The sequence below is a fragment of the Vicugna pacos genome, chromosome 20 (assembly GCF_048564905.1).
Source record: "Vicugna pacos chromosome 20, VicPac4, whole genome shotgun sequence".
In the NCBI taxonomy this organism is placed as follows: domain Eukaryota; kingdom Metazoa; phylum Chordata; class Mammalia; order Artiodactyla; family Camelidae; genus Vicugna; species Vicugna pacos.
The window spans coordinates 24,243,012-24,313,314 of record NC_133006.1 but is presented as its reverse complement, the minus strand read 5'-3'; the positions used below and the strand labels follow the sequence as shown (position 1 = coordinate 24,313,314).

The 70,303-nt window shown below is 45.0% G+C and overlaps 2 protein-coding genes, 4 long non-coding RNA genes, 1 other non-coding gene and 1 pseudogene across 8 annotated transcripts in view; 3 read left to right on the top strand and 5 right to left on the bottom strand.

The window, feature by feature from the left end:
• FLOT1 (flotillin 1) overlaps window positions 1–4,494 on the bottom strand; it is a 9,798-nt gene extending 5,304 nt beyond the window's left edge. The window contains exons 1-8 of the mRNA XM_006215296.3: window positions 4,291–4,494; window positions 3,926–3,982; window positions 3,537–3,612; window positions 3,361–3,451; window positions 2,986–3,129; window positions 2,720–2,839; window positions 2,536–2,631; window positions 2,194–2,346 (exon numbers count right to left, since the gene is read on the bottom strand). Coding sequence (XP_006215358.1) covers window positions 2,194–2,346; window positions 2,536–2,631; window positions 2,720–2,839; window positions 2,986–3,129; window positions 3,361–3,451; window positions 3,537–3,612; window positions 3,926–3,968 — 723 coding nt within the window. The 5' untranslated portion in view covers window positions 3,969–3,982; window positions 4,291–4,494. The remainder of the gene's footprint in view (window positions 1–2,193; window positions 2,347–2,535; window positions 2,632–2,719; window positions 2,840–2,985; window positions 3,130–3,360; window positions 3,452–3,536; window positions 3,613–3,925; window positions 3,983–4,290) is intronic.
• A 425-nt stretch (window positions 4,495–4,919) lies between these two features.
• On the bottom strand, window positions 4,920–6,224 carry IER3 (immediate early response 3). The gene is made up of 2 exons (XM_006215298.4): window positions 5,945–6,224; window positions 4,920–5,848 (listed from the first exon to the last, which is right to left on the bottom strand). Exons 1-2 carry the CDS (start codon window positions 6,152–6,154, stop codon window positions 5,591–5,593), a joined length of 468 nt encoding a protein of 155 aa, XP_006215360.1. The 5' UTR covers window positions 6,155–6,224; the 3' UTR covers window positions 4,920–5,590.
• A 14,066-nt stretch (window positions 6,225–20,290) lies between these two features.
• Window positions 20,291–21,600, bottom strand: LOC140687609 (uncharacterized). Its single transcript, XR_012062005.1, has 2 exons — window positions 21,512–21,600; window positions 20,291–21,205 (listed from the first exon to the last, which is right to left on the bottom strand). It is a non-coding gene; the product is annotated as an uncharacterized lncRNA (long non-coding RNA).
• Window positions 21,601–29,802: 8,202 nt separating this feature from the next.
• On the top strand, window positions 29,803–36,643 carry LOC140687608 (uncharacterized). The gene is made up of 3 exons (XR_012062004.1): window positions 29,803–29,886; window positions 35,964–36,130; window positions 36,393–36,643. It is a non-coding gene; the product is annotated as an uncharacterized lncRNA (long non-coding RNA).
• A 1,583-nt stretch (window positions 36,644–38,226) lies between these two features.
• Window positions 38,227–38,855, top strand: LOC102544292 (NADH dehydrogenase [ubiquinone] 1 beta subcomplex subunit 9 pseudogene; annotated as a pseudogene).
• Window positions 38,856–42,740: 3,885 nt separating this feature from the next.
• LOC116284510 (U1 spliceosomal RNA) lies at window positions 42,741–42,904 on the bottom strand. The gene has a single exon (XR_004194299.1). It is a non-coding gene; the product is annotated as a U1 spliceosomal RNA (small nuclear RNA).
• A 3,244-nt stretch (window positions 42,905–46,148) lies between these two features.
• LOC140687606 (uncharacterized) lies at window positions 46,149–48,416 on the bottom strand. The gene is made up of 3 exons (XR_012062001.1): window positions 47,955–48,416; window positions 47,375–47,469; window positions 46,149–46,788 (listed from the first exon to the last, which is right to left on the bottom strand). It is a non-coding gene; the product is annotated as an uncharacterized lncRNA (long non-coding RNA).
• A 4,062-nt stretch (window positions 48,417–52,478) lies between these two features.
• On the top strand, window positions 52,479–66,994 carry LOC140687607 (uncharacterized). 2 transcript variants are annotated; one of them, XR_012062002.1, is made up of 4 exons: window positions 52,479–52,690; window positions 57,642–57,706; window positions 58,483–58,577; window positions 66,053–66,994. It is a non-coding gene; the product is annotated as an uncharacterized lncRNA (long non-coding RNA). The 2 variants fall into 2 exon arrangements; XR_012062003.1 differs by lacking the exon at window positions 66,053–66,994 and adding an exon at window positions 59,420–59,692.
• Window positions 66,995–70,303: the final 3,309 nt, after the last annotated feature.

Sequence of the window (70,303 nt, the reverse complement as noted above, 5' to 3'; positions counted from 1 at the left end):
AGATCAGAACCCTCCTTTCTGTTCCTGGGACATACCCAGCTCTTTCCTACCTCAGGGTCTTAGCACATGCTGATCCCCTGGCTAGCCACATGCCCCATATAGCTATTTAAATTTAAATTACTTAAAATTAAATAAATTTAAAATTCAGCTCCCCAGTCACAGGAGCCACATTACAAGTGCTTGACATCACAGCACAGATATAGAGCATTTCCATTATCACAGAAAGTTCTATTTGAACAGCACTGGCCTAGAATGTTCTCAGCCCACAACTCTTTACATTGCTGCCTCTTTCTCATCTTCAGGGTTTATCCCATATATCACTTCCTCACTGAAGCTTTCTCTGACCACCTTGACCTAACAGAGTAACTCCCCTACTATATTTCACATCATCCGTTTATTTCTTTCATAGCACTTAAACAACATACTTAGAGCCTGTGAAAGTTATTTGATTATTAGTTGTTTCCTGCATTGTAATGTTAAGCTCCATGTGGGCAGGAATCTTATTGTGTCTTTTTCATACTTATATACTCACCTCCAAAACAATGTCTGGCACACAGTAAGCACTTAATAGATATCCATTGAATAAATCCTGATTTCCCCGGCACCCAGCATAAAGCCCGGCACAGAATGAGGAACTAATAAAAGCTGAACAGAACCCAAACCAGCCCAACCCTGCAACCCTGATTTGCCAACGATGGAAGCCATGTTTAGAAGGTTAAGGATCTTATCCTTGAGTGGGTTAAGTCCCACCCAGGCTAGTGGTTTCCACTCTGTTAATGCTTCTGAAATGCCAATGTGTACACAAATCACTTAGGGATTATGCTAAAATGCAGATTCTGACTAGGTAGGTTGAGCTGGAGCCTGAGATTTTGTATTTCTACCAAGTTCTCCAGGGATGCTGATGCTGCTGGTAAGTGGACCACACCTTGAGCAGCAAATCACTGTGCCACACTCAGGTACCTGTCAAGCCACCCAGGGATTTCACATCACAACTACAGATGTGCTGCACTTCATGCTTTCAGCCTGTACCAACTCTTGGCAAAAATGAATCTCATAATATTGCTCTCCTTTGGTACACGTCTCAAAGTACGTCAAAGTTGTTTCTCGTTATTCATGGCAGTTCCGTTTTATGAAGTAGCCATCAACACTGAATTAACAAATACTTTTGTTCCTAGGATGCAGGGTAAGGTTCCTGTGAGCCTCTGGTCACATTTTCATCAACAGATCAATATATACCCTTGTTTTATGTGTGTTTCTGCTTAAAGACACCGTACGTAATATATGCTGTTAACTCATTAACAACGAAGTCACAGCCAACAGCACTGTAACTCATGCCTGAAGGAAGCTTATCTAACACACTTATTTTCAGTCAGGCACGAACGTCACAGACTTCTTGCACTTAGGAACACTAGACAGCACTTCGGCACGAGGGTTGGGGGTCATTTTAAACTATGAAATCACCGACAAAGAGCACAAAAGTGTGAAAAATGTGGCAGTGAATATACTGTGAAAATGACACCGTTTATAGTATAAGAGTCAAAACAAGAAGGCAGAACATCTTGTTCAACCTCAACTGGGAAGCACACAGCAGGCAACTGAAATTGTTCCCCACTCTTGCAAATGGTCATCAGTACCGAGTACTGATTCTGGGGTAACCAATCAATTCTGGCAATGAGGCAAATTCTCAAATATGGGATCCACAAATGATAAGGATCGGCTGTACCTCTGGGCTCTGTCATCTCACTTTGTGGGATTCAAAGCCCAAGTCCACATTTTCCTTCCTCACACCCTTCTTCGACCACCAGAGCTGCTGTGAGCCCATGAAGTAGCCCGTGCAAATTAGGAAAAGGTGCCCCTTCCTCTGGGTGGATGAAGATCTAGTGACCCAGGCCCGATGCACAGCTTGGCGAGTGAAGCAAGGGCTGCATCCTTCTCATCCAGGTGCCCCTGCACAGGGCACAACCTGCCCCAAGCCACGATCATCCCTATGGAACATACCTTTCTGGACCTTTCCTTTGCTTTTCAGCTATGTGTTTAGATCTTTAACATCTTCCTCATACAGAGGAGCTGGGTTGCAAATGGAGGCCCAAATAAGGGAATCAGAGTTCGAATATGAGAAAGAGTGGTGGCCTGAGAAGAACGGGTAGGGAGTGAAGTCGAGCCTGGCCATTGGGCCAGCATGAGGGCTCTGACCTGTAGCTGATAGGCCAGATCAGCCTGTGCTCGGCGGGTGTTGACCTCGATGTCATATGCGGCCTTCTTCAGCTCGTAGTCCCTTTGCGCCTTGGCCATCTCGATTTCACTCAGGTACTGAGCAGACACCTTTTCCTGCTTGGCTTTGGCCTCCTGTCCATGCAGAGATCAGGCAGGAAGTCAGAGAAGGGAGAAGGCCCCAGGGAGAGAACCAGCTCTCCGCCAAGCTTCCCCATCTTTACCCCAGGCCTGGCTTCATCTGTGTCCTCGGCCAACACCAATTCACCAGCCCCTAATCCATCCCAACTCCAATAAGCCCATGGTCATCCCCATCTCTCTCACCCGGATCCCAGCATCTCTCTTAGCCTCTGCTTCCCCAATCCGTGCATCTTTTTGGACTTGAGCTGTTCGAGCCTTCCCCAAGGAGTGCAAATAGTCCTGTGGGAGAGACAAAGATATCACAGTCTTCGGGAAGGTTTAAGAGATGAGAGCAGGGAAGTGGGGAGAAGGAACGGTCTAGGTTTACCTGATCATCGTGAATGTCCTTTAGGGTGTAGCTGACCACACTGATGCCCATGTTGACCAAGTCTGAGGAGGCCACTTTGAAAACCTGTTCTGAAAATTTCTGCCTGTCCTTATAGATTTCCTAGGATAACAGGAATGGAGGGAAAGAGGAATGTAAGCTCTAGATCCTCTGGCCGCTGTCTCCTATAGGCTAGCTCAGTCCTTGGGTATTCCTCCACCCCCTCACTCTGGAATCCCTTCCAGATCTTTCCCTGCTCTCAGGCCCACCTCCACAGTCATATGGGCCATGATAGCCCTCTGGTGGCCCTCCAGTGTCTCCAGTGCAATGTGGGCAATCTCAGCCTCTGTCTTTCCCAGAAACATCTGGCAGGCGGCAGCCAACATCTCCTTGTTCTGGCCCTGGATTTTCACCTGTAGAGCGACGGAGGGTGTGGTGAAGGTCTCAAGAAGCCAGGCAGAAATTAGGGAGAGAAGTGGGGAGAAGTCAAGTGCCTTGGAAGTCCCTGGAGAAGCTGAGACCAGCAGAGAAATTTCTCTGCAGGCAGAGGATGGGAAGACCATGGTCAGAAAATTCTTAATGTCTGGGGACAGAGAAGGTGAAAGGGGGAGTGCACTTTGGGGGAAAGGCTCTGAAAGCCTCACCTGGGCAATGCCAGTGACTGAGATGGGGACCCCATGGCGAGTGTAAACCTTTTCACTCTTGACATTGAGGGTCAGTGTGTTGAGAGAGATCCTAAGAGAAAAAGAAGGGGTGGATAGTGAGAAAAGGAGGAAAGAGGAAACAAGGGTTCTCCTTTCCAAGTTCTCTTCTTACCTACCTCTGGATTTGCTGGATGCAGGGTAGGACAAAGACACGTCCTCCAGCCACCATGACTGGGGGGCTCCGGCAGAAACCTGCAAGATGAGGGGGCAGTGAGCTGCGGTGGCCGATCGCCCTGGCAGAGCTGAAATGTGGAAGACAGAATTGGGGAAGGGAGAAGGGCAGCAATCCCCAAGAGGAAATATGGGAGCTGGCGCGGGTGGGGGACAGTTTTGGCCTTGGAAGGGTGGTGGCTGGGAACAATCACAAGGGGGTGGCTTGCAGCCACGGGGGAGTGGGGTGGGCGGAAGGCTTGGCGCTAGGGAGCTGGTAGGGAGAAGGGGAAGGGGCAGAGGCCACACTCGCAAGGGCTTGGGGGTCACTGGCTGAGAAGAGAACAATACTTACCAGAGACCACCATGGCCTCGTTTGGACCACAGGTGAAAAACATGGCTCAGGTTGGAGCTGGAGGAGAGAGAAAGCCTTTGCGGACGGAAAGCGGCGCCGTGGCGTCCACAGAAATGAACCCTTTCCTTTTCCCGTCAGTCCCGCCCAGTCTGCAGCCACCGCGGCCCCGTCCTTTCCGCACCCATGGATCCGCTAAGGCTTTCCCCGGCGAAATTTCGCAGACCTCGCTGCCCCTTGCCGCGTCCCCGCCTTCAGTGACAACGGTTTCTCCCTTATCTGATAAAAACTCTCTGGCCCCTAGAGGCCCCCAGACCCTTGCGTCCCCCTCCCTGCTCCTCCGCAGCCATCTCCCCTCCCCCATCTACCTTCCCGGACGCGGGCGGCGGCCAGGCGGGGGTCCTGGGCAGGGCCGGGGACGCGCGGGGGACCTGGAAGGTGAGCAGGGGGCCGCTCGCGGACCACCTTCCTGGAAGCTGGCCCCGCGCTGGCACCCGCGCCCCCCACCGGGCCGCACCCTGTTGCTGCGGCAAACGCAACCCCGCCCCCCGCGGCGGACCAACCCACCCCTCGGCCCCGCGCGCTCGGCCCGCCCCTTTCCCGGCAGGCCCTGCTCTGGTCCGCAGCCCGCCGGGCCCACAGGGGAAAGGGGGAGGGTGGGGGCTGGGGCTCCGTTTCACCGCCCTTCCCAGACCGGGAGCTCCGCCCAGGCCGTCCCACGCCCCGCCCAGTCGCGCGGGACGTGACCTCCGTGTGTCGCGCAACCCGGGGCAAGGGAGACCGACTCATCTTGGATTTGCCCTGCGAGAACTGGGAAAACCACGAACTGGGCAACGAACCACAGCGTCCGGTCACCAGATGCTGGGTTCCGTGACTCTGGCAAGCCAGGGGAGGAGCGCACGCTGGGGACTTGGTCACGGCTGCTCCAGCCTGGCCCTGGCGCCTGAAGGCAAGGAGTGGGGAATCGCCGCTTGCAAAGAGAGACTCACAGAACTGCTGACAGTTAATCAAGTTTATTTGTGTTCACAGAACATACTGGGCGACCCCACAGCCGCCCTGACAGCCCACCGATCCCTCAGCCACCCCTTGGGGGCAACTCCGAGATCGAAGGCCAAGGACCTTATTCCCAGCGGTCCGCCGAAGCGTCGCACAGTAGACTCGCGAGTTGAGATGCTGGAGGACCGAGTGTCACCCGCTAAACCCACCACCCACCACCATTCTTGACTTCCAGCCCCGGCGCCCTCCCGGACCCGGGTCCTGTTCATCCCTCTTCCCTGCTTCGCTCCGTTCTGGGGCCAGCCTCCACCAATCCCACAGAACTCTATAAATACCCAGAGATCTGCACTTGCAGCAGGGGGCACATCTCGCACCCCTGCATAAGTTAAAATAAATATTACAAACACCCCTCCATCACCTGGGGGACATACATAAATACATATAAATATTATTAGGAGCAATGAGAAATAAATTAACGACGCTCTTTCACGATCTGGCCTAGCCCTGGCGTGTCGGTGCCTGTCTCTCCCAGGCTCGGGCTGGCGTCACCGCTGTAGTGTTCTGAGTGTGAGTTGCCTCGGGAGTCCCAGTTTGGGATACGCTCTCGCGCACCAGGTACACCCAGTGTTTCTTTGGTTCTTCGAATTCTTTTGGGAGTACGAAGAGCCCCAATTAGAAGGCGGCCGGGTGTTGCTGGAGAAAAGTGCTGAGGTCCAAAGCGTAGTCTGAGGGCTCCGAGGTTAGATTAAGGGGCTCGACCGGGGGCGCAGCGGTGGGTGCGGGAGACGGGGCGCTGGGGGTGTCCTCCTGGGCCAGGGGTGTCGACACACTCTCTTCAGCCGTCAGGATCTGGCAGAAGATGATGGTGAGCAGGAGAAAGAGCAGCCTTTTGGCAGGGTTCGGATCCTCGACTGGCAGCTGGCGCCGGACCTGAGAGGGGGGACAACAAAGGGAACAGGTCAGGGCCCAGGCGTCCGGTGGTTCACCCCGCTCTTCCCCCGGGCTGTCCACTTCGGCGACACTCACCACTCGTGGGTACAGGACCCTACGGCTGCGCTTTCGGTGCCCGCGGGAGGCGCTGGGGCGCGCAGCGGGTGCCACCGCGGGCTCTGGGAGAGGGTCGAAGGTGAAGATCTCAGGACCGGAGCCCCTCCGGGGTCCCGGGCTGGTGGAGGGGACCGGGGTCGGGGCCCGCAGGACGGTCATGGTCGGGAGGGAGCTGCGAGAGTGACACATGGTGCGCTGAGCTGAGCACACGGATGAGTGGGGACCCGCAGCCCTGCAGAGCTAGTTAAGCACCCCGAGAACTGGGCGGGTCCTTCTCAACTCCACCCGCGGCTGGGAGCGGTTGGCTGGCCGGCTGGAAATTCCGAAGATTAAGCAAAGATGGGGGTGGAGACTTGGCCAGCGCAACGGTAGGCGGTCAAGTATGTGTTGTGTGAGTTGTGAGTGGAGGCGGGTGAAATCCCGGGCTGCGGGCACATGTCGGGACATGTGGCAGCTGGAGAGGGGCCCACAGACCGTTTGAAGTGTTTCTGCCACAAGCCCCATCTTTGGGAGGCAGGACAGCTTACAGAAGGAAGTCTGGCCACCCTGGTGCAACACTGACCAGCTAAGTCCAGGAACCAGTCACACACACACACACATTCAGACATTTGTAGGGACACAGAAAACACACAGTGTAAGAGAGAAGTCATTACAGAAATAGCCATGAAGCCTAAGAGAAACAAACACACTAGCACACAGAGAACCCTGCCTGCTTTAGCGCACGCACACACACACCACCTTGTAGAGGCAGAAAAATTTCCCCTTCTTTATTCTAGTTTCTTTGGCTGGTCTAATAATTAAATTGATACAGGACAGAGTAACTGGAAAAAACATTTAATTGCAGACTTGCAGGAGCCCATGAAGACTTAAGACTCAAAGTCGGTCTGGCAATTGACGCTTATATACCTTCCTGAGCTAAGGAATGAGACTCGGGCCTGGAGCTTGAAGGGGAGGTGGGTACTTGACAGAAGGCTGAGAAGAGCAGGTGTTGGGTAATTAAATGGTTGCCCTGCCAAGCATCTCTCTCTGGGCCAGGTCCCCTACTTAAATTATGTAGGCAGTTAAGGGAGAGGTAAAACGCTTTTCCTGAGTCTGCTGGGTCTTGACTGCCTTCAGCTCAAAATAATCCACATGCCAAAGTGCACATTGTAGGGTGGCCTATTCTGCCATATTCCCCTTCATTATGAACTTCACACACACGGAACAAAGGTGCAGAGATGGCACAGGGGCAACCCAGCAATGTACAGAAATGTTGATACATGCCTGGAGCAGAGGACCACAAAATACCAAGGCAAGAAGTTAGCAGCCACCTCCTTTTTGTCCCCCATGGTCTGAATCAACTATCAAAACTTACAAAAAGAACATTTAAACTATGAGACATTAGGCAAATGCGATGATAATAACTCAAGAGAAATTGACACCTCTCCCTAACTGCCTTAGAAACAGCTGCTCATGGCACAGAATTTAACAACTTTTGAGCATTCACCGGGGCAAGGCACCCTGTTTAAAAGGTCCCGTAGAGAATACTGAGGTGGGTTTCAGTGTGTATGCTGCTGAGAGCCACCAGCCAGAAACAGTGGGCACCACAGTTTCCAAGAAAACAGAAGACTAAGTGTTGGGGGACCTAGTCGAGCTACTGTTCCTGTCTGTCTAATCAATCAGATGAGGGGGAAGGGTATAGCACAAGTGGTAGGGCACAGGCTCAGAATGCAAGAGGTCTTGGGTTCAATCCCCAGTACCTCCTCCAAGCAGAAATCAATGAATAAGCCTAATTATCCCCCCCCCATAAAAAAGAAGAAAAAGAAAAGAAAAGAAAACCAAACAAAACAAGCAAAGAGTCAGGCGAGGCTTCAGGGAAGAATGGCATTGGAGATGACCTTGAATAGTGGGTGGGATACCACACAGTCAGATGTGGAAGATGACTGAGAAAGAGAATGGAATCAGCAAAGGCCTTGAGCTGGAAAAGTACAGGATGTGTTTGGGGAATCACAAGAAAAACAATCTCAGGGTAAGTTTCCCGTAAAGGAGTAGTGGTGAAACCCATCAGGACCCTGTGGGGCCCTCAGAAAAAGACTTCAGCCTCCTAGACTTTCCCTGGGTTCCAGAGTAGATTCCAACTCTTACTAATAAGGGAAGGAAGAGAATGCAAAAACAAAGAGGAACAGCCAAGAAATAATAGTGCAGATAAAGGACTGGTTCCCCTTTATGAAAGATACATAATATCTTTGAGTTCTTCTGCAGGAACTAAGGCCCCCACCGGTGGAGGAGGGCAACTCCATGCTGAGCACAAGATTTCTGGAACACCGTCCTGTTACTTCATCACCAATCAATCAGAAGAGAGTCACATACCCTGCTGCCCTCACCTCAAATTTTGCCTTTAAAAACTCTTCCCCATCACCTATCAGGAGTTTGGGGTTTTGAGCACAAACTGCCCCTTCTCCTTGCTTGGTGCTTGCAAAAAATCTTTCTCTGCTTGACTCTGACATTTTAGTTTGCCCTCAGTGTGCATCAGGTATGCAAATTGGGGTTCAACAACAGTGGAAAGTGATGATGGCTGGAAAGGAATTGGGCAGTGGGGAGAGCTTGGCTGGCAGGCCAGGAGACTGGGTTTGACTCTAGACTGGGGAGCTTGTGGGTCATAAGGTGACATCAAAGGAGGGCAAGTTCAAAGCTGGGAATTGAGTGGGATGAAAAATATGCCCTGGATGGGGAGACACTGAAGCAGAGACAGTATACTACTAGAGAGGTTCTGGTAGAAGGAAGCAAGGTTCTGAAATGGGCTGTGACACAGGGAACCAAGAGAAGGGATGTCTCTAAGAAACATTCGTAGCATAAGATGACCAGGATTTAGTGATAAGATGGATATCATTAGGGTCAGGGAGTGTGGAGGAGGGCTGCTGACAGCAAGAGGATGGAGGGGTCAGAGCTAACTCCTTAGATGTGGGATGCATCTGGCACAGAGCCTTGCACCAGATCACATTTATGCCTGGTGCTCAGGACGAGCACATGTATGACCTCTTCCATTAGAGGCTCTGTCACATGTCTTTGTGTCTTCTGTAGAATCTTGCAATCTGTCTTGCATGTAGGAGTTTTTCCATAATCTTGATAGATAAAAGATGAAAATGCAGAATGGTAACTGCACATATAGTCTTCACACACTGGCTAGATCAACCCAAGCTTTTGAGACATACATACACTCCTTCAAATCACACATCCAAATTTACAACATCATAAGAAAAGCTGAGGAGGGGGTAGGGTATAGCTGAAGTGGTAGAGCGTATGCTTAGCATGCACGAGGTCCTGGGTTCAATCTCCAGTCCCTCCATTAAAAATAAATAAATAAATAAACTTAATTAACACCCCCCCCCAAAAAAGAGAAAATGGGACAAGTCTCACACAGACACCAAACAAGGAACCCTTGAAGGCATTTCTCAACCAAGGATGTGTGGACATGTACATAAGGAGACAGCCCACAACTGGGTTATAAAGAGACATATTATCGTCATAAATACTATATACACTATTGCTTCCTGGACTTATATGTTGCTTCATTTTACACCCACTACTCCTGTCTAAACGCTTGAGAATTTTTCAGCATTACACACTTCTTCCTGATGAGGCATAAAACACATCTCCTTTACAAACAAAGGCACAGTCCTCTCCCACACCTGCCTTTTACACCCAAGCCCAGTAAGACTACACACTTACCTCCACCCTTAAGCCAAGGCCACCTGCACACCACACAGCGATCAACATAAATACGGGTCGATTTACATGTGTGGACAGGCCCACAGGCTCACACAGACATAAACTGGTGATGGGGGAAGATAGTGAAGATGGAAGAAAATTGCTTGGTGGGAGAGGGGGCAAGGCACCCAAGGTCAGCACTGCATAACTTGTTTATGATGGAAAATTTCTCCAGGGCATTAGGCAGGGGAGGGGAAATGAAGGGGGTGTCAGGCTCCCATTTCGCACTACCTCCCACATCTGGAGCTTGGCTTCCAGCTGGACCTAGTTATCCTCACTGTCCTCCTGGCACAGAGAGAACTTTATTTGTGACAAGGCCAGAGTGGGACCAAGAGAAGAAGCAGAGAGCCCAGATGGCTCACCATTCCTTCTCAACCAATCCCACTCCCATTCCTGGGACCCTCGGAGCGCCAAGGCTCTGCCCCTCCCTGCCACACAGGAAACTGGGGAAAGTTGAGAGTGAATCATTAAGCCAATGAAAGGGTGCGGGGGTGAGGGATGAGGAGTGACTTAAGGCCAGAAAGGGCCAGCGGGTGGGACCAACAGCTGCACCGGTTCTCACTGCCCTAATCCTGGGGAAAGACTTTTGCCGCTTTCCCGTTCCAGCCCTCATTTCCTCCCCATCTGCCCGAGATCACCATGTTTCCTTCATTCCCTTCCTTGACCTGTGTTCTGACCTCCTACTAATCTCTCTCTTAGCCCCTTGTTTGTTTTCTTCCTAAGGCTCACCACAGTAAGAAACCATTTTATGCATTTGTTTACTTTTTGATGTTGTGTGTGTCCCCCACTGGAATATCATCTCCACGTGTATACAAGACCACATCCGCCCTTGTCCTCGTGGTATCTCTGTGGTTTCTCTAGTCCTTGGCCTTTGACCTAGTAGGGGCTTTAATAAATAAATATTTTTAAAATGAAGTATAGTTTATTTACAGTATTGTATAAGTTTCCAGTATACAACATGGTGATTCAACAATTTAATAGGTTATAATCCATTTAAAATTATTACAAATAATGGCTGTATGTCCCTGTGCTATGTAATATACCCTTGTCACTTAACTATTGTACACGTAGTAACCTGTATCTCTTAATCCCATACCCCTGTCGTGCCCCTTCCCTTTACCTCTCCCCTCTGGTAACCACTAGTTTGGTCTCTATGTCTGTGAGTCTGTTTCTGTTTTGTTATATATATTATTATATACATATATATTTAATTTTTTAGGTTTGCATATAAGTGATAATATAGAGTACTTGTCTTTCTGTCTGAGATTTCACTAAGCATGATACTCTCTAGATCCATCCACATTGTTGCAAATGGCAAAATTTCATTCTTTTTTATGACTGAGTATACATATCACATCTTCTTTATCCATTCATCTGTTGACACTTAGGTTGCTTCCATATCTTGGCAATTGGAAATAATGCTGCTATGATCACTGAGGTGCATGTATCTTTTCAAATTGGTGTTTTTGTTTTATTTGGATATATACCTAGGAGTGGAATTGCTGAATCATATGGTAGCTCTAGTTTCAGGCTTTGAGGAACCTCCATACTGTTTTCCACAGTGGCTGCTCCAGTTTACATTCCCACCAACTGTATACAAGTGTCCCTTAATGAATATTCTTAAAGCCACCTCCTCTGAGGAGCTACCCCTCAACCCCAGAGGCGTCTGTTTATCCAGCTGTGTCTCTTTGACTCTTCAGAGGCCCCTACACTTCCTCTTCAGAGAGGATATTGGGGGATGCTCAGCTGTGGGTCAGGGTGATCTGCCATTGAATCAGGAGTACCTGTCCAGGTGGCAGATGGCAAAGCCTTGGCCCTCACCCTTCATAAGTGACATAAGAGTGAGTCATGCCCACCACCCCACCTGAAATACTGCTGTATTGCTAGTCACAGGCTAGAACAGGGGACAAAGGTCATGGGAAGGAGCCAGAATGGGCAGGAGAGAGGGAGACAGATATTTGGGAGTGGGCGTTTCTGTGAAAGGGAAGCAGAGACAGAGGGATGGAGCCTGGTTCTTGGGGTCAGGGATGAAAACTGAAAGCTCTTAGCTGAACCTGGCAATTAGTAGATGCTCAATGACTACTGGTTGAGATGGGTTGAGGTCAAAAGGAAACGTGGGGTGGCAAAAAGAGTGTATGATCATCTAGTGGTGTGTTGACAAAAAATTAACCTGTCAATCTAAGAAAGAAATGGAAAATTTTATTCGAGCCAAATTTGAGGATTATAACCCGGGAAAAGCACCTCAGAAAGCTCTGAGAACTGTTGAACCCAGGAGCACATTTGTAGAAGTTTTTTGAGACAGAAGGCTGTACATCAAATGATGTATTACTGACAGTTTACACAGTCCAGATCTAAGTGTCATCATGTGACCCTTCACAAGACCAGGAAGGAATGTTATCTTCTGAGGCGTTGTCTTGTTGTTTGACCAGGTGTTCTTGCCGATGGGGCAGGTTTGGTCTATGCATAAGGCAGATATCCATTGCACAGTGTTGAAAGAGAGGAAGCCAAAGGGTAGACAAAAAATTTTTATTTTTAATTTTTTCTTGTCTTGCCTCAAACTATGAATTTTATTTCACAGATTTTAGAGGAAAGTAGGTTTAAGTCCCAGCTCTGTTACTTATCAACTACAAGGTATTGGGCCAGCTACTTAACTTCTCTGAAAACATTTCCTTAATTGAAATGGGGGCCAATTGGCCTTAAGGTCTTTGCAAAGATTAAGAATATGAATAGACACAAAGTAGGTGCCTTTTCTTCGGTGGCCATTATTACGATTCTGGGAAGAGGGGCTGCTTTGGAGCAGATGTGGGCAGCAGTGAACTGACCCGGGAGTCGGCGACCAGGATGAGGAAACAGCCTCCACATGCTAAGATCATCAGGAGACACAATTTCTCTTTCTCTTTTCATCCTCCCTTCCCTCCTTCTCCAGTTCAGGCAGGTTTCGTGGCTTTTTCTTTTCCCCAAAGAAGCAGAGACTTCTGCATTCCTAGTTCTTGTTCAACCAATGCTAATGATTTTCAATATCCTTCCTCTGACCCCCATACACACACATTCTAGCCAGAACAATTCTTGCCAGAAGCATGGTGGGGCGTGGGGGCGGGATGGTGGTGGTGAGTTCTTAATAGCAAATTAATAAATGACCCCCAAATACTTTCATTTGGGCCTGAGGACGGCCAAGATCAGGTTCTGGCCATTTTCCCTGACGCAAAATTATGGCAAGGGTGCCTGGAGCCCCAAAGCAAGGTCACAAAAGAACATGGTTAACCCCTGTCCTGGATGTAGCTCAGCTCAGCTCAGCCCAGTTCAGTCTAACTTCCCAGGAGGCTGCTGAGAGCAGGGAGCTGGGAAAAGGTCCCAGAATCCCTGTCCTTGTGCCAAAACTGGCTTCCTAGGACCCCAGTGTAGTGGCTCCTTCCTCTGGCCAGTTTCCTTCCCATCAGATTATAACTCCTTGAGGGCAGGACTCTATCCACCTTGCTCATTGTTCAGTTTTCCTTGTCTAGATCAATTCAGGCTGCCTGAAAAGACTAGAAACATAGGGCTCTTCAATTAACATTAGAGTTGTTCATGTGGGAAACTCTCTGTAGACAGCTCCAACAATCAGCACTGGAGAATATGATTGAGATTTAATTCAAAGCAGAATCATGGGGGAGGGGAAGCAGGAAGTACAACAAATAAAGTATTTCCCCTTTTGTCCTGCCTTTTCAGACACCCTGCATTTATGAATGAGTAGATCTGTAAAGTCTAGGGCATAGATTAAAGGCTCTTGAATAAGCCTCCCTCCCCTGGAGCTCTGTGATTCAGTAGCGTCCCCTGTGTGTTCAAAAGTAAGACGTGCCTCTTTCCTATTTCCAAAGCTGAGGCCATAGGCACTTTTCTTTGAAGGTTAGGAGGGGCCCAGGTCCCTCCCAGCGAGGCCGAGGGGCAGGGCCGGTGCTCTGGGCTGGCCTGCTTCCAACTCCCAGCCTGCAGAGTGGGGATCGCGTGTTAAGACTGGAGCTTGACCGGCTGCCAGGGGGTGAGCCCTGAGGCGGTTTTCTGGGAAGGATAGATGCCCTGTGTGACTCAGAACCAAGTTAGGGAAAAAACAAGCTCACTCAATTGCTGGCACCCTCCTGGTCTGGCCTGGCTTTGACCATGAGCTCATGAAAAAGGAAGCTGGGCCTGGCTGGATGGTGGCCCTGCTTTCCCTCATGTTCTCTCTCCATCACCTCACGTATTCCCTCAAGTGTCTGAACCTCATGCTACCGTCATCCCGGCTCTGGGCAGCCCTGGCCCTTTTATGACAGTTTCTCTTTCCAGACTATTGGTCAGTTGTTTCCCCGGGTTGGAAATCCCACTCATGGAAAGGGATTGCTCCCAAGGGGAGGCTGAAAATAACATGCATCCCTTTGCACTGATGATCTTCTCCACTGCAGACCTGACTACGTGGGTTTGCATCTCCCAAACACAGTGACTGGTGTTGACCCTGGCAGCCTGAGTGATGAGGTTGCTTGAGAGCCAGGGTTCCCCAGCTCAGGAAAGAAACAGAGGGTCCCAAAGTTCTGGGCAGGTGAGCCACCCTCAGGGCTCATATAACCTAGTTACCTAGTTACTTAAGGTATTCAGAACAATCAGAATACCTACTTTTGGTATTCAGAACAATCCGCTACCAGAAAGGCACACTTTATTTCAACAGAAATGATCACAAGGTTGGGCCACAGAGACTTCCTGACTTTATTCCCTCCAGGCCAACTTCTGTGCCTCCCCAGGGACCTGATCAAGTCAGTGTCTGGGTTACTAGCTTTAGTGCCTCCAAACTCCAGTGGGGCAGACAGTGGCTTCCTAAACTGAACCCAGGCAACTTTACAGGCTTCTCTTTCAAGTTCCCCATTGCTTTCCCTGCGCCGAGATAGGGCACTGCGTATGGGTTGTACTTTTTCTCATTCATGCCAAACTCTTATGCGTTGGACTATTAACACATGCTGTTTCCTCTCCATCCTCCTGGAAAACCCTGCCTATGACTCCTTTATGCAGAATTAGTCCATCTACTTTGTATAGAAATCTCTTGAAGCACCAGACACAGTATATTATAGACATTTGTCTATTGACCTCTCTGGTTGCCTAGAAGCTCATATGGCATTATGATGCAGCCATTTTGATGCCAGGGACCTTTTGACAAGGCCTCCAAAGTTATTAAATTGTCAGCATTTACTGTCAGTAAAGAAAATCAAAGGAACTATATTCAACAGCTTGTAATAACCTATGATGAAAAAGAATATGAAAAAGAACATGAGGAGGGTAGGGTATAGCTCAGTGATAGAGTGTGTGCTTAGCATACATGAGGTCCTCGGTTCAGTCCCCAGTACCTCCATTAAAAAAAAGAATAAACAAACCTAATTACCTTCCTCCCCCAAACAGAACATATGTATGTATAACTGAATCACTATGTCTGTTCACCAGAAACAAACACAACATCGTAAATCAACTACACTTCAATTAAAAAAAAGGGAGAAGTGAACTAAAGAAGGAGTAAGAGGAGGAGGAAGAGGAGGTGGAAGAGGAGGAGGAGGAGAAGATCAGTAAGAAATGTATAAATTGGATATTCTCAACCCATCCCTGTGGGATGTGCTCATCCTGTCAGTGCTTGGTGTTATTATATATATTTTTAAAGCCAGGTAATATTGAAGTATAGCTTATATACGGTAAAACCCATCCTTTTAAGGAGTACAGTTTGATGAAGTTGGACAAACTCATGTAGTTCTATAAATGCCACCATAATCATGATGTAGAATATTTCCATTGCCCCAGAAAGTTCCTCATGCCCCTTTGGAGTCAATACTCTCTCTCCACTCTGAGCCCCTAGTGACCACCGATCTGATTTCTGTTCCTGTAGTTTTGCCTGTTCTAGAATGTCATATAAATAAAACTATAGTAGCAGGCACTCTTTTTGTGTCTGGATTCTTTTGCTCAGTGTAATATTTCTGTGATTCATCTGTGTTCTTGCATGAATCAGGAGCTCTTTCCTTTTGATTTCTGAATAGTATTTCATTGTATAAATATGCTACAGTTGGCTTATTCATTCACCATTGATGGACATTTTTTTCCCTTGGTTTTGGCTATTATGAATAAAACTGCCATGGACAATCATATAGAACTCTTTGTGGACGCGTGTTTTCATTTCCCTTGGGTAAATATCTAGGATTAGTATAACTCAGAATAGATTTAACTTTATATGAAATGGCCAGGCTGTTTCCCAAAGCGGTTTACCATTTTACAGTCTAACAGGACTGTCTTAAGGAGGCTGCACCAAAACGTCCCTGTTGTAAGTTCCCACATTGAATCTGCCAAGTCAAGATGTTTTCCTTGTTAGAGAACAGGTTCACAGATGGGTTACCTCAGGGGACAGGGATGGGCTGGCATCCAGCAATCTGTATCCTGAAGAACTGGCATGTCACGTCCTTAGGAGTCCACAGCAGTTTCAAGGGCCACCCATAGTTGATTTACAATGTTCTGTTAGTGTCAATTGTACAGCAAAGTGATTTGTTATATGTATGTTCTTTTTCACATTCTTTTCCATTATAGGTTATTACAAGATACTGCGACAAGGACCTACTGTATAGCACAGGGAACTATATTCAATTTCTTTATTTTTGTTATTTTTTAAAATTTGCATTCTTTTTTATTGAAGTATAGTCAGTTTACAATGTTGTGTCAATTTCTGGTGTACAGCATAATGTTTCAGTCATACATATACATACATATATTCATTTTCATATTCTTTTTCATTATAGGTTACCACAAGATATTGAATATAGCTCCCTGTGCTATACAGTATAAATTTGCTCTTTAAATATTTTATATATAGTAGTTAGTATTTGCAAATCTCAGACTCCCAATTTATCCCTTCCCAACCCCTTTCCCTCTTGGTAACCATAAGTTTGTTCTTTATGTCTGTGAGTCTGCTTCTGTTTTGTAAATAAGTTAATTTGTGCCTTTCTTTTTCTAGATTTCAATTTCTTATAATAATCTATAATGGAAAAGAACCTGAAAAATATATATACATATGCATGTATATGTATAATTGAATTGCTTTGCTGTACACTTGAATCTAACATTGTAAATCAACTACACATCAACAAAAAACAAAATTAAGAAAAAAAGATACTGAGTATAGTTCCTGTTCTATACAGCACATTCTTGTTGGTTATCTATTTCATATATAAAACCCCCACTATTATCATTGTCTGTATCCTCATTTTACGGATAAGGAGAATGAGAGGTTCCACGAGGAAGCTCCCTTTCTCAAGATTACATAGTAGGAGTTAGATTTGAACCCTTTGCCTCATTCTAAAATCCAGCAGCACTCCGCATTGGTCATAGAGTGGACCCTGGAGCCAGCTCATTTGGATTCATTTTTATGTTCTAATTAATTTACTTTTCGTGGTAAGTCTCTGAGAAGAGGGAGGGCCTTTACAACATCATCTCACGGGTAAGGAGACAGCAGAGAAGCTTTGCACGGCAGCATGGGGTAGAACTGGGATTGAATTCCAGGAAGTTTGGCTCCAGAGAAAGAGCCACCAACCTGTATGCTTTCCTGCCTCTCAACAATTCTCATTATTAATGTTATCATTCAGCTCACTGCCCTAGCTCTTTGTGTCTTTGGGGTTTTACACTGCTCTGATGTTTGTGTCCTCACTTGGGTCTCACTTTCAAATTCTGAATGGGTTACGCACACATGCCCCAGGGTAGAATAATCTTGCTGGGCAGCCCAGTCATGCATTCTCACCTCAGGTCATATCTTTGGCCTCTTGCCAGCCCTTGGGAGCTGTCTCTAGCTCAGACAAGGATCCTAATCCAGCAGGGGAAGTCAGGGAGGTAAGGACATCTGCAGGGTGAAACTTGCCTAAGAAATCTCCTCCAGCTAATTTTCTCAAGAGTATGTGGTGGAAACAGAAGACACATAAAGGTCTTGAGGTCATCTCAAAAGGTTATTTGTTATGGGGGGAGGGTATAGCTCGGTGGTAGAGCACATGTTTAGCACATACGAGGTCCCGGATTCAATCCCCAGTACCTCCATTAAGTAAATAAATAAACCTAACTACCTCCTCCCCCCACAATTTTTTTTTTTTAAATCATTTGTTACAGAAACAGACTCACAGACATAGAAAACAAGCCTACGGTTAGTAAAGGGGATAGGGAGGCATAAATTAGGAGTCTGGGATTTGCGAGAGACTAGTCATTGAGCCCCCTATCAGGGCTGAGTACTGTGCCTAACGTATATTAGGTACTCAATAGATTTTGGTTGAGTGATGAGTGAATGCATGAATAAAAAGACCCAGATTCTCTTAATTTAGCTCTGTGTTGCTCCATACGGGAGCATGTGGCTATTTAAATTTTAATTAGTTAAAATTACACAAAAGGTAAGCTTCAGTTCCTCATTTGCATGAGCCACATTTCAAGTGTACAGTAACCACAGGTGGTCAGGGGTTAATCACCATATTGGAAAGCACAGATTCAGTCCACTTTCCATCATCACAGAAAGTTCTATTGGACAGCACTGGGCTAGCTGGTGGTTGGGGTGAGAGAAGGAGAAATGCTGCACTGTGAAAAAATTCATCATAGGCTGATGGCTTTCATTTGCTCTCAACACTTTTACAATAGTCAAGATCAGTTAGTTCTTGTTAGATGATGTCTCATACTGCCCATGCAGAGGTCAGTATGAGAAACCACTTCTTCAGAAATCTACCATTGAAAAAGGGAAACACGTCTCTGATCACAACCATGACCCAAACTTCTGCGAAAAGGAAGACAAGAGGCTGGAGGCGGAACTAAACCATTGATTTTTTTTCTGTCCTAGGCCACACAAAACAAACTGATCCAGGGCACTTTGCCACAGACTTGGGAGATGGGAGAGCCTTGTCCCTGCACTCAAATCATCAGTAGATTGACTGTCAAAAGTGTTCCAACTCTGAACAGTGGAAGGCAGAAAAATGGATAAATGAGCCTCAAGAAGTCTACAACCTAGTTAAGGGAAACTAAGAGACAAATATATAATAGGTATGTGACTATAACTGTACATAATAAACACACATATATGTATACTATATACTTACATGAATATATCATATACTTGAACACACTAACATGTGCCCATACATAACTAACAATTGTTTGGTGTATTAGCACTTAACAAGTACTTTTCCTCATATGAAGACCCAGCAGATCACAGTGTTGAATGTCAAATGAATGGAATGTTGAGACAGAAAGTAAGCACCCTAGGAATTCAGAGCAGAGTGTGATCAGTGCAGGAAGAGGTGATGGGGAAAATTTTGGTTGAAGCACAGAACTAACAGAAATGCCCATCAGTCACATAAACCCAAATACAACTCCTGGCTTCTCTTCTAGAAACCTACCAGACTCTCCATTGCTAATAGTTTTTCTTTTCCCCCAAATGAAAGTGTCTTTTTAATTAATTTTTTTTTATTTTTGGAGGGGGGAGGTAATTAGGTTTATTTACTTATTTATTTTTAATGGAGGTACTGGGGATTGAACCCAGGACCTCATGCAAACACTCTACCACTGAGCTATACCCTCCTCCCACTAATAGTTTTAAATGACATAATTGTAAATTTATCTTACTTTCTAGAAGATAAAATGCTGACCAAGAGTCCTCCACCCAAATGATTAACATATTAAAAAAAATTACTCCCATATGTTTCAGAACATTTCTAGAAACACAGAGTAACTTGGATACTTTAGATATGAAATGTTTTTAGTTGCCTTTCCTTAATTACCCTGTGATGAGCATCCGATGGTTCAGCTCAAACACCTTATTAACCCTCAGGGTTATACTAGGTCAGCTCTGCTCACAATTCCTGCGGTGTACAATGTATGACAATCTAGCCCTGCATTTTGGCTGGGCTTGCCTAGCTGCTTCTTGCATAATCGTTGCCATTTCCCTGCCAGTAGTGATTTAGAAATGTCTTTCTAGAGTCCTGTGCACTTTGCCTCAGCTTCCTTTAATTTTTCTAAAGCCTCTACCTTCTTCCTTTTTGGATTTCTTTGGTTTAAAGGCACAGAAACCCATTACAGCTAGCTTAGACAAGTTGAATGAAGGGAGGATACTAGATAGCTCACAGAATCAAAGGAAGGCTAGACAGCTAGGCTCAGGGAACATAGGCACCAGGGCAGCTCCCGGAGACTCTAGCGGGATTCAAGTCCTACTCTCACTACCTGCTGAAAAAATGAATGACAACACATTTTTTTCCGTCCCTCACACTCACATTTATCATTCAAAGCCCCAGCAGAGAGAGTCTGATTAATCTGGTTTAGGCAGGGCCCAGAAGAAGAAAGGATACCTTAAGTGTCAGCTCAAAAGAGCTGCACGCAGGTTAGATAGTTCCCCAAGGAATCCAAAGGCTATTATCAGAGGAGGAGGAAATAGTGGTTGCTGGATGGTCAAAACCCAGAAAATATCTGAGATACACCATTTTCTCTTCCTAACCTCCATTCCCTGCTTTTTCTAATTATCCGTAACAGGAATGACCAACATACCTTCCAAGGTTGTGGACGAGAAATACGAAAATAAATCTACCTGTATTGGAATCTTCCCCAGAAGGATTTATTGATGGGGAAGTTTGGCCTTACTTCTCAGAGGTGAGTAAAAGGATTAAGAAAGATAATGTTTGCAAAATGCCTCTTACATGTTGCCTGGTGCCTTGTAAGGTTCATTACCTCATTGCCTTCTCAGCCCTTCCCCGGGGTGTGTTGGAGCCGGCTTGCACCAGTTCAAACCAGCTCACAAGAGCCCATCGTGATATTTTCGGAAATTTTGTGAGCCAGTTGACTTAACATTGGTAGCTTGAAGTTGACCTTGATAAGAATATTTACACCCCGGACATTGGAAATGCAGCTAATTAGACTCCCCCCAGCCACCAGGCAGTGGTTAAACGTTTCTCAGCACAGCACTGCGTCCACTCCTTTCTTTCCTTCACAAAAGGTGAGCAGAACCATGGTACAGCTCCACCACCTTACTTAACACTCAGTTATATAAGGTCAGCTCTGCCCATAATTCCTGCAGCATACAATCCATGAAAATTCAGCCCTGCATTTTGACTGGGCTTGCCGGCTCTCCTTATGTAATTGTAGCCACTTCCGTGCCAGTAGTGATTTAGAAATGTCTTTCTAAAGCCCTGTGCACTTTGCTCAGCTTCCTTTAATTTTTCTAAAGCTTCTATCTTTATTCCTCAGCATTTGGATTTCTTTGGCTTCAAGCCACAGGAGCTGGTTATGGCTACCTGAGAAAAGCTGAGTATGTGTGTCAGTTAGGATTTGATTCAGCTGTGAGTGACAGTGGTTTACCAGCTCTATGTTCATCCTCTCTGACAGAAACAAAGTCTAGCTCGAGATCAGTGTATCAGGCTTGGCTGGAAGCTCTCCTTGGTCGTCTCATGTCCTCAATACCTGGTTTTTCACGTCATCATCTAAGATGGTTGCCCAGGCTCCACACTCCAGCTAGTAGGACAGAGAAGGACAAAGAAACACATCCCTTCCTGTCAGTCCATTGACAGAAGTAATACACAGCAGTTGTGCTTATATGAAATAGGATGAAGTGAAGTCATTTAACCATTTCCAGCTGCAAAGGAGGCTTGTGTCATTTACTATAGGCAGCAATGTGCCCAGCTGGAAACTGTTAAGAAGGGAAGGGTGGTGTGGGCTGTACCCTGAGGCCCACAAGCCCTGTATTTGCTCAGTCTCAAGACCGAAGAGCCCGGATTCAGCAACAGAAACATCAGTGGTTTGATGGAGGCGGAATCTTACATGTCTGAAGCGAGGTCCTAGAGTGTTTCCTCATCGTGTGCGGCTGACAGAGGACAGATCATGGTGTCAGGCTTTGCTCTCCAGGTCAGGGGAAGGTTAGGAGTTATAGGGAAAATTGACATCAGGTTGGCTCATTGGTTACCAGGGAAACCAGCAGAGGGGCACACCCCTTACTGTCCCTTTGATAAGAACAATCACTACTGGGTCTGTGACAAGTATGTAGGAAAGCCAATCATGCAAGTAGGGTGTAGGTGATGCAGGCACTGGTCGAGCAGTGGGGGGAATGTACAGAGAGCAGAACAGCCATCTTGAGTGGCCTGACCCTACAGGTGGCTACTGGGAGACAGCTGGCAGTCCCTCCCTTGATGGGCAGGATTTAGGAAAGTACAGGAGAGAGGGGAAGTGGGGTTGGTGTGATGGGAATGAGTGTGGTTTGTGGAACTTTGAAGGGGCTGGCTGGAAGAGAAAATTGGAGATACTGGGAAATGATGTTGAATAAATAAGGTGGAGGCCAGATCTCAGTGAGGGTCCAGGAAAGCAGACAAAGGAATCTTTATCTTGTGCTATTAGAAATGGGAGGCACTGAGCTTTGGGTAAGGGAGCTGTATGATCAAAGGCATTTAAGAGATTTTAATCTGGCATTTATGTGCTAGTCCTGTTGGAGGTGGGAGGAAAAACAGGAAACAGCAGGGAGGTCAGGAGAGGAGACTGATTTCACAATCCAGGTGTGAAGCGATTATGTAGGGGCCATGGGAATGAGGAGGAAGAAATAAATCTGAGAGGCCTTTGCTAGAAAGTACGTTAGGATTGATGGTTGACGTGATAGGGAGTTTCAGGGTGGGGCGAGCGAGAGACAGGTAAACAGAATGAACCTGCCTTGAGAGGTGTTTTAGGTTGGGTCACTGAGAGGCAGAGCCTGGCATGGAACTTTTGTCCGAGGGACTGATGTGAGGAGGAGAAGGAGGGTAAGGGAAACAGGATGGCAAAGGGGAAGAACCTAAGCTGTAATCTGGGTCCTCAGGGAGAATCTCAGCACAAATCATACCAGAGTCCACTCCTTCACCATCCAAGGGGGCTGGTGTTTTGCAGCCCTGCATCAGGCAGTCATTGGCCAAGGTCTGTCCAAAGTGTGTGGAATGGAGGATGACTTGTCTCCCATTTGGTCTAGACCAGTTCTCCAGAAAAGGGAACAGCTGTTTGTGGTTATCAGACAACATCTCCGGCAGCTGGGGGATGAGTAGACCAACTGATAAAAAGGATTTGGGTGAAAACTAGACAGCATCCATTATAGTGGGACTCTTTGGGGTGTGTTGAGTTCTAGGTGGCAAAGAAATAAGGTATTGGCATGTGACTAATGGGAAACTGGGAGATGCAAGATAGGAGTTCGTGTTGATGAATCAGACTAGTTATGTAGATACTAGCGTAGGAGACCCCGGCATACAAGTTATAGTTTCAACAAGAAAGGATGAGCTCTCTGAGGGCCATGTATAGACAGCAAGCCTTTGGAAAGTAAGTTGGTCACAGCATAGTGGGAGGGTGGGAGGGAGAAGAGGAACCAATGAATAAAGCAAAGCAGACATCAGTGGAGAAGCATGTCCTTGTGGTAGTGGAATTTATATTAAGACCAGAAGTCAAGGGAAGAAGTTGAAGGGGAATGAATATAGAGAACAGGTTGAGATGCTTTTGTCTTTGGTCATTTGGGAGGTTGTTAGTGGCGTTGGGGGAACAGTTTCACAGCAGGACAGGGTTAGAAACCACATGGCCAGGGCTGGTAATGCTTTCCACATTTACTGCCATTCCATTCAGACTAACTCAACTCCTCTAGGGCACCTTTTGCTTTCATTCCTGCTTGTTCTAAAATTACTCTAAGTTCTGGCTATCTAATGTTGCCTAAAGGAATACTCCAAGACTTAGCGGGCATGAAACACCTTTGTTATGTTCATGGGTTCTGTGGGTCGAAAATTTGGGTGCAGTGCAGTGGGGAAGCAGATGGCTAGTCTCTACTCCATAATGTCTGGGGTCGAAGCTGGAAGATTCAAAAGCTGGAGACTAGAATCGTCCTTCTGCAGCATGCCTCGTTCATGTGTCTGGCCATGGATGCTGGGGGTCTCAGTTCTTCTCCCTTGGTCTAGATTGGGCTTCTCTTGCATGGTGGCTGGGTTACTGAGGGAAAGAACCAGGCAGGAGCTGTATTCTTTCCATAATCTGCGTTGCTTTATCCATACCCCATTGGTCACGGCAGCCACAGCCCCACCCAGACTCAAGGGGAGGGAACATGATTTCACCCTGGAGTGTCAGTCACGGGACAAGAAGAGCATGGAGGAAGGGGCATCCATCTTTGGAAAATACAATCTTCCACCCTCTGTCGGAGCTCTTCATTTGCTTCTTATGAGTGGCCCCGTTGATTCAACAGTCATCAATGACAACAGCAACTGGAGGGACTTCCCGAGGGCAGGAGCCTGGCCTGCTCCTATTGTCTTCTTTGTCTTTATATCCTGAATGTTTGGGCAGTAATAGGCCCACAGTAGATACTGGTGGAAGGAGGATACTCCTTTTAAGTCTATTTTTCTCACACACTGCATCACTTGATCCTAAGTTCCCTGTCCTGTCCATCCCACAGCTGAAGGAACTAAGGGGCTTGGAGGGGTAAGTGGGCTACCCCTCGGATGATTCAGCTAACAAGAGCTCAGCTGTGACATGAACCCAGGTCTTCTGGCTTGAAGCTACTTTTACTAAGAACTTGATGTCTCCAAACAGCAAGTGAAATTCCTAGGGGCTGGGATTGTTTCTTCAGCACCCCTGCCTCCTCCATCCTCATGGCAGCACAGGGCCAACTACAGGGCCATGGACAGAGACCCCTCAGCTGCTTTCTGACCAATCCTGCATTTGATGCACAGATTTAACATGGTGATTTAATATCATCACTTAATACGATTTTAGAGGGGGTGGGTGTAGCTCAGTGGTAGAGTGCGTGCTTAGCATCCGCGAAGCCTTGGGTTCAATCCCCAGTACCTCCGTTTAAAAAAAGTAATACTATGATTTTGCATCTCTTTTGTCATGAGATCAGGCAAGGGCTAGGGTACTGACCCTCGTGCTGTGTTCGGCTTCCGGGCTGGGCAGAAGGCCAGGACGAATTTGCTCATCTCTGAGCAGGCAGCAGCCATATCAGGAGTAGGGGGTGAATGGGAGATGCCAAGAAGAATTCAGGTGAGGCGATCAGTTGCTGATCTGAGGTAACTGCGTGGGAATATGTGAAAGCCTGGAAGGGAAGTGGCTGAGGCATTTCCTGTAGGTCCAGCTCAGAGGGGAGAGGGGAGCCAATTTCCAACCCCTTCTCCAGCACACATCCCAGCCCTCAAAATGCTTCACAGCCTCTGAAGGAAACGCTGGCCAAATATCCAGTGTGGGTGGCAGGGGTGCTTATCTAGATCAGGAGGGGGTGGGAGCAGATCTTAGTTAGAACTTGTATCAGGCCTCAATTTTCCAAATCCTGCCTGTGCCCTGCCACCCCCACCCCTCTCAAACCAATCTTTGACTTTATCACTTTAAAAATGTCCTCAGGCCAGCAGTTTCTTTCTCAGAGATTGCAGATCCGGAAGGACCTTTAGAAACCACAGTTTCCACTTCCGAACTGGGGGTAGAAAGCATGGGGCAGTCTTAGCCCCGATGCCTGGGAAGTAACAAAGGACCAAATCTACCCCATGTTGTAGGCCTGGCTTCACCAGGACCTCACTCTCCCACACCATCCCTGTAGGGACCCCTTAGGGTCCTTCTGTCTTGGTTTCTCCCTGTCCTGATCCTCTCTGCTAATACGCCCTTTGAAAGTAGCTCCCTGCAAGTTCTCATATCACCTCCAACTCCTCGGCCTTACTTTCGTGGACCTTGGTGGACCAGCTTCAACTGTATCATTTGTGAGTCACCCTTGCTCCTTTGTTCCAGCACATCCATTGATGTGCTCTTGTTGCTCCCCCTCCCCCCACGTAGGGATTACTCACTGCTTAAGTCACCAGTCCCTTTGGAATGTGCCCCCTCCTCCGTGACATTCTCCCCATATCCTTTATTATTTTGTTTAAACTAACAATGTTCCCCACCCTCCTCTGATGATGAAAATAACGTGTGTTTGTTGTGGAAAATCTGTGAAATGCAAAATGTATACATACAAAGGAAAATAAAAAGTACCCAAAATTCCACAACCCCAATCTAGCTAATGTTACCATTCCGGTGGGTTTCCTTCCTGTCTTCTCTTCACCAGAATTCCTTCCTGCTTCTGGCCTTCAAGCAAGCTTATTCCTTCCACTTAAAAGTCTCTCCTTGTCTCCCCCTCCCCCTTTCCTTCTAGCTTCTCTTCCTTGATCTATGAGTCAATCAACTCATCCTTGTTCTCATAAATGTCATTCTCTCAGAGAAACCTTTCCTCTACCCCCGAGTTAGGTCTCCCTATTACACATTCACAGTACCCAGTACTTTTCCTTGTAGCCCTCACCACAACTAGAAATAAACCATCATTTTTGTCCTTGTGTATTTAACGTCTGTCTTGGCTACTTGTTGTAAGGTCCATGACTGGCTTTCTTGTTTATTCAGATGACCATCTGATGGTCATGATCCACCCTGTGTTTTCTGGAGACAGAAAACACATAACACGTGGCACCAAGTTGCCCCCCTTGAATAACCATGTGTCTGTCCTCTCAACACTTTGATTTCACAGATCCAGTTGAGACAGGAAGGGGGCAGGGCACAGCCATTCAAGGAATAACACAGCAATTAATACCAGAATGCTGAAAGATTCAACCCCCAGTAGGCCTTGAGGCTCAAGATGGTGGGAGACTTGACTTCTAGCAGACCTTGAGCTTCATTATATTATGCCCATTGTAATATATTAACATGGTGAATAACATGCCCACAGGCTCCATGACAGTCCCAAAGCTAGGTCGAAGGTCAAAGAGTGGGAAATGGCCAACTTCCTGGGAATCCCAGCCCCTTCCCCAGGCTAGTTAGACTGGTCCTTCCACTTATTAGCATATGAAGCCACTGAGCCCTTTGGAGATGGCCTGCACTCTGTCTCCTGAGTGTGTACCTACTTTTGCTCTAACCTGAGCACCCAAGCCCCACACCTTGTGGCCTTTCTCTTGCCTTTTGATGTATCTCCAAATAAATCTACCTTTACTCAATGGTGGCTCGCTCTTGAACTCTTTCCTGCATGAAGCCAAGGACCCACACTTGGCGGGGCATGCTCTAGGGGCTCAGCCCAAGCCTGGGACACGGCCCTCCTCATGCCCCACATCTGTTTTTCCTGCATCACAATGAATCAGTTACCATATGCCTAACCTGGTTCCATACCAGAATACCCAGTTCTTGCCCTCAAGGAGCCCTCAGCATTTTGAAGGAGACAGACCAGTAAATGGAATATTCTAATATATCTTTAAGTATATGATGATCAATGGTATTAAGTAACACATAGAGGAAGGGTCCCTAAACCTTGGGGGAGATGACACCATTGTTTTATTTTGTCCTTGTAACACATTTACTTTGTAGAATCATAGATAGTAGAAATTGAGTGGGACCATAAGCTCAACGGGCCCCATCTATTCCCACAAGATGAAGAAACAAAAGCAGTGAAGGACAGTAAAGTGACTTGGCCAAAGCCATTGGGGGGTTGATTGGTGTCAGATCTGGGGTTAGAACCTTGATCTCGAGACTCCCAGCCCAGAGCTCTTTCCACTGAGCCTTAGGGGGTCTCTGCAGTTGCCGCTCCCCCATTCTGTTAGTCCCCAGGTCTCATTGATTTAACCCTGTGAAGGTCTCTCCAGTCTGTTCGCTTGCCCTCACCTCCACGTCACCATGCTCCAAGCCTCCATCATCTCCAGCCTGGGTGCCTACACCCACCCCTGACCTGCTCTCACTTCTTCCTGTCTTGCCCTGCTCAGATCCCTCCTCCACACTGCAGCCAGTGAGCCTTCCCAGATCTGAGCGTGAGCATGTCTATTCCCAGCTTAAAGCCCCAGAGGCTTCGCACCAACTTTTAGGAAGATGCTCAAAAGTCTTTTTATTTTTTTCTTCCAGTTTTATTGAGATATAATTGACGTACACACCGTACAAGTTTAAGGTGTGTAGCACAATGATTTGACTTACAGACAACATGGAATGATTACAATAGTAGGTTTAGTGAATATCCAGCATCTGATATAGATACCACATTAAAGAAATTGAGGAAAAAAAGCTTTCCCTTGTGACAAGATCTCTTAGGATTTACTCTCTAACAGCTTTCAATATATAATATGCAATAGTGTTAATTATGTTTCTCACGCTGTGCACTACATCCCTAGTATTTATTTATCTTTTAAGTGGAAGTTTACTTTTTGACTACCTTCGTCTGATTTCCCCCCCTCCCACCTCACCACCTCTGGTAACTGCAAATCTGATCTGTTTTTCTATAAGTTTGTTTGTTTATTTTCAAAGTGTAATTGACCTACGGCACTGTGTTAGTTCCTGGTGTCCAGCATAGTGATTTGATATTTCTCTATATTTTGAAACAATCACCATGAGAATTCTAGTTGTCATCTGTCACCATACAAAGATATTATATAATTATTAACTATATTCCCCACATGGTACATTTATACCTGTGACATATATTTTGTAGCTGAAAGTTTGTACATTGTGTACCTCAATCTCCCTCACCTACTTCTGTTGTCCTCCAACCCCGCTGCCCCCACCCTGGAAACCACCTGTTTGTTCTCTGTGTCTATTACTCTGTTTCTGTTTGGTTATGTTTATTCATTTGTTTTGTTTTTTAGATTCCACATATAAGTGAAATTATACAGCATTTGTCTGTCTCTGTCTGATTCATTTCACTGAGCATAATATCCTCTAGGTTCATCCATATTGTTGCAAATGGCAAGATTTTATTCCTTTTTTATGGCCAAATAATATTCTATCGCAGGTATACACCACATCTTCATTGATTCATCTATTGATGGCCACATAGGTTACTTCCATATCTTGGCAAGTAAACAATGCTGCAATGAACACAGAGGGTGCATATATCTTTTCAAATTAGTGCTTTTGTTTTCTTTGGATACATACCCAGAAGTGGAATACTGGATCAGATGGTAGCTCTACTTTCAACTTTCTGAGGAATCTCCATACCATTTTCCACAGTGGCTGCATCAATGTACATTCCCACCAACAGTGCACAAGGTTCTGTTTTCTCCACACTCTTGCCAACAGTTGTTATTGGCTGTCATTTTGATAATAGCCATTCTGACAGGTGTGAGGTAAGTGTGGTTTGATTTGCATTTCCCTGGTTAGTGATGTTGAGCATCCTTTCATGTGCCTCTTGGCCATCTGTATGTCTTCTTTGGAAAAAAATGTCTATTCAGGTCCTCTGCCCATTTAAAAACTTTTTTTCTTTTCTTGATGTTGAGTTCAAAATTCTTAACATGGTGTATTAATCTGCTTGGGCTACAAAACAGCATACCACAGAATCAGAATGAGTGGCTTAAATGACAGAAACTTATTTCTCACAGTTCTGGAGTCTGGAGGCTGGAAGCCAAAGTCAAGATGCCAGCAGGGTGGGTTTAATTCTGAGGCATCTTCTCTTGACTTGTAGGTGGCTGCTGACTCTCTGTGTGCTCATATGGTGTTTTCTCTATGCACACATGGGCAGAGAGAGCTCTCTTGCATCTTTTATGAGGGCACCCATTCTATCAGATTAAGGCCCACCATTAGGACTTCATTTAACCTTAATTACCTCCTACAGACCCTATCTCCAAGTATAGTCCCTTTGGGGTTTAGAGCTTCAATATACGAATTTTGGAGAGACACAATTCAATTCATAGCATATAGCCTACCAGGCCTTTCTTTTCTTTCTTTCTTTTAAAATTATTTTTATTATTATTTTTTTAATGGAGGTACTAGGGATTGAACCCAGGACCTTGCACATTCTTAGCATCTACCGCTGAGCTATACCCACCCCCGCTACCAGGCTGTTCTTAATTAGCCGACTTCACCAGCCTCTTCTAAGGACCCACTCTCCTCTCAGCCTCCTTGCTTCTGTATCTTGAATTTCTCTTCGTTGCTCAATCTTGTCCAGATCTCTTGCAGACCTAATCCCTCTATTACCTTCCTTTTTCCTCTGCCTGTCTCATTCTTATTTGGTCTTTACAAGAAAAAAGAAATCTATCCAGCCTTGGAGCAAGAAGAAAAGGGTTTGCCTCCTTTTGATCTGAGTCCACCAAGACATCACAGGACTTGTCTGGGACCTCTTTGAGAACTGCCTGCTCTTTTGAGAACTGAGAACTGAAGATGGCCAATCACAACATTGTGTGGCCAACCCCTTGGGAGCCAGAGACCAGAACTCAATTCCTGCTTTATTGGTGAGTTTCCTCTTTTTGAATCTATATTAAGGCCTTTCAGTTTCTGTTTGGGAAGACCCACTGGACTCATTTCTTGAGGACCATGGCTCTCCCTTGCCTATTAAGCAATAAACTCAGCTTCCCCTCTCCAAGCTCTGATGTCTTTCTATTTTGTTTGTCACTTGCAAGTCTCAGTTTAAGCATCAGTCTCTAAGGGAGGCTTTCCCTGATGCCCCATCCTGTGTTTGGTCCTCTGGTTCTGAATTCCTGTGGCAACCTGTACTCCCACCTCACTGCTGTATGTTTCATGTCTGTCCTTCTGAGCTCCGTAGGGCAGGAAGCATCTCTGTCTGGTTGGTTGGGCAGTATCCCCAGGGCTAGTTTAGCGCCTGGCACCTAGTAGGCTATCAGCAAATGTTAGCTTTTATTAGTAGGTGCTCCTGAAGTATCCTTTGGCCTGTGCTGTCCTCAAAGAGCTTCTCAGATAGTATACACATTTTGTTTTCTAAATTGTACTAAAATTTCTCAGAAGGATCCTGAGATTCTTTAAAGCTCCCACATTATAACCAGGATGAGTTTCTTCATAGAAGAAACATTTCAGAAATGATTATTGATCAATCTTCCCATAATAACTTTCCTGACAGGCATCATATTTGAAGAAATGAGCAAATTTAAATGAATATCTTATCTAGTAGGGACCATTTATTACGAATTTATTGTAGCAACAATATATTGAGAATGAACAAGGAAGAAAGGAATTCTTCTCTCCCTCTTCTGCATAGTCAGGACTTTGTGTCCTTCAAGTTTGGGGTTTCCTGACCCTTTGAGGGGTTTGGCTTTTTTGGATGCTTTAGAAGGAAAGGGAAGATGCAGGCTGGGTGGGGCTTTAAAGGAAAGTGCCACCACTTGGTTTTGGAAGATGCTGGATGTCTGGTCTGAGAGGGAAGGGTGTGAAGGCAGTAGCCTACTCCTTGGTTTACTCTTGTGCCTCTGGGGACTCAGAGAGAAGAAAGGGGACTCTCAGGGCGTGTGGAGAGCTCGGCCTTTTCATGAGCAGCCTCTCAGGTGGGACTGGTCACCAGGGTCCCTGAGAACTGGGCTGTGGGCTGTGGGCTCTGCACAGAGCATTCAACAACTGCCTCCCAGCCCCAAGGCAAGGCCAGATCAAGATTGTGGGGAAACACAGTAAATACCATGGTGCCCCCCAGCCCCAATCCCAATATAGTTAAAAGTAAAAGAACCACGTGAAACCAACAACAGCTTTAAAGATGTACTATATAGATTTGTGATTTTTTTTTCCCCTAGGCACCTGAGTGCGTTGATGCTCTCCTCTCTCTCCATCTCCTTCTCCACCTCTCTCTTCTTTTCCTTAAATATCAAATTATTTACAAAGTTGGGATTTTTTCATCCTTCTTCTGGCTTTGCTGAGGCCATGCCTGGGTGATTAGAAACTGCCCAGCTCAGCCAAGTGGTCGGCTTCCGATGGAGCCCACAGGCCTGGGTGAGGAGCAAGGAATGCCGACCACGTGGTCAGAGGAGCAGACTCTTGTTTGTTTCCTCAGGACTGCAGAAGCCTCGGCTTCCTTGTCTGACCCAAGGGAGGGTGTCTGGAAACTGTCAGACACTAAAATTCCAGTCAGTAGTGGGCAGGGCTGAAGCCAGATTTGATATGAGTGAGTCTGTAAAGAAATAGGACAGATGAACTTTCCAAGTGCCTCTAAGGGGGAAAAAAACAAATGAAAAGAGAAAATGAAATAGGATATTACTTGTGCCCCAAGAGCTGTGGACCAATTTGTCCGTATCTGTTACATATATGTGAACATACATGCTTACTACTCATAAATGTCTCTAGACAGACAGAGAAAGAGCTAGTAACAGTTATGGCTTCCGGAAATTAAAACTGAGTCTACTATTTTTTTTAAGACAATTAAAAAAAAGTATTGAACAGATGTTATTTTTCTAATAAAAATGTACTGCAAAAATTAAAATGACAGCAACAATAAACACATCAGATTGCTAATAGCTACAAATTTCCAACTACGGCACAGCTGGAGACTCTGCTTTCCAGGAGGATGCTCTTGTGACCCAGGCCTGGGCCGTGAAGGGGGCCTGGTGATGCCTTCCAACTGTGGTGTGTCCAGTCGGCAGCTGGAGAGGAAGCTAAATATAGCCTGGCCTGTGAAGGGTGCCAAGATGAATCAGTGCTGGAGCCAGAACATTCCTTCAGCGTGTCCGTGAGCACGCACCTCGTACCTAAGTTCCAGCACCGAGGATGTCGGAAGGAGTGAACAAAGCAGACAGGCCTCCTTGGCCCCCTGGTTTGGCATTCAATCATCACCACAATCAAAATATAGACCAGTTTTACTGTCTCCCAAAACTCCCTTAAGCTATCCCTCTGTAGTCACATCTTCCCTCCCGCCACCCCCTCAAACCACTTTCTATTCTGATCTATTTTCTGTCATGACAGCCTTGTATTTTAAAAATGTCACATAGATGGAATCATATAGCATGTAACCTTTTTGAGACCAGATTTTTTCACTCAGCATCATGCCTTTGCGATTCATTCAAGTTGTTGCCTGTATGAGTAATTTGTTTCTTTTTGTTTCTGGACAGTATACACCATGGTATGGAGAAGACAAGTTATGCATTTATCCGTTTTAACCCAGTTTTTGGTGATTATAAATGAAGCTGCTATGAGCACTTAGTGTAAAGATTTTTGTATGAACACATTTTTATTTCTCACAGGTAAACACCTGGGGGATTATTGACTTGTATGATAAGTGTATTAACTTTATAAGAAATTACCAAACTACGTTCCAGAGTGTGATTTCACATTCCATCAGTAATGAACGAGAGTTCCTGTTGCTCACCTACACTTGGCAGCACTCTCAATATTTAAAAAAAAAATTATTATTTTTTAATTTGGGGGGAGGAGGAGGTAATTATGTTTGTTTATTTTTAATGGAGGTACTGGCGGTTGAACCCAGGACCTCATGCATGCTAAGCATGTGCTCTGCCACTGAGCTGTACCCTTCCCAACTCTTAATATTTTTAAATCTTTGCTATTCTAACAGATCTGTAGTGGTAATTCATCTTGGCTTTAATTTGCATTTTCCTAATGGACAATAATGTTGAACAACTTTTTAGGTGCTTATGGACTTTCTTTTTATTCTCTTTGGTAAAGTGTCTATTCAAGTCTATTGCCTACTTTCTAAATTGGGTTGTCTGTTTTCTTGCTGTTGAGTTTTGAGAGTTCTTTATATAGTCTGGATACATGTCCTTTGTTGAATATGTGACTTGCAAATATTTTCTCCCACTCGGTACCTTGTCTTAGCATTCTCTTAACAGCCTCTTTGGCACAGTAAATATTTTTATTCTGATAATGAATAGTTCTTTTTATTATTCATTTTTATTGAGATATAAATGACATATAGCAAACTGTACCAACCTTCAGCGTACAGCTTGATAAATTTTTACATTTGTATTCACCCACTTAACCACCATCCAGATCAAGATAGTATCACCACAGAAGTTTCCCTTGATCCCTTATCTGGTCAATATGCAAAACTCCTTTCTTGCCCTATTCTGAAAGAACTGCTATTTTGACTTGTAGCACCATAGATTAATTTTGCCTAGAAGGTTTTTAATGATTGTACTCTAAGTTTTGTGACCTACCTAGTTTTGTCCTAGGAATTAGAAGTCTCCCAAACTCCCCCTTAGAAGTTCTGATGCCACTCACCAGATGTGATGGAGAAGGTGGTGAGCAAAGCTAGGCTTCTTATCTTGCCTCCAGCAGGCCAGCAAGCCAAGCCTCAGAGCAGAGTCCAAATACTTGGTAAAAGTGATAGAGAAGGCCTAGGCACCCCAAATCCACTGAATTGGCAAGGGCACAGTTCCAGGAATCAAAAGGCATGCATTTAGCCCCACTCTCTCGACATTTCCTGCATGTCCTTAAACTACATAACCTTGTGCCTCAGCCACCTCATCTGTAATGTGGAAACAGTAATATCCACCATGGTTTATAAGGCTTGTTCACCAATATTTGAGTTTCTCTCTCCTTCCAGGTACCTAGGAAGACTCTACTTTGCCACCCCGGGTAACTCTTACCAACTAACCAAGGCATGACTATGTGACTTACTTTGGCCAATTAAAATGTGTCCCTTCTACATGGAAGTTTTAATTTTTTTTTAATGGGGGGAGGAAGTTAGGTTTATTTATTTAACAAAAGTACTGGAAATTGAACCCAGGACCTCATGAATGCTAGGCATGCACTCTGCCACTAACCTATACCCTCCCCTCTTCCATGGAAGTTTTAAAAGCCAGTGTGTATTGTGCTTTTCCCACATTCTCTCCTCCTTCCACTATAGCAAGTGGTGATGTTCTAGATGTGGCTGCTCTGTCAACCTGGGCCCTGAGGTTAGGACAATGATGGCTCAGAGCAGAGCCTCAGCCAACCCACCATTAGCAAGAGGTTGTCTGTTACAGAAGCATAAACTAGCTTGCTGGGATGATATATCACATTACAAACTTATTACCAAGATTACATGAAATAAAATGTATGTAAATTCTGGACACATAATAAAGCTTGATTTCCTTCTTTTCAAAATCTCCTTCTTTCTGAGGAGTCATGAAACTAGGTATACTCTTACCGGCCCAGAACCCTTAAAAAGAGGCAAGAAAACAGAGGACCGCTCAACCACAAAAGGAAGATGAAGAGAAAAGGCTACAAAGCAACAAAGGGTATAGAAATATGATACAGAGCAAGAAAGAGAAACAAAGTGCCGACGGTGGAGAGACAAAGTATAAGAACAGGGAAAAGAGAGATACAGAGGATGCGGGAGACAGACAGGGTGATTCTAAGAACAACAGCTGAGGCAAATGGAAACTGTATCTGTTTTGAGATGTTCATCCCAACTCCAGGCAAACACAATCATCTGTTATGGTAGCTGAACAAACAAGCTTGGGCTCAATTTGTTCCTGGTCATCTACTTATCAGACTTTCCACCCAAAGTTTACAGAGCCCCCGCTGTGTGCCTGGCCCTGTGCGCATGCTGAGTTTGCTTGAGATGAACAAGACCCAGTCTTGCTGTGAAACAGTCACCTGAATTAGTTAGGATACAATTTGGCCCATGCAATGATGGAGGTGCCCACGGGGAATATGGGAGAAGGGGATCCAGGCCCTGCTTAGAATAGTCAGAAGGGACTTTCTGAAAGACTTGAGTCTAAGGGTTTGGAAGGACTGGGAGTTCGCAAGGCAAGGTTGGGGAGGGCATGCTGGGCAGAGGGGCAACAGGAACCAGGTGGTGGAGGTGAGAATCTACAGGCAGCTGGGGTTGCTGGACCCTTGCTGAGAGGCAGTGGGCATCAGGAGACGCGGAGAGGGGCTCAAGGGCCTATCACAGGTGCTTAATGTTTTTCACTGGTAGGGTTGGGTGTGGGGCTGGGCAGATTTGAGTGGTTCAGCAGAGAAGTGACATGTTCAGACTTTAGTTAAATAGTTCTGATGCAGGAAAAATGTTTGTGGGGTGTGAGGAGGGCTGTGTCCCAGGCTTCAGTTGAGCCCCTGGAACGTGCCCCGCCAAGTGTGGGTCCTTGGCTTCACAGAGGAAAGAGTTCAAGAGCGAGCCACGGTAGTAAAGGTACATTTATTTAGAGATACATCAGAAGGCAAGAGAAAGGCCACAAGGTGTGGATGTTAGGTGCTCAGATGAGAGTAAAAGTAGGTACACACTCCGGAGACGGAGTGTGGGCCAACTCCGAAGAGGGAGAGAGAGGGGGCGGCCACAAGTCACCATGTTGCCAGTTTTTATGAACTCAGCGGCTTCATATGCTAATAAGTGGAAGGACCAGTCTAAGTAGTCTGGGGAAGGGGCTGGGACAGGAAGTTGGCCACTTCCCACTCTTTGATCTTTTGTGGCTAGCCTTGGGACTGCCATGGCGCCTGTGGGCATGCTATTCACCATGTTAATATATTACAATGGGTGTATAATGAAGCTCAAGGTCTGCTAGAAGTCAAGTCTCCCACCATCTTGAGCCTCAAGGCCTATTGGGGATTGACTCCTCAGCCATCCTGATGTTAATTGTTGTGTTGTTCCTAGAATGGCTGTGCCCTGCCCCCTTCCTGTCTCAGCTCTGCCTGCTGTGTGGACTGCGGGTCAGGAAAGAAACTTCTTATGAGATCTCTTGGGAATCGGGTTGAACGCCCAGGCCAGGGCCTGCAAGTGCACATGATGGCCTCGGGAACCATCATCCTAGCTAAGCCTCGGTGAGTGCTGCCACAAGACGGGCAGTGTTCTGTGTAGTCTGAGTGGAGTAACTACCTCACCCTCCTGATAACACTGTGATGAGGGCGGTATTCTTTCTTTAAAAAATTTTTTTTGTTGTTGGTTTGTTCTGGAGGGGAAGTAATTATGTTTATTTTATTTTCATTGTTTTTAACAGAGGTACTGGGGATTGAACCCAGGACCTCCTGCATGATGAGCATGTGCTTTACCACTGAACTATATCCCCTGCCCCTCCCTTTGCAGGGTGATATTCTTATCGTCCTCCATTTTGACCTCAAGATAACTGGGCACCCAGAGGCTGTTTCATGTCCCAGCTGCACATTCTGGTGCAGGCTGCCTGGCTCCGGGATCAGCCTGTAACCACGCTCCATCCTGCCTCCTTGGGGTCCACCACCCTCAGGAAGGCTCTCACAACAGGCAGAATGTTGTACTCCTGCTTGAAGTTTATGAAATCTTTCACATGGATGACCTCATTCTAGCCATGCAACAGTAGCTTCTATGAGGTAGGTATTATTGTTACTCATGGCTAAGAAAACCGACTGAACTGATTTGTCAGAGGTTAGAATGTAGGTGGCAAAGACCCAGACTTGCCGTCTTATGACTCTGGGAGGCCGGTGTCAGGTCTCACATTCATTTGTCAGTCACGGCCTGCTTCACGGTCAACACGCCGTGTGGTTCAAAGGTCAGGGCAATTTCCACTCCGACTCAGCTGCCTCCTGTCGAGGAAAATGCTTTTCTGAACCGAGGAAGAAAGTCACCGAGAAATGTGGTGCTGGCGTCGATTTCCTCCGATTGGGCAACAGCTTCCGCCATCTGGATCGGGTGACGTCAGCTGTCTGGCTTTGGGCCAGGGTTCTCCCACCCAGGAAACTGACTTCCGGCCGGGCTCCCCGCCGGCTCCCGCCTCCTGGAGGAGCAGGCCTCTCAGTTTGCAAAGGGGAAGACTGGAAATCAGATTTCAGGGAAGGTTTCGCTTTAGGGAAGGAGGTAAAAATGGGGCAGAGGAGTTCAGAGGACACTGGCGGGAAATGAGCAGGCACACCCCCCCTGTGTGAGGTCTGGGGTCTTTCTGGGGGCAAGACGGGAGAATCCAGGGATCAGACCGGGATGTTTAAGATTTTGTGACTAATAGACTTAAGTAAATGGGGACAGAGGGGGAGAAAGGTAAGCAAAGCTGAGGAAATCTGGAAAAAGTTACACATAAAGACAAACACAGAAGGCCACACATAAGCCAAGAATAGAATGTTGTTCTCAATCTTTATGTACTTTTCTGTGGACACTAAATCTTGAATAAATCACTAACACAGCAAAAAGCAGCCTTTTACCACTTTACTTTTTAATTTATTTTATTTTTATAGTCAGTTTACAATGTTGTATCAGTTTCGGGTATTCAGCATAATGTTTTAGTCATACATAAACATACATATATTCCCTTTCATATTCTTTTTCATTATAGGTTACTACAAGATACTTATTTATTTTATTTGGGAGGTAATTAGGTTTGTTTGTTTGTTTGTTTGTTTGTTTAAATGGAGGTTCTGGGGATTGAACCCAGTGTGTGCATGCTAAGCACACATTCTAACCACTGAGCTATACCTTCCCCCCATCATTATATGTTACTACAAGATATTGAATATAGTTCCCTGTGCTATACAGTAGAAACTAGTGGTCTGTCTATTTATATATAGAAGTTAGTATCTGCAAATCTCAAGCTCCCAATTTATCCCTTTGTCCCCTTCCCTCCTGGTAACCATAAGTTTGTTTTTTATGTCTGTGAGTCTGTTTCTGAACTGCTTTACTTTTTGAATTACAAAAATATGTCAGTTTACAAATCTAAACAATAGATACAGTAGAAATTTTGTGTCCCTCCCCCATCCCAAACCCTGGTCTCCAGGCCTGGTTCATAAAGGCTGTTAATTACTTTGGCTGTTTCTTCAGCCAAAAATAATCTCATTTACTCTTCACAATGACCCTATGAGATAAGAACTATTATTGTGCTTTTATTTTTTTTAATTGTGGTAAAATATATATATAACAAGGATTTACCATTTTACCGCACCCCAGTGGCCCAAGGTGAATGGGTCACCATGGTGCTCTGGCCTACCTGACCCAGCAGCGGAAGGTCTGCAGCTTTATAAGCAGGTGCTATGCCACCTTGACTTGTGGTGCATCCACAGGGACAAATACTGGTCCTTTGCTTGTTTGAGAGAGCCCGGTTTGAAGAACTAAGAAGAAAAAGGGTTTGGTAAAGTCTGTCCAGCTACTGAGGGAGGCAGAGGAAGAATTCTGCCACCACCAGCATCCACAACCATTTATCTCCCCTGCTTTACTGAGGGCACCTCTCAGGAGAGATGCGAGTGTTACAAGGTCCCTGCGAGGTACTTAGATGACTGGCATCCTTCTGAGAAGGCGATGTATCCTAAATTCTTTGCCAAGAGAGCAGTAGAAGAAACTGTGGAGGGAAAGCTGGGAGCAAGAGGTTAAGCAGCTGCAAGGGGACACTTGCCAGGTAGTCCTCAGGTGGAAGCTTTGCCCTTTGCCTGAAAGGACGGTGACTTGTTCCCACTGTGGTGGCATATGGTGACCAGGCCCCAGAAGCATCCCACATACAGAGGAAGTTTCCCTCACCATTTGTGCTTGCAAGGAAATAAGTTACAGAACCCACACACTGTTACCTTCATAAAAATAGCTAGGCATTACAACTAAATATATAAATACCTAAAATTTATACTATTTTAAAACCATTTTTATATATACAGTTCAGCAACATTAAATACATTTATACTGTTGTGCAGCCATCACCACCATCCATCTCCAGAGCTTTCACATCTTCCCCAACTAAACTTCTGTATCCAGGAAACAATATCTTCCCATGCCCCCCTCCCCCTAAACTTCACCCCTGGCAACCAGCATTCTGCTTTGTCTCTATGAATTTAACTACTCTAGGGACCTCATATAAGTGAAATCACATAATATTTATCCTCTTGTGACTGGTTTTTATTTCACTTACCATAATGTCTTTGAGATTCATTCATGTTGTAGCAGATGTCAGAATTTTCTCCCTTTTTAAGGCTGCATAATATTCCATTGTGTATATAGACCACATTTTGTTTATCCATTCATCCATCGATGGACACTTGGGTTGCCTCCACCTCTTGGCTATTGTGAATAGTGTCACTATGAATGTGTATGTACACATATCTGTTTGAATTATGTCTTTATTTTTAATAATAGCAGTATTGAGATATGATTCCTATATCATACGTTTCACCATTTTAAAGTGTACAATTGAATGGTTTTTAACATGCTCATCGAGTTCTGTGACCAACCTACAATTGATTTTAGAATATTTCCATCACCACCAAAAGAAATCCCAAAGCCATGAACAATCATTCCCAATTTCCCCTCAGATCCCTGCCCGCTTCAGTCCTAGACAACCACTAAACTACTTTTTATCTCTGTGGATTGGTCTATTCTGGACATTTCATATAAATGAAGTCACACAATATGTGGCCTTTTGTGTCTGGCTTCTCTCACTTAGCATAATATTTTCAAAGTTCAGCTACATTGTAGCAGCTATCAATACTTTGTTTTTCTTTATTGCCTGATGCTTTCCATTGTGTGAATATAGATACCACAATTCACTATTTATTTATTCATTCATCAATTGATGGCTGTTTGTGTTGTTTCTATGTTTTGGTTATTATGAGTAGCGCTGGTATGAATATTTATGAACAAGGATGTGTGTGAATGTGTTTTCATTTCTCTTGGGATTATACCTCGGAGTGCAGTTTCTAGTCATATGGAAACTCTTTGTTGAACCTTTTGAGGAACTGCCAGGCTGTTTTCTGAAGTGACTGCACCATTTGACATTCCCACCAGCAGTGTATGAGGGTTCCAATTTCTCCAACCTGTTTTTTTTTATTCTACCATTTTAGTGGGTATAAAGTGGTATTAATTATGTTGAGCATCTTTTTATGTGTTTGTTGGCCATTTGTATATCTTTGGAGAAATGTTTATACAGATCCTTTGCCCATTTTTAAATTCTTTTTTTTAAATTACTGAGTTGTAAGAGTTCTTTATATATTCTCAATACAAGCCCTTTAACAGATCAGTGACTTACAAGTATTTCATCCCATTCTGTAGATCATCTTTTCACCTTTTTTTTTAAGATTATATTCCATTTATAGTTACTATAAAATATTGGCTGTATTGCCTGTATTGTATAATATATCCTTGTAGCTTATTTTATACATAACTATTATTGTACTTCTAAATCCCCTACCCCTATATTGCCTCTCCCCACTGGTAACCACTAGTTTGTTTTCTATATCTGTGAGTCTGCTTCTTTTTGTTATAGTCACTGATTTGTTGTATTTTTTAGATTCCACATATAAGTGATATCATACACTTATTTGTCTTTCTCTATCTGACTTATTTCACTTAGCATCATACTCTCCAAGTCCATCCAAGTTGCTGTAAATGGCAAAAGTTTATTTATGGTTGAATAGTATTCCATTGTGTATACACACATGTGTATATTATACCACATTTTCTTTATCCATTCGTCTGTTGATGGACACTTAGGTTGCTTCCACATCTCGACATCTTTTCACTTTCTTGATGGTGTCCTTTGGAGCACAAAAGTTTTAAATTTTGATCAAGTCCAGTTTACCTATTTCTTTGTTACTTGTGCATTTGGTATTGTAGCCAAGAAGCTACCACCTAATCTGCAGTCACAAAGATTTGAGCCTATGTTCTCTTCTAAGAGTTAAATAGTCTTAGCTGTCACATTTAGGTCTTTGATCCATTGTGGGTTAATTTTCTTATACAGTGTGAGATAGGGATCTAACTTCATTCTTTTGCGTGTGGATATCCAGTTGTCCCAGGGTTACTATGCTTTTTTACAAATAAATAAATTGTAAGTAAGCTCCATGAGAAAAAGGACAGTGCCTGGTTTTGCTCACCATTGTCTCCTCAGGATTCACTTAGCCCCATGCCTGATACATACAAGATGCTCAATAAATAATAGATTCAGTGAATAAATATACAAGTGACTGAGTCTCAGAGAGGTTAAACAACTTGTGTAGGTCAGCCAGCTAGAAAGTAGCCACACATTGTTCAAACCCAAGGCTTTTCATTCATTTCTGATGAAGAATTTTTTGCTTCTAAGTTTCCGAAACTTTTCTCAAGTTACAAAAGCTCTTTACCGCAAGAAACCAGATTTCCTCAAAGTTTCATTTGCTGCCTCTCCCTGAATCATCCCAATAATTCCATTGTTTGTGAACAGCCAGCCGTCACAAATCTAGTGAGCCTCATGTCCCTTCTGCCTCTGTCTCCTCTGTGTAATGGGATATTGTGGGACAGACCTGATTTGATGTGGGAGGCATTTTGGGTGCATGGGAGGCTTTGTGTGTGCTCGTTGTGTGAAGCACAGCCTTAGGGAAACCCAGTGTCCTTGCTTTGGTCCTGACATGGTACCCCTTTCATGGACCGTGGTTTCTGATTCTGAGTATAGCTTGCCATCTTAGAGGAAAATGATGCCATGTGGCATAAACCCCAGCTATAGAACATTTTGATGGGCTCACCTCTTTGGGGATGTGGACAAGGGAGAACCCTCAAGGGAAAAAGCACTATGCTCTTCAAAGTTTCTGAAGTTAAACTCTAAACTGTGGTGAGAGTTGAGTCGAATCACCAGTCCCCCCACCCTGACAGTGTTGAGTTTGGGCTCCCCCTGTTGGACCCTTTGAAAAATTATTATTTGAACTAGTACAGAAAAAATTAAGACTGAGAAGAGGGGGCAAAAGAAAGAACATTTATTGAGAGCTTGCTATATGTTGGGCATTTTCTTTAGGCATCTTGTTTCATCCTCAAAGTTATCCTACAGGTTTTATCAATCCTAATTTGCAGAATTGGAAGCTGAAACTTGCCCAAAGTCACACCAAGATTTGAACCCAGAGCTCTCCTGACTCCCTAAAGTCACACTCTTCCCAGAGCTCAGAGCCAAAGGAGCCAGCGGGTAGAAATGCCACTGGAGGGCCCCTCTCTCCACTACTGCTGGGTCTGTTGCTCACTTTATCAAGATATTTTGGGGGGCCCAGGGACTCTTTGGGAGTCCTCCTGAATCAATGGTATGTTGAAGCCAGCTTGGACTGGCTGGTGAGAGGAATTGTTAAATATTCAGGAATTTTACAAGCTGTTTGTTAAACCTGTTGGTAGCTGGGAATCAGATATGGTAGGCGGGAGTATTTACACCATGGAAATTGGTAACCTCTACAAATAAAGGCTTCCCCCACCTCAAATCCCCCCACTCCTTGCTGATGTAACCAGCACACCACTGTAGCTGAACTGCTTCCCCCACCTCAAATCCCCCCACTCCTCGCTGATGTAACCAGCACACCACTGTAGCTGAACTCACCTCTGAGGGCAGAAATGCCCCTGACAGAGCATCGGCTTTGAGGACAACAGGGTCTGTCACCAGTGGTCACAAGTTTCAGCTGTAGATTGATGAAGGGTAGACATATGGGCTGGAAAATGAGGAAGTGTGGGCACAAGGGAGGGAGAAAAGAGGCTGTAGAATTTTTTTTTTTCCAGGGGAAAGCTTGAATGCAGTCCCCCACTACCACAAATTATGCAGTCAAGTTTCCCACATTTGGGGAAATCGCAGGAGTCAGCACATCCAGAGTGCAATGGATAAACCTCGCCCTGGGAAAACCACCTTCGTCATCATGGTATCTCCCCTGCCAGATAAGTATGTAGAATATTGGCTATTGACAGGGACAAAGTACCAACTATTTTTTTTTAACTGAGCTGTAACTTTATTTTATCTATCTATCTATCTATCTATCTATCTATCTATCTATCTATCCATCCTTATACTTAAAACAAAAGTATAATTGACTTCCAACATGATTTTGATTTTAGTTCTGGGTATCCCAACATTGTAATTTGTTCTTTTTATACATTATAAATTGATCACCACAAAGTACCACCGCGTATAATCCCAGGGATTTGTGGGGAGGGGTTGTAGTTTGTCATTAAGAGTTGTTTTCTTTCAGGGCAGTGTTTCCAGTTCATACAGAAACTAGAAGAGTGCCCTGGTGTTGGGGGTGGGGGGCTCTGCACAACGCAGAGGAGGGGAGATCTCTTCTGAGGAGGGAAAGGTGACTTTGAGCCTTGAGGTCTGGGGTGGGAAGCAGCTGGTGGACTATATTCCCAACCCTGAGACTACAGCTGGGATCCTTTCGTGGGCCAGGTGTTGACTTTCCTCCAGCAGGGCCCCCATATTACCCAGGGCTGCCTGGCTCTGTGACAGAGCAGAACAGCTCTAAGCACTGGGGACTGAGTCCCCAGAGCCCACTCTGGGTGCTTTGAGGCTCTTTCTGAGGACTCTCTCCATTTGAGAACTGGAGGCAGGGGACTTCCAGTTGATTTAGATGCTGCGAAGAACCAGCCACCTACAGTATTAAAATAAGAGGGACATCCTTTGAGGGAGGCAGTGGGAGGGAACATCCCCACGGGGAGAGGAAGGGACTTCCCAGCACTGCCATATCCCCAGAGGTTTTCCCTTATTCCTTTGTGCTTATGAAAAACTGCAGCCAAAGTCATCAGCACTGCGAGAGACTTGGGACAATTAAATTAGACTTCCCTGAAGTCCTGGCATTAAGAGAAGCCAAAGCAAAGAATTGAACAGCAGGTAACCCGATAATCTTCGGATTCACAAGACACAGCTAATTTATCTTTAGCCTACAGGCAAAGGCAGAGATTGTCTCTCCCTTGCTCCTGGCTTGCTGCCTCCATCTCAAAGAAAATTCCTGAGTCTTGAGAGAAACTGGGAAGGTCTGACTCCCACCTACTCACAGCTCCCTGTCTGAGTTCTAGGGCCCTCTCCGAGGCCCCCCACCCCAACCTGTACCCTCCTGATGCCAGAATGTCTGTTTCAGAGACCATAGGACCGCCAGGTGTGTGACCCTATGCATCCTACAAGGCCCAGAAAGCCACAGAAAGTCACACAGCGAGGGGTGGAGCAGGGGTGTTGTCATTCAGTCCAGGTGTTGTTGACTCTCTTGAGATTCAATACAAGACCAGAGTTTGTGATCAGAGGGACACCCGGATTGGATGGGTGTGCACAGGGCAAGACTGGCATGACATTTAGGATGAATGAGTCCTTTCTGCAGGGCAGGCTTCCACCCGCTGGTACAGCTCCAGGCAAGGCGGGCCTGGGCAGACCTCACTGGCAAGGCAGGCTTCGGAAGGGGTGTGCAGTGGGAGGGAGGCTCCAACTCAGAGGCTGCTGGTTTCTGCTAAGAAGAGGTTAACATGCACGCAAACTGATTATCAGTTAACTATTGGCTGGTGCACCACCTTCCTAACCTTTGAGAAAGCCTGCTCCCACTGCTTGTTTGCACCCATTCATTCAGCACATATTTACTAAGTTTCTCTTAAGTGCCATGTGCTACTGGATAGAATAGGAACAGGACAGCCATCATGATTCCATGGCGGTCACAGGGTGATGGGATGAAGGACAGTGAACAAGTAATTGAAGGAAGATGAATGTTATGAAGGAAAAATCCAGGGTGTAGAATGAGGTACCTAATTAAGTCTGGAGTGACAAGGGATGCCTATGGAAGAAATCATTTAGGACATAGCTGAGGAATTAGCAGGAGTGAAAATGGAAGCTTCCAGAGAGCAGAGACCATGCCTGACTGTGCTAGTGCCTGAGTCTGGCATGGAGTAGGCATGGATACGTCTGGTTGAAAGAATCTAATGGAATAAAAGGATTCTCTGTGTGTGTGCGTGCGTGTGCGTGTGTGTGATGTAGTTAACCCTGCTTTATCTCAGCTTAGTAAACAGCTTTTGTAAAACTGCAGATGCTCTATCTGATCAATGATAGCTCAGAGAGGGATGTTAATGAGATGGACACCATTAGAGGCAACTTACCAATAGAACAAACCCTGACATAGATTCCTCCCTGCTTGGGTTTGAACCCTGAATCTACCACTTACTAGCTATGAGGAGGTGAGCCAGTTGCCCACCACTCTTGTGCCTTGTTATTTGTAAGTTCTTCCCACATTGTCAGGATGAAAGATAATGTATATAAATTGGAATGTTATTGTATACTATAGCATTCACACTGTGTAACTATTATGATAGTATAGCTATTGTAGATATAGATCTATAAACTATAGATCATACATAGTATAATATTATATATATAGTATTATGTAAAGTACAGTATACTACATATTTTGTATATAGTATAGTATAATGATAACTATTAATATAATTAATAACTATAATACTTGGTAGTTACTGTTATTATTTATGTACACCAAGCTTGTCCAAAAGGACTTTGATAATTACAAGACATAAACATGATAAATCCAAATCTTGTTAAGCAAGAGTAATAATAAATCAAGTAGGAGGGGACAGGAGGGGAGGGTGTGTATGCAGTGCTCCGTACTGTCTACATAGAGAGAGGATGAGCCCTTGGAAGATAAATCAGAAGCCCTTCCTATTGGTATGCCAGGCATGCTGGCTGGTTTTACCAACCTCCCTCCCCACAAGACATTCTTGTTCCAGGGAGTTCAGAATTTTTCAACCTCCAAGACACATCTGTAGCAAGTTTTGGATGAGGGAAGCCGAAATGAAAGGGAGACTGATGTATATTCATCCATTGGCCATGCTTACAGATAGGAGAGCAGGCCCTTTTGACTTTTACCAAAGGCACTGGAGGTCTTTGTAGGTTTCTGAATTAGATGCTCTGTAAATACCCAGATTATTTGGGCCTTTCTCAGTCTGCTGCTTCCTGCTGTACCCTGTGACCACAAGTTAACCACTGTTTCTACTTTTACTTACGTTTTGTATCTTTGTGAGAAATTTTTGAGCTGCCTGAAAACATTTCCTGAAATCGTCTTTCAAATCTCTTTTCAAATATCTGCATCAGTTGTGGATTCATATTGCTGAGCTACCAACAAGATCAAAACACCCATCTTTTTTTTTTTTAACATTTTTTATTGACTTATAATCATTTTACAATGTTGTGTCAAATTCCAGTGTTCAGCACAATTTTTCAGTCATTCATGGACATATACACACTCATTGTCACATTTTTTTCCTCTGTGAGTTATCATAACATTTTGAAAACACCCGTCTTTGATCTACCTCGAATTACAATTCCTGAAAGAAAAAAAACTTTCTCACAACTCTTTACATTTTCATTACTTCTATCACCAGGGTTAATGATAGCCTTTGGGTGGGGATGGGGAGTAATTTATGCAAAGAAACAAAGTTTTTTTCTTCTTTTTTAATGGAGGTACTGGGGATTGAACCCAGGACCTCGTGCATGCTGAGCAAGTACTCTACCACTGAGCTTTACCCCACCCGCAACAAGGTTTTGAAAACAACTTTTTTCCAGTAGGTTTCTGCCTGCTGGACCATTCACTGAGAATCACAAAGCTACTTTGGGAAGCTGGGTGGTGGGTTCTCCTCACTCAGCGGTACCCAGCTGGGCAGCACTGTTCTTGTCTGTGCTGCAGCCAAACTGTGCATTCCCACACTTTGGGGGTCTTGATTGACAGTTGAAGCAGCCGAGTGTTGAATTTGCAGATGCCACGTGTTAACTGTACTGAATAAATATCTGTATCAAGGAGACACAAACAAGCAATAAAGCTGTGCGTTTCATTTTGTTATTGTTGTTGTTGATAATACGTCATGTACTAATCCAATTACCCAAGCTCCTGGGAATCACTTCATATAAAAGACCATATCCATGTGAGTGGATTTTTAAAAAAAACTTTAGAGGTGGGTAATTAGGTTTGTTTGTTTGTTTATTTATTTATTTAATGGAGGTGACGGTATTGAACCCAGGACCTTGTGCATGCTAAGCATATGCTCTACCACCGAGCTAGACCCTCGCTACACAATGCGCTCCATTATTGCTTCATTGATTCACTGAAATAATTCTAGCTCTGGATTAGTTCTAGTTAGAGATAAGTCCCATTGTTAATTATGTTTGGGTGGGGTTTGGGGGGCCAAATTAATGGAAACACAATTCAGAGGTTGCTCCTCCACTGGGACCACATAACATAATTTACATCTTTGCCTCCTGTGTACATTCCTCTCCCTTTTCTGTCATTATCATGAGGTCATTATTCAGTCTTCAAGGCCTGACCCTTGTTAGGAAATTATGGGAAAAATGCAGTTGCTTTATAATCACCAATTACCTTGTGACTTCTTTCATGTGAATGCACCCAAATTTCCATCTCACTCGCTATGATAAAATTGTAAGAGGGCCAACAGCCTTTTTCAGCTGGATTTCCTGGAAAAGGATCCAAAAGAGGGGGTGGCCAGATGACTCGCTGTGAACAGAGCAATGGCTGGTCATGGGTCACGTCAAACAGAGCCCTGACTGGAAGATCTTGGCATCTTTTGCACATTTCTGCAATGATGATCTAATTTCTTTAGATAGGCTTCTATTTAAACATGAAATGGAAGAAGCTTTGTTGATTGTATCAGGGAGCTCTTTGGTCCTCCAGTGACCTCGGACCACCCATGTTGGACTGAGACTGCCCCTCCAGCATCTTTGCTACAGAAACTGCTGCCCTTATATATAACTACTGGGAGTTTGAAATAGAAAATAGGAAAGAGATGCATGTGTCCTTGAGAAGAGGGAGTGAGGTTTCCCTTGAGAGGAGGAGGTTGAGTGGTCCAGCATGTGAAAAGGGATGATGCGTGAAAAGCACTTAGCCCAGGACCCGGCAGGCAGTAAGAACTCAATAAATGTTAAATTATTATCATTCTTACCTGCCTTGATGTTCTAGCCCTCTTGGCTTCTTGTGCCGGCAACATTTCCTGACTTGCTCATTTCTTGCCCTTCCTTGGGTCCTTTTGTTCTTCTGTCCCCTGAAATAATGTCTTCTCCATATCACATCAGGGGGTAAAGCACTCAGAGCAGAGAGGGACCTCACGTGTAGGTGTAGTGATAGATAGAAATAGTGGCTAAGTCCCAGGTTTTCTGGAAATAGGGTTTACCTTTTTAAAAATGGAATCCAGTATCACATAGTTTACAGTTTCTCCAGTCTGTGATGGTGGTAGGGTTGGTGTTCGTGGAGCAAACCACCTCCCTTTCTAAATCAGAGTTGAGATCAGGGATGTCAACCCACTTAACACACGTAGAATTTGTCCATTTGGTGGATCCTGAATGATGTCAAAACCTGTGCTTTTGATGGGCAAGAGCTTGTATGAGAACCACCTTATGAGAATCTCCTGCCTGGAACCTCATTCTGAGTAGCCAAATATTCTACCCTCCTGGTTCTCTCCTCTGTGATGCGTCGACCTGGTAGGAGGGGAGCCTGGGGGCACTGGGAGGGAACAGGAGAGGTGGACTTGGCAGTTAGACTCTTCCTCTGACACACGAAGAGCCCACTGCAGGAGCTGTTCCAACCCTGTGGTTCTGGGCTCTGAAGTGGTTTTTTCTTACAACAGAAGCAAAGCCCAGGCTCAGGCCAGTGGGGAAACAGCCTGGAATCTAGGAGCCTCAGATCTTTTTCAGATTCCTCCAAATGTCTCATATCTTTTTTTATGAGTTTATTTTTTTCTGAATCAGGATTGAAATAAAGTCCATACATCATTACATGGGTTGATATTTTTCTCCTGTTTCTTTTAATGTATAGATTCTCTCTCCCATTCTTTTTTTCCCTTGAAATGTATTTGTTGGAAAAACCGTGTGGTGTGTGGGAGGAGTTTCCTGTAGCGTTTCCCACAGTTTGGTTTTGGTTGATGATATACTTGAGGTAACTTGTTCCTCTGTCCAATGAATTCCCTATAAATTGGTAACTTCACTTAGAGGCCTGATTCAGTGTTTGTATTTGCAGGGCTCCTCAGAGAATGCTGTGAACTTCCAACAGAATGTGCATAATGTCTGCTTGTCTCACTTTTGGTGATGTTATCAGTCATTAGTCATTATTGACTAAGCCATGGTTTCATTAGGGGTTACAAAATGGTAATATTGAAATACTGTCATTCTGCTCATATACTAGCTAGATTCCTTCTGTAAGAGAAATTCCCTCAGCAACCATTTGATCAGGCATGGTTCCTACAGGAAAGGCAGGCTAAATGTTGATTTCTCTTTATTAGCAATTTTCAATTTATTAAATTGGCTACCTAGTGGTCCCAAAGTGACCAGTTTTAAACCATCCTTATAAAGTCATGGGTTCAAACATATTTGATGTGCTTTAGTTCATTATAGTACATTGTCTTTATTATTCATATGAATGTTTAAATTGTCCCATCTTTGGTAACATCACCTCCTTTCGATATAGTCTTAAGTGATTTTGATAGTTCCTGAATTTCTGACATGATAAGATATCCAAGCATGTCTTGTATATTTCCTTCTCCAGATTAAGAACCAAACATTTCTTCAAGATTTCTATTGATGGAAATGGCAATTAGAGACCACAGTCAGGGAGCTAGGGATGCTCATTTCTACTGGGTTGGTCCTTGCTTCTAGAGCCTTCTAATGGAAAGGAAATACAAGCACATGTATTGAAAGATAACATCCTTTGCTTATACTAATACTTTCAATTGTTTTTTGTTTGTTTGTAGAGGGAGGTAATTAGGTTTCTTTATTTATTGTTTTAGAGGAGGTACTGGGGATTGAACCCAGGACTTTCTGTATGCTAGGCATGTACTCTACCACTAGAGCTATACCTTCCCCCTTTCAATTCAAAATAGAAAATCTCGTTTTATGTAACTTCAAATATCTTACAACTGTTCTTTCTCCCAAGCAAATATCTCAGTTCCCAAACACATCAATATTTGCTTTACCTCTCAGCTGGTCACCATTAATTGACAAAGTATATCTCACTAGGGATAGACAGTAAAATTACTGTGGTTTAAAGTTGCTTGAAATAGTTCTGTCTGTGATCATACCACTAACTCCCTGTGTGGATAGATTCTTTTGTTTTATCTTGCTTTTGATTTTTAGGAAATGCTTTTTCAAGTTAATTTTGTTTTACTTACATAAAATATTTACATAGTTCTGAATTCAGATCTACAAAACAAGGTGCATCAGAGAAACCTAGTTTCTGTCCCTATCTCCTCACTCTGTTTCCTCCTTCCTCCATAGATAGCCATTTTAAAAAGCTTTTGGCTGATGAGATATATAGTATTTAAAAATATTATTTTTTAAGTTGACAGATCTACACACAGTTTCATTTTGCTTTTTCTACTTCAAAATGTACACTGGTCATCACTCCATGGCAATATGTAGGGGTCGCTTTTTCATTCCTTTTATTATGCTCCACAGTATTTCATATTTAATTCAGCCAGCCCCCTATTGTTAGACATTTGAGTTGTTTCTAGTCTTCTGCTGTTACAAACAGGGCTGCAATAAATAACCCTATGCAAACACTTTCTGTATTTTTGTCAGTGATTTTTTGGGATAGCTTCCAAGAAGTGGTATTGCTGGACCAAAAAGGAAATGTATATGTAACTTTGCTAGTTATTGCCAACTAAATTCCCCTCTGTAGGAGTTGCCTCGTTTTGCATTCCCATCAACAGTGTACTTGAATGTCTTCTTCCCCACAGCTTTGCCAGCATAGTGTGTTGACAAGCTTTTGGATTTTTGCCCACCTAATAGGTAAAAAATACTACCTTGGTATAGTTTTGATTTGTATTTTTGTTACGAGAGGCAAGTTGAACATCTTAGTATGTGTGATGAGGTCCTTTACATTTCTTTCTGGAGCTGTTTGTTCACATCTCTTGCAATTTTTATGTTGAGTGTCTGGAAGTGGAAAAAATTTCCCTTCTTCCCTTCTAGGTTCTTTGGCTGGTCTAATAGTGAAATTGACATAAGGTGGATGAACAAGAGAAAAAACAAATTTGGGACATGTAAGAGCCCTTAAAAATATGAAACTCAAAGGCAGTGTGCAATTGAGGTTTATATGCCATCCTGAGCTAAGGAATGAGCTCGGGTACTGGGGCTTGAAGGGGAGGTGGGTAATTCACAGAAGGCTGAGAAGAGCAGATGTTTGGTCATTAGATGTTTGCCCTGCCAAGCAGGTGAGTCTTTCAGATGAAAAAGCTCTTGGCCGGGGGGGGGGGGGGGGGGGGGCGGCAAGGTGTAGCTCAATGTTAGAATGCACGCTTAGCCTAGCTGGTGTGAGGTACTGGGTTCAATCCCAAGTACTGCCATTAACATAAATAAACTTAATTACCTCCCCCTGAAAAAAAAGCCACAACAAACAAACAAAAACAATTTTTAAAAAGGTGAAAAAGCTCTCCCTGGTTATAGCTCTCTTTCTGGGCCAGGCCCCCTATCTAAACTCTTTTAAGCAGTTAAGGGAGAGGTAAAAAGCTTTTCCTGAGTCTCCTGGGTCTTGATTGCTTTCAGCTCAAAACAGTCCACATGCCAAAGTGACACATTTTTGGGTGGCCTATTTAGCTCCCCTTCAAGTTGTTGGTTCTTTTCCCTCTACTTTTAGAAGCTCTTCATATTTTGAGGATGTTAGCCACTCGTCTGTGATATGTTTGTCATTTTACTTTGCTTATGATAATGTTTTTTCTTATAAAAGTTTTTGCTTTTACATTTTTATGTAGTCAGATCTATTCATCTTCTCCTTCAATGGCAGCTGGATTTTTAGTCATAGTTATAAAAGTCTTCTCCACTCTCAAGTTATAGAGAAATTCACCCATTTCCCCCAGTACTTATTACATGGTTTCACTTTTTTTTTTTTTAACATTCTGTATGGACCTTATCCTTTTGTATGCTATGATAAATGGACCAATTTTTTTTTTATACAGAGTTTCAAATTTGATATTATTAGCTCCCTCCCCCAGCCTCCCTTTAGCTTGCCTTTTCCTGGACATTTTATTCTTTTCTAGGTTTGCCAAAGCTGGACATGGATCAAAATAAACATCTTTTCAACTCTCGGTATTTGTTTTCATTTTGCTGTCTATTTTTCTTTCCTGGACTCTGTGATTTCTGCACAATGTTTTTCCAGCAGTTCAAGGGAGTTATGACCTTTCGGGTTTCAGGAAGAATGGGCTAAAGACCTGTCCAGAGAGTGATTCAAGCTGGAGCATGTTGTGCAGATGCCTGGGAGGGCTGGTTCTGCTTGGGGGTGGGGTGGAGAATGGCTTCCTCGCGCTGGGTGGGGGTTGGCGGGTGTGTGGGGGGAGTGAAAGGATGTTCACATGTGTGGGACATTCAGCTCAGTTTTTGTTGGTGATCCATGTTTCCTGTTTCCACGCACCTCCCACTCGTGTTTTCCACATAAGGAAGTGCTTTCTAACTGGAGATGAATGGCATCAGAGGGAGGAGGAGAAGAGGGCAGAAGGAGGATGGAGTCCGGAGCTGGACCGTCTCCTCCTGTGCGCTCGCACAGAAACCAGGGCAGATCCATATTGTTATACCACCTCCTGTTGATTAGCTATTTTCTACAACCAAGAGCTAAATGCTTTACAAGGGATGAACCACCTAATCTTGACCTGCTAGTCGGCTATGGTTGTTATTCCCAGAAAGAAAAATAAGCTCAGAGGTAAGGTTGCTCAGTTGGTAAGTAGCAGGATTTGGGTTTATAACACATCGAATTCCGGGCTCGACACTCCTAGGTCTGTAGCCTCCATAATGAAACGTTCACAGTACCCTGTGGTTCTGCTCACTTTTCCATCAGGGACTTCCCCTGCGGACGCCCACGGAGCTCAGATGTGGGCAGCGTGGTTGGCTCTAGACTCTGCAGCCATCACGCTGGGTTGTAAGGCTCTGTGGCTGGGGGACAGGCATGTCATCTTTTATTCCATTGCCAGCACAGTGCCTGGTACATGGTGGACACTCATTACATATCTGTTGCTGACTGAATAGATGAAAAGAAGGGGGAAAGGAATGTGGAGAGGAAGGGGCAGGAGTAGAGGAGGCTCAGGGGAAGAGCGGAAGATTTGTGGGTAAAGCAGTGGGGCCTGAGGGTGCTGGGCAGGTGGCCTGTGTTGCTGTCTGTTTAGAAGTGCAGAAAAGGGGTTACTTGCAGGTCAAGGGTGGTTTCAATTTTTTAGCAACTTGATCAGTGAGAAAATGACTGGTCACCTTCTGCCACTTATCTCTTTTTTCAGATATAGTTTGTTTTCTGAACATAACATCTGATAGAGCCAGGACCTGCACAGAGCTCCCCTCTCCGCCTTTGAATGGGCATCTCTTTCTCCAGCCTTCAGATTTTTAACACTTCCATTCCATAGCCAACCCTCAACCCCGCTTTCAACTGGAAAACAAAACAAACACACAAACAAAAGCCCTGACTGTCCTCGACGAACAAGCTAAGGTGCAGGAGGTGTTCAGCTCTCTCAGGTGGCAGAGAGCAGAGAGACTCCCAGGTTAGCTGGAGGGGTGGGCTCTTTGGAAGGCTACACAGGCGAGCAGGGAAAATAGCAAATAATGTCCGCAGGCCTTGAGGAGGACCAGAGTGCCATTCAGGATAAACCGGCCATTGGACAGTGTGGCCTGGCCGAGGGGAAAGCTGCAGTCAACGAGGATACGGCAGGAGCTCTTTGAATTCCACAGCCCTTCCGGGGCCTGAACAGCAGCCCTGTCTCCACATCAGCTCCAAACCCTGCTCCGCCTTCTCGGCTCTGTCTCCTCTGTCTCTTCTTTCTGCTCCAGTACCTCAGCTTCTACAAGCTGCCTGTTTTGTTTTCTTTCTTTCTCTCTTTTTTCCTTTCTTTCTTTCTGCTTTAGGGTACAGTAAAATTATTATTTGGGGGAATATTTCTCTTTCCTGAGAGAAAACTTTAACAAAATTTTTTTCCATTTTTAAAAATTGGAGTATAGTGAGTTTACAATGTTTCATCAATTTCTGGTGTACAGCATAATGTTTCAGTCACTCGTATACATATGTATATTCCTTTTCATCTTCTTTTTCATTATTGGTTACTACAAGATACTGAATATCGTTCCCTGTGTTATACAGTAGAAACTTGCTTATCTACAGAAAACTCTTTAATGTATCCTTTGCTTATATGAAATTAAGGCAGAGTCTGAGCTGAGAGGCTGGTCAAAGAGATGTTACATTGTTGAGCACAATGAAGAGAAAGGGTATCTTCCTTGAGCAGAGAGGTGAGAACTGTGTGGAGTGGGGCGCTCTGGGGCAGAGATCATTTTAGGAGCAGTCATCTGTGACACAGAATTCTACCTGTAACAGAGCAGGCCCCATGGGGCCTTCCCAGGGCAGACCCTTCCTCCATACCCTCTGCCTTAGCTCCTCTCTAAAGTACCTAGATAGCACCTGATGCACATTTTGTGAGTTGTTTTACAAAACTGAAAACCCCCCACCAAATGGAAGCTAACTACTTGAGGACCCTGGGCGCACAGCCCCCAGGCCTAAGGATTCATAATGTTAATCCTTGTGATACGTTACCTCACCATCAACCAGAGAGTTGTGCACGAGCTGATCACATACTCTATGACCCCCCTCCCTCACCTTGCCTTTAAAAATGCTTTGCTGAAACCCTTCAGGGAGTTTGAGGTTTTAGAGAACGAGCCACCTGTCCTCCTTGGACTGGCACTTTTACAATAAATGCTGCTCTTTCTTTCACCACAACCCGGTGTTAGTAGATTGACTTTACTGCTCTGGGCCACCAGACACAAGTTTGGTTCTGTAATATACCTTTTCCTGTGTTCTGGGCTATAATTCTGTTTCTTGACTGGCTTATCCATGGTTTAAGCCTCCACTGAGTTGATGCCTAGCCCATTGTCAGCTTGTAAAGAAAGGGAGGGGCTGAAGAAGCTAGACCCCCACAGGGAGACGGTGAGAGAAAGGAGAAGGTGATATTGACCAGGAAAATGGCGGCACTTCCTGGATTAGGGCTCTGGACTTCCTACAGTTGTAGAAAAGTGGGAGCCTGAGTTATCTGACTATCAAAAGAAAAAGCGATGGCCAAAGGCTGAGAAATTTGTGGTTTTCTCTTCCACCATGTAGAGCCACTGTTCGCCCCCAGTGCCTGCATATTCTTGTCTCTCTGTTGAATGACTCTAAATCCCCACCCTCTACCTATAGCAGCCCTACTAAATCCTATCTTTTCAAATATCCTCCCTTTCATATGTTCTTCTCCATCTTCTCTGCCTTCTTCCTCTTTTCTTCACTGCTTCCCAACCTCTTGCTCTCATTCTTCAACATTTTTCCTCTTTATTTTTTTTTCCCCTCTTTTTATCTCACCATCTTTGGTCTTTTCTTTTCCACCTCCCCCTCTTCCTTACCTACTTTCAGACAGCTCCTTGCTTTTCCTTACTTTTCTTTGCAATGGCAACTTATCCCAACCCCTCACTATACTAGAGGGTGCCAACCGATGGCCTGCTGCCTGAATATCTGCAGAAACATGTAATTTGCTAGCAGGATGTTTATTTAAAAATATTGAATGCATTCCCAACATTTAAAAATGGGAGATTGCACATAAAAATCCAGATTTCTAGATTTTAAGAATTCAGACTACCTGGCATGGTGGGGCCCACATTCATTCCTGGTGACAGTGGAGCTGGATGGCAGCTCTCCCTTTCATGTCACTAGAGTCCATTTGGTGTCCCCAGCCTCACTAACACTGAAGGAAATGTTAATTGGCATTTATCATTTAGCTTGAACAGCTGTTTTTCTTCTAGCAGAGAAAGCTTAGTCCCTACCCACATGTTTACTCCAAAGTGGGAAAACAAAGAGACAGAAAGAGCCTTGTTTTTCTCACCCCTAGCATGCTATGACGTCATTAGCATTTCCTGTTTTGCCCTGGCAGGCAGTTTGCAACCTTTGCTATAGACAAAGACTCAGGTCTCCCTCTCCGGCTTTTTCTCCCTCTCACCTCTTTCTCCATTGTACATCCTCCTCCCACCTTCTGTTCATATGAAGATTAGTATTTAATGCATTGCTGTAAGGTTAAATAACTTCAAGTCTACTACTGAAACTGTTTCAGCCTTCAGTCTTTCAGAAAAGGTCTGTGAAAAAACATTGTATTTTACAACAGTGTTTTGTGTGTGGACCTAGAAGAAGGTGAGCGCAGTTACTTGATCAAGAATCTATTACTCACAGGGAACTATATTCAGTTTCTTATAATAACATATAATGGAAAAGGATCTGAAAAGAAAAAATATATATGTATGTGTATGTATAACTGAATTACTTTGCTGTACACCTGAAACTAACATTGTAAGTCAACTACACTTCAATAAAAATTAAAAAAAAAAGAAGCTATTATTCATCTTGCTGTCTGTGTCAACCTATTCATGTGGATGAGATTTGAGAAACTCACTGAGCCAGACAAAAGACAGCCTTCTTTTAGGGTCATTATCAGCTGGGGGATGGCATTTCCTTAGTAGTAACAGAAACCTGAAAAACAGTGACATAAACAAATTAGGAGAATATTTTCCCACATTTAAAATGACTCTCAAGGACAGAAAGGGGCTCCTAATAGCTTAGCAGGAACCTGGCTCCCTCCAGCCGCCTGAACCATCATCTATAGGGCTGACTCTGTCCTGCATCAAGAACCTCATTGCCTAATTTATTTTCCTCCTTGACACTTAGACATTCTGACATACTACATACATGTGTCTACTTGTTTATGGTCTGTCTCCCCCAACCAGACTGTCAGCTCAGTGAGGGTAGGGATTGCTGTCTGTTTTTTTCATGCTGATTCCCCAGCATGGAGAACAGCATGTCTTTGTTGAGTCAATGAATAAATGCTCTTGGGGTGACTGCTGGAACTCAGACCAGCACGTTTGTGTTTCTGGCAGGGAGAAGTAGGGGAGGAAAGGGCTAAAGGGACCCAAGCCTGGAGGGTCGGCTCTAGAAGAGAACTCTTCTGCAGGTCCGTTCAGTCACTTAGGCTGACACTCCCTTGGCCAGAACTCTGTCACACAGCTACTCCTTCCTGGATGAGAGGTTGAGAATAAAAAAAATTTAAGGCAGAGGAGTATTGCTAATTGAAATAAAACGGGTTCTGTGAGAAGGAGGAATGGGAGAAGGGAATTTGGGGCACCGCAAGATGGCTGTCTGATGCCCTCTCTTTGAATGCTTGGAGCTTCAGAGATCATCCGTGAGACTCTTCACCAGGGCCCTCTGCACATAGGGAGGTCCCAGCTTTCTACTTTATTTACTCTGTGAGTAACATCAGCTTCCTTGAACTTCACCTCAATGTGAACTTCACCTCACTGTGATTCCTTAATTCTATACTTACTGTTTATTTGTTGGACTTCTAAGATATAATTGCAATATAATTCCAGGAATTGTGAGTAATAAGACCCACCTACCCCAAGTCTGCCAACTGTCCCATTTTTAGGCATTATTTTTCTTACTGAAATATTCAGTGGCTTAAACCTACCCTCCAGGCCCCCGTCTGTGTTTGTGCACACTGCGTGCATGTGTCGATCTGTGTGTGCATGTGTGCGTGTGAACCTGTGTCCACACACCAAAAAAAGAAGAGGGAGGAAGCCTCTCCATGCCCCTTCCTTCTCCCTTCCAGGGCTGACGTTGTCTGGAGCTGGAAATGCTTTGATGCATAGAATGCGGGCCCGTTCACCCCAACAGGTAACCAGAGGCGCAGGGAGAGCTGGCCCTGAAGGCCCTGCCTGTGAACTCATAAAGGTGATGTGTAGGGCTGAATTCCAGCCGGTGCTCATCTCCCTTGGCCTCCCCGGCATAGTGTGTGGGCTGTTTGCCTAGAGGAAGGGGCCCTTTGTTGCCAAGCTTGTATGCCTATGGGCTGCCTCTGCCCAGAGGAAGTGCCTTTTCCTATTTATTCACCCTGAGGAGTCCTTAAAATGCACACAGAGGGTGAGGGTATAGCTTAGTGGTAGAGAGCATGCTTAGCATGCACGTGGTCCTGGGTTCAATCCCCAGTACCTCCATAAAAAAAAAAAAAAAAAACCTGAAAAAAATAAAATAAAATGCACACAAAGGCTTCCTGTGGGCTGGCTGCCGCCTCCTCTCCTGTATGCGGGTCAGTAGATTTCACCCCTGCTTGTCTTGAAAGCCAGAGATCTGTGCATCGTCACTGAACCACCCCATACCCTTCTCTTCCTTCTTTCCTCCATCCAGTCAATGTTTGACTATGGAATGAAAGTAAGCTGAAGACAGACACCTTCTGTTCTTTTCTTCAGACTGACACCTTCTGTTAGGAAGCCATCTCCCTGCCTCCCCAGACTGCTGCTGTGAGTGAGATGCAGCCAGTGCCCACGGGGTACAGCCTACGCTGTGCTCCACTGAGGGACACTCAGGGAGGTCGCAGCCTAGCTCATGACGCATTTCCTAATTGCCTCTGCAGGTGACTGACCTCAGCCTTCCTCATTTTAATTCCATTTTAGAGAGTGACGTCTTCTGATACCAACATCAAACTGGGATGAGCTGTTTGTGGAGCCCCACGTGCACTGGCCGCTCCTTCCAACTTAAACCTGTGAAGGTATGAAATAATCCAATCTTAAAATGCACAACGAATAATGGAAGTACTGAATAGTTAAAGAGCAGACTCGTTTTTAAAAAATGACAGGTTAGCCCGTGTATCAAATTAAGTCTCATAGAGAAGCTCACTATATTAAAAACAACGAAGGAGGAGCTTCTGGGTGCAGAAGGCGGTGGGGTGGAGCCCTGCCCACTGTGTACCTGCCCAGATACTCATCAGAGCCCCTCAGGCATCTCGGTAGCTCTCTAAGTGTCAGTTGAACATAGTTTGCCAATACATAGGGTAGTGGAAAGAACCCAGGCTTGGAATTAGGAAATGGTGTGAGTTCTTGCTTTGCTACTAACTCTCTCAGTGGCCTGGGGCGAGTGAAACCACCTGATCTCTCCACGTCAGCCTCATGTCATCCACAGGAACAGGAGAACAAGTCATGTAGGTGCCTGCAGCTCAAATGGAGAATTATTCATATATCCCCTCCTCCTCATCTGCTCAGAATATCCTTTCTCAGCAGCCTCCTCCATCTCGTCACTGGGCTGTATACCTTGACATACTCTGGGAGGCAGAGCTGGTTGCCACGTCAAACTCCCTTATCCTCCTCTCCCTCAACAGTGGCGCCTCCTCAATCCTGTCTGGGTGTCCATGTGCTTGAAAACGCTTCCTTAGAACCCTTGTATCTAGAGGCGGCCACGTGACTATTTGGCTAATGAGTCATCAGCAGAAGTTGACTTGATGGGGCTTTCAGGAATACAATTGCTTTTCTGATTGATTTGGTGGGGGGGGGAGATAAATTCGGTTGCAACATGCCTTTTGTTGTTCTTTTCTCTTCTCTTTTGCCTGAAATGTAGATGTGATGTCAGAGGTGGGAGCAGCCACTTTGCCCTCATGAGGTAGAAGGATAGACATAAGGACATAGCAGGAGGTTGGATTCTTGGTGACTTCTTTGAGCAGCTATGTCAGCCCTGGCTGTCTTCTCCAGTCTCCTTGAATATTTTATAAGAAAAATAAACTCCTAATTGATTAAGCCAAACACAACTTCAACCAGGACACCCTCTCTCTATGTTGTCTTGTTTGGAGCTTCAGTAAACAGTGTCTGATGTAGTCCTGCCTTAAAGTGCTGCTTCCCCAAATTACTTCCTAGATGCAAAGTCCATAAATATATACAAGAGGTACCCATGTTACCCACTCCCTTAGGTGCTGCCAGGGCCTCTGGGAAACCAGACTCAGCCCCTGCTTCTCTGTGGGAGGACTGGACATAGCATCTTTGAGCTCCAGTCTCCTCCTCCATCATCTCAGGGAACTGGTAACTTCTTTGCAGGCATGTTGTGTTAAAAGCCCCAACCTCATCCCTGTGCTTTCCACCAGAAATTAACACATTATTGTAAACTGACTACACTTCAATTAAAAATAAAATGAAATAAAATAAAACAAAAATTTAAAAACCCCAACTTCATTAGCAATTATAAGTATTATCAGCATTCCTCATGACCTCAGGAACTTCAGGAATGCCTCAGGTTTTTCAAGGTCTTCCCAATGGGAGTTGGGAACATTTGCTGGTGAGCTCACCTTGGGAGGTCACCAGACCCTGAGCATTTTTATCCCCATGAAACCTCACTTCCTTCATTTAAGACAGAGAACTAGAAAGAGTGTTCTCACTTAGTTACACCTGGGATAGGTAGGTGGAAGGTACCCACTCAGGCAACACGAAGGACAATAGTCCACCAAACTGGGAGAGATGGGTCAACACAGCAGCAATCTCTTCCCTAGTGAGCACTGCCTTCCTTGGGGAACTGGCTGGACGTGGGGTCTCGGAGCCACTAAGACCCATCTTGCCCATAACAGCGAGAAAGGGAAGTTCCAAAAGAGGTGGAGTGTAAGTGGAGGTCTTTGAAGGGAAATGGGGCAATGATTTTGCCTCGACTACCCACCTCCTTATAATAATAATGATAATAATGGTGTTTTAATAACCTTTCTCCCATGACCTTGCTTCTCACTATCTCCCAAGGTATTTCTATAGTCTCAGTATTTGACCTTAGCTACAAGGATGTTTCCTATTAGTCTCTATTTTGCAATTCTCTTAAGATCTTCTAAGAGCCTTTTGCCATTGGTCACTCTTTTCTCTCTAGTCCTTATGTGTCATCACTTTTTCTTGCTTATTTCTGTCTTATACTCACTCTTGAAATCTGTCTCAGAAGCCTTTATGAAGCCACCTTGGATGGAGACGTTTCCCTTCTCCCCAACCCCGCAGCTCTTAGTTCCTACAGCTTCTGAGATCATCAGCAAACCGGCATGTGCTTGCATCAGACTTACTCCCTGCTCCACCCTTCAGATTCCTTAAGGCAGGAATTGTCTTGTACTCAGCCCTCCCTTGGCACATTGTACTTGCTTGATATGTATTCATTGAATTCAACCGGAAGTTCCAATTTCGGAAGAAAGGACAGACATACACCAAGCATGATACATTTAAAGAAAGTGGAGATGATTTTCCTTGGGAAAGACCTCTGCCCCCATGGGTACGGGACAGGAAATAAAAGTCATGGCTAAAAACCACCTGCTTGGAGAACACTTTTCTTTAGGAGAAACGCATGTTATAAAAGAAGTCACTACCACCTCTCATTCCCTTTAATAAGGAAGTTCTGAATAACTATTTCCTGGGGACCCACTGAGTCAGAGGTTCACACCTGGTTAGGTAAGAGGAGGGTGTGATCAGAGAAGAAGTGATGAATGTGGGTTTTTTTTTTTTTTGCTTCAGCACCCAGCATCAGCTATTTATATATCAGAAATGCAAGTTTCCAATTGTAGAATCCTTGCTATTGTTCAAAGTGCTTTCATACACGTGCCCCAACAGGATTGTGCAAGTTTAGCTGTCTAGAAAAGAAATTTGATGGAACAGGTTCAAAAGATCCCTCAATTCCTGCACTGGAAAAAGACTCTTTTCCAGGATGGGAACATGGCAGGAAAGGAGAAGCAGGACCTCCCCGTTCTGATAGTGTTAGCATGGAGACATCTAGCAACCAACTGTATATGAACATCGGAAGCTTTGGAGGGAGAGAGTAGGCTGGAGAGTAGATTTCAGAGTCATTGCGTGCAAATGGATATTAAAGAGCTGACAGTGGGCAAGGTCACCCTGGGAGGGTGTGAGGAGGAGGATGGACTGAAGATGAAGTCCCGACACTTAGGTGGTGAGGGGAGGCCAAGACCCCTGATGGCCAGGGAGGGACAGCTGAGAGGTTAGGAAGAGGTCAGCGAGGAAGTCATTATGGAAATCAAGGGAGTCAAGGCCTCTGAAAGAGAGAGAGAGAATTAATCAACCCCAAATGGATGAAGTAGGGTTTCTGCTATAAGATAAGAACCAAAATGAGCCCTTTGGATCTGGAGCGGGGCAAAGGATGAGATGACTGGAATCAAAGTGGAGACAGGAGGTATATTTCCGTGGTGCCGAGAGGGATTAGAAGTAAGGAGAGTGTGGCAGACACGGAGGTGCACCGACGATCACCAGCTGTCAGCTCCTTCGTGGTCCTCCTTTCTCTGGGCAGTTCCATGTGGTGACTGAGCAGGGCCAGGGTATAAAGATCTGGCTGTTTTGGCCCGACCTGTCTTTGCTCTGATAGGTGATACCTGCTCCAAGCTCTCCACGGAGTTATCCGAGGCTTTGCCAGGCCTGAAGCCCAGTGTAACTCCTCCTTCTGCCCTGTCCTGCTTCCTGGTCCTTCGCTTCACAGGTGTTGATTCCTAACCAGCGTCTTGCACCCCAGACTCCTTCCTGGCTTCTGCTTCTAGAGAACCCAGCCTCCGACAGAAAGTGGTAGAAATGAGTCTTTTGAAGAGTTTACTGAGAAGGGAAAAAGAAGATAGCAAAAGCAAAAATGAAGGCTTCTTTTTTCCATTTTGTTTCTTTTAAGAGTAGGAAGAAGAGGAAGGAGGCAGTGGAGAGGGGGTGCGTGATGATACTGGCAAGAGAGAGGATGATTGACACCATGTGGTCTAGGGATGAAGAGGGAGGGTAGAGTTTAAGGCCAGGAAGAGCGATTGAGCTGGAATAAGATGTTACCTGGTTTCTGAGACTGAGGCTGAGGACATACTAACGGTGTGATCTAGAGTATTTAGGGGTTGGTCAAGGAAGCAAAGAACAATCTACCCAATGGCTTCAGTTCCAGCCCTGGGAGATGAGCAAGTACTGAAGGGATGAAGGGAGGAGTCCTTGAGGTTGAGGTGAATGAGATGCTTTCCCCCACAGTGAGAGGGGATCGGGGGGAGGAGGGCAAATTTCAGCACAGCTGGAGAAAACTTGGGCAAATTTTAGCACAGCTGGAGAAACCTTGGGCAACAGTCATTTAACAAGAAGATGAGATCTTGGGACAGAGAGCAGAAAAACCCGCTTCATCCTGTTGGAATCTGTTTGGTCTGTCCAGATGGATTTTGGGTATTGATTTTGGAATCCAATGAGTTTTCTATTTCTTAAAACTGTGTGCCACCCACATATTTGCTAAACACACACACAAGACACCATACAAATATTGAACAGGGCAGAATCAAGCTGTGAACCTTCCATCTCCTTGGGATGGCTGTCATTTGATCTGCTCCAGTTTCTCCCGACTGTACAATGATCTATTCCATATGTCTCCATTTGTTCCAGAAGGATGTGATCTGAGATGTCATGAAATGCCTTAATCAAATGCAGACCCCGGGTTATTACACTGCCTCGTTCTGTCTAGAACCCTGACCAGAGAACATGACATGAGGATTTTTTGGTGTGACCTGCTCTTGCTGAGGCCTCCTGGGCCCCTGGTGGACACAATTACTTTTCCTTAGGGCTCACAAAATATCTTTCTGTATCTCATTTAAGGATTTTTGCCTGAGGTCATTGTCAAGGCCACCGATAAGTAGTTTTTAATATTCACCTTTTTTCCACCTTTGGAAGTCAGAGCTATGCTACCTCCCACCTTCGAACATCTCTCTGCCCATCCATGATTCCTCAGATTGTTGGCAGGGTTTTCTTTGTTGTTGTTGTTGTTTTGTTTTTAAGTACTCTAGCATGGAATCCATCCAGACCAGGAGGTTTGAACATACTGGGAACAGCTACACTTTCTCTTAAGTTCTCTTTCAGGCCTTGGGTTCTGATTCTGCTTACCATGTTGCTCCACCCTAAAAAGATTCTGCTCTCTGTGTATCATCTGGAAGCAGGACACAATTGACCATGAGCAAAGGGACCCATTCCAACTTGTCCTTTTCCTTTTGTCATAACTGGTTTCACCTCCAAGACCAAATTTCCTTATCTCTCCCTGCAGGGATCCAGACACCATCAAGTTCCATGTCCTGGCACTTATGGAGTAAGTGATATATTCTAATAGGAAAATGGGAGGAAAGTAAAAGACAAAAAGGGAATAATTCTAAAAAAGACACATGCACAGTTTTTTCCTGCATTGCAAAGGCCCTGCTCCAGCTCACCACCCCTGTAATCGCAGGTTTCTAATTTATTTGGCCACCAGATGGCATAGCAGAGTGCTTTTTTGTTTTTTCTAAAGCAGGGGAAGCTGCCACCCTAAAAAAACCCAACAAACAATGTCAGATAATCAATGCTGAAAAGCTCCACATAAAAGCACCTTCTACTTGTCTGTTCTAAGTGAAAGTTGATATTTTGACATGGTTTCCTCTCCATCAAGGTACATAAAAATCCCTTTCTTAACCTTTAAATTCCTAAGACGGGCCTCCCGACCCTTTTCTTCCCTGCTTGTATAGAAAGCCCCCAGGAGTGAGAATTGGAAGTGGGTTGTCTTGACCTGCATCTGACATGTACTTCTCTTTGCTATAAACGCCTCACTTCTGAGCCATTGAATTTCCCTGTGGATGAGAGATTGATGAGGAATTAGTGCTAATATTAACATCATTGGACTAAATAAAATATGTATCCCACTCTGTGAAGAGAGGGGCTGGCTGTCCCGTGGGGTCTGAGGACAAGTAGACTTGGTCCCTAGTATTAGCCTGTCCTTTTTGGTTGCATCTGGCATCTGCTTGATCTGATTTGGTGCTTGCAGGGTTTGAGTCCGAGGTAAGGGGTACCCGAGGGTCAGCTCTGGGTCCTTGAGGCTGAGGAGGTGGGAGGAGGAGGCATGAGACCAGTTATGACAAGAGGGAACTGAGAAAAGTGAAAACACTCGGTGCTTGTTTTGTGCTTCTGTACATTCTGAGCCTGGGGAATTTTAAAGGACTTTTCCTAATATTTATCTTCAATGGATGGAGTCCTTCACTCAGTAAATATCCGAGGCACTGTGTAGGGGTTGTGGATAAACAGTAAAGGAAGCAGAGTTCCAGCCCTCAAGGAGCTTTCTAAGTTCATTTTTCAGCCCCACAGGGACAAGATGGAAATCCCAGGAGCAGTGCTTTGACCGAGGCCCCAGGGCCACCCAGTGCCCAGATGTGTGGACAGAGACACAGCTCCCAGGGAAAGCAGAGTTCCTTTAAAACTCTGTTGACCATGAGGAATAAATCAAAATGGCAAACCTGCAGGATAATATCCTGGCTCATTTCTTATGCAAAGGAAAACATTGAGGGTTTGCTGAATAAGCGAGGAGGGAGCAGCATAGTGGGAACCACGTTGCAAAACTGTAAACTGCTCCCTGGTGATTGCCAAGATCTTGATGATCAGAGAAAGTGGTGTATGAGGCAGAGCAAACACACCCCTGTGATAAAGCCAGAAATTTCATCCCCAGGGAAAGATGCTGCCAGAGGCAGTGCCGCGGGGGTTGGGGAGGGTCAAGATTGTTACTTTTTTAATATATTACATATTCGTACTGATAATTGGAAAGTCTAAGCTCGTCCTACTTGCCGCACAATAAACCGAGAAAAGAGTACTTGGGGTAGGGAATAGCACCTTTATTCAGAGAGCCAGCAGACTGAGAAGATGGTGGACAGATGTCCCAGAGAGCCATGTTAGCCGAGTTAGAATCCAGGCTTCTTTTATACTAAAAGGGGACGGGGAAAGGCCTGGTTCTGGCCAGACTCTGGGGGGTTGTAGTAAGTTCTTCCTGCTTGCAGCCATTCCCAGGTGGGCCTGGTCAGGATGTTTCCTCTGAGCTAAACAAAGGTATTTTAGCTTCAAGTTCCTTACCTGGGAGGCAGGGTTTCCAGAGATGGCCATTATGTATAATTTAAGCTTATAGGCAACATCCCTTTAGTGATTAAGTTGTAATAAAAAACAAAAGTTCTTCCCTATTACAAGACTGGGGTCTGGAGTAACAGTTGAGAGGCTATTGAACTTTCTCAATGAGAGGAGATGAGCGTTTGAATGAAGACAGCTGCCAAGGGGAAGTGGGGGCAGATGGGAAACAGATTTCTAGGCAGGAAGGACCCATATAAAGATGAGGGAGAGGAAGATGACTCTGGAGAGAATAGCTAGGCCCCACGGTGTACTTTCCTCCCACACCATGCTGCCTTGTCCTGTAATGAGGACCCCACTTGAGTCCAACTCTTCCACTTTACAGCAAAAGGAAGAAACTGAAGCCCAGGAAATGGAAACCCTCATCTATGGCCGAACTGCAAGTTGGTGGAGGCGCCCGAGTAGAAGCCAAGTCTCCCTTCCCTGGCCCCACCCCTTCCACAGGTGCACCTTCCAAACCCTCAGGCCTGGGCCACACCCCTCCAGCCGATCAGAATCCCAGGGTCAGGACCAGCAGCTATTCCAGGACCGTGCACAAGCTCCTCTTCCTGCCGTGACCTTGACCGCACACTCTGTCTGGACCACACTTCCCTTTGCTGTTTCATAACTGCACTACATAATTACCGTATGTTACATATCCCTACTGATAACTGGAAAGACACTGAGTGTTTAGATGGAGAACTATGTGCAAACAAAGACCAGAATCCTTCTTCATGGGCCCACTAGTAGTAATAAACTAGAACTGATTTGCAAACACTTCATTGAAACTGCAGGAGAGGGAGGCCTTTGGAGGCTGCTCTCCAGTAAGAGAGGGCTGATGGACAATCATTGTTCAGTCAGCAGTTACTTTGGTAAAATTGATCATCTCTTGATGAGTTTATTTTAGTAAAAGCAAACAATATTTTTGAACATAAAAAATGAAATCTTAAAAAAAATTTTATTTAATTGTGGTAAAATAAGGGAGAGGTGGTATAGCTCAGTGGTAGAGGGCATGCTTAGCATGCATGAGATCCTGGGTTCAATCTCCAGTACCTTCGTTAAAAACAAACAAACAAGCCTAATTACCTCCCTACAGGAAAAAAAAAGCCAAAAAATAATTAAACTTGTGGTAAAATACACAGAACATGAAATGTACCATCTTTTCTGTTTTGGGCGGTACAGTGCAGTAGTGTTAAGGACATTCACACTGTGGTGCAGTCACCACCTCCCTCCATTCCAGAACTCCTTTCATCTTGCATGACTGAAACTCTGTACTCATTAAACAACAACTCCCCTGTCCCCACTTCCCCTCGCCCCTGGCAGCCACCATCCTGCTTTCTGTCTCTATGAATTTGTCTACTCCATGTACGTGGAATCTTGTATTTGTCTTTTTGTGGCAGGCTTATCTTAGCTAGCATATTCTCAAGGCTCATCCGTGTTGTAGCATATGTTAGAATTTTCTTTCTTTTTAAGGCTGAATAATACTCCATTGTATGTATAGACCACATGCTCTTCGGTTCATCCATGACTGGACATTTGAGTTGCTTCCATCTTTGGCTATTGTGAATAATGCTGCTATGAACACAGGTGTATAAATATCTCTTTGCAACTCTGCTGTCAATTACTTTGGGTATATCCCCAGAGTGGAACTGCTGGATCATATGGTAATTCTATTTTGAATTTCTTAAGGAACCACCACAGTGTTTTCCATAGCGGCTCCACTATTTTACATTCCCAGCATCAGCGCACCGGGGTTCTAATATCTTCGCATCCTCACCAACACCTGTTATTTTCTGTTTTGATAGTAGCCATCCTAATGGGCGTGAGGTGGCATAAAACCCTTTTAGAACATGGGTTTTCTAATGGTTTTGATCTCCCCAACCCCTAACTTTGCATAGAGCCTTAAGTTAAGTTCCTTAATCACAGTGTTTTCGTCCAAGGAGATTTTTAGGAACATGACCCCCACGATTAGAGAAGGAATACTCTGTTGTCATTCTGACAATCTTTACCAACAAGAAAAACAAACATTTTAATTTATTTTAATTCTGTTTCATTATTAGTGAAGTGGAACTTTTCACTATAATTGTTAACTATGGTTTCTTTGCTGTGAGTTGTGTCTGAATTCCTCACATGGTACAATATAAAGTAGAAATAGCTGCTGAGTGCTCTCTGTGTGCTCGTTACTGTTCTAAGGGCTGTACATGTAGTAACTTGGTTGATCCTGACCCACCGCGAGGCAGGTGCAATTGTTACTGTCATTTGATGGAGGAAACAGAGGCACAGAGAGGTCAGTGAACTTGCCCACGGATGCCTGGATCAGAGCCTGTGCCTCAACTACAAAATAGACAATATGTCCTATTTTATGTGTTTGATTTTTTTCTATTAACTATAAAAATGAAAAAAAAATGTGGTTAAATTTATCAGTCTACTTCTTTCTTTTGTTGACCCATTTTTTTCTTTCAGCCATCCTAGAACATTCTCTCCTTTTCATACAATAGAAAAAAAATGTTTGGTGCATTAGATGTTTCATATATGTATATATTTTTCAAACAATCATTTCTTCCAGTCGATTTATTGAATGATATTTTTTGTTCCACAGTTTTGTGATGGTACCATTCTGTTGCTTTTTATTTCCCAATTCCTTTTTTTTTTAATGAACATTATATGTTCAATCATCTCTTTGAGGATTTTGAAGTCTCTTTCTGGTTGTTCTGTTCTTTTCACTTCACCTGGCATGAATCTGTCTCTAGAGTGTTGATGTTGCTAGCTGGCTTTCTCAGTGTTAGTTTTTGTGAATTTTGGAAATTCAGTTTCCAGGTTCATTTCCAAGTTTTCTATCTACCTTCTCTGGTTCCTCACTCCTCCATCTCCAGCTGCCCCAGGATATTTCTCGGTGCAATGGGCAAGGTGAACCAGATAGGGAACTGCATACCCAGCAGTGCCTCTTTTGCAATATAAACAGAACCAGATCTCCAGCTTGTGTGGCCTCTTGGCTATGAATTAAGGGGCAGTGAGAAGCAGCCTCTGCCCCACCCAGAGGCCCTGGCTCCCTTCCGCGGAATGGCTGGTGATCAGGCCCAGTGGGACTGAGGAACAGACACAGGCTGCCTCCCCCAGCACCAGACACACTGGGCTCCCCGCCCAGCCAGACTGTCTCCCAAGATGCCCGTGTAAGTTTGTCCCAGAAACCAATTCTTCCTGGAACTGAGTGTCACCTCAGGACAGAGAATGCCAGGCGTCATAACTTGGCCCTACAGCAAACGAAGTCTTTGAGTCCTGCTTGATAGAGCAGATGGCTGTGCTAGGATGTTTGGCCTGGGCTGGACTTGTAGATCCGTGAGGAACCTCTGGGAATGCCACCAGGGGGCGCCCTTTCCACATCTTGGATGTACGGGTCGAGTTCAGCCTCCGGGGTATTGGTGTGTGTGCGTACCTGACCTCGTTTCTGTATGATTATGGTATTGAATCAGGCCTCCATTTTCCCAATTTACATAGTCAACTTCATCTCCCGCTGTGGCTCAGGTTCGGTCTGTCTGCATCACCGTGTAACAAAGCTCGTGAGTGGTCGTGAAGCTTTAGAGGTCCAGGCAGTGGATGGAGAGGGATATGGGGTGGAGTCAGTGTGGGGAGCATCTAGATTGGCTACACTGCCCTCCAGGAGGCACCTCCACTAGGATAGAGAGGCCTGGAAGCTGACAAATACTTCCTGCTCCTATCGGATGCTCTGGGCACCACAGGTGGGGCTGCTGGTGGTGCACGGTTTAAGGAGGCTCAGGGAAGATGCTGCCTGGGCCAGGAGAGAGTATCTGAGGAAGGGTGGTGGCTGACCCGGCTTCAGGTGTGCAGGAGAGGAACTAGGGAGCGCAGAGCAGGGTGACTACTGGCTGGCAGAGAGTCTGAGCCAGGCAAGGCGTGTCCAAGGGGACCTTTCCAGCTTGAACTCTGCAAACACCACCAAACTCTGGCTCCTTGTAAAGCACCGCAAGCCTCCTGCTTGGGTCCAAACACTGGATGCCATTAGAGGCCATCAAGTAAGTCTGAAGGAATTTCAGGGTCTTCACGGCCTTATTCTCAGGTACAGGCTGAGAAAAATACCTGGCTTTTCTAGAAAAATAACCACGTTCAACATAGTGCTGCCTATGTTACAGGCAAGCGATGGGAGGAAGGAGGAGTGGAAGTGGTGTTGCAGGAAGTGGGGCGCGAGAGGATGGTCACGTCCCAGATCTCAGGTAAGCCCCTGGGACACGCCCTGCCTAGTGAGGATCCTTGGCTTCAAAGAGGAAGGAATTCAAGAGCGAGCCACAGTAGAGTGAAAGCAAGTTTCTTCAGGGAGATACACGCTCCGTTGACAGAATGCGGGTTGTCTCTGAAGGCAAGAGAGAGTGTGGTGAGGTGCAGGGTTTTAGATTTTATGAGTTCAGTAACTTCCTATGCTAACAAGTGGGCCGATTATTCCAGCTACTTTGGTTAAGGGGTGGGGATTCCTAGGAATTGGGCCACCACCCACTTTTTGACCTTTTATGGTCAGCCTTGGCACTGTCATGGGGCCTTTGGGAGTACCATTTACCATGCTAATGTATTACAGTAAGTGTGTAAT

Bases quoted from the DNA above. Each gene is read 5' to 3' on its own strand.
- IER3 (XM_006215298.4), bottom strand. From the start codon at position 6,154: ATGTGTCACTCTCGCAGCTCCCTCCCGACCATGACCGTCCTGCGGGCC. The intron at 5,849-5,944 runs GTGAGTGTCGCC...CCCCCCTCTCAG, and splicing joins GGGTCCTGTACCCACGAGTG to GTCCGGCGCCAGCTGCCAGT.